Source organism: Lichenostomus cassidix, chromosome 2 (genome assembly GCF_008360975.1).
Source record: "Lichenostomus cassidix isolate B80296 chromosome 2, HeHo_3.0, whole genome shotgun sequence".
NCBI classification, from domain to species: domain Eukaryota; kingdom Metazoa; phylum Chordata; class Aves; order Passeriformes; family Meliphagidae; genus Lichenostomus; species Lichenostomus cassidix.
The window spans coordinates 120,959,107-121,031,195 of record NC_139482.1 but is presented as its reverse complement, the minus strand read 5'-3'; the positions used below and the strand labels follow the sequence as shown (position 1 = coordinate 121,031,195).

Genomic DNA, 72,089 nt, shown 5'->3' with positions numbered 1-72,089 from the left:
ACTTCCTGCTTCTAAGCACGATGAAACCCCATACATCTTTAAGTCTCACAGATTTCACCACATTATTTCCAGGTAAAATTATTGCTGTCATCACGTTTCATTCTATGCCAGCTTGATTCTAGATTCACGTTATATCACTTTACATCATATTAAATCATATTTATTTTTTAAATTTTCTTACTTCCTCCACCATATCTTCATGCACAGGATAATTATGAAATTAGACTCTAGAAAGTGGCAAAGAATTCTCCTAAGATAGCACTGAAAACTAGGTCTGCAAAGGAATCCAACACAATTATATGCCTGAGCTGCACTGCACTGCACTGCATAGGTGAAGAATACCAAGTTAGCATAGACATGCCTGAAAATGCAAACATGGTTCTAAAGGCAGTTTAGCCATATCAGTGCATTATATCTTTGAGATTATGATGTACTGACACAGGTATCATGCCTGCAGTATGACAGCTGGGATGACAGCGGAAGCCCAGAGGTGGTTCAGAGGCCACAGTATCATCCTGCAGCATGTAGAAATTGCCAAGCACTGATTATTCAGCATCATCAGGTTTTGGGGAGGGATTTCTATAGACTCTTTTTAGCCTGTTCTTCAATATCAGACTAGATAAAAGGAAAAAATTTTTATAGTGAGGATGGTGAGACACTGGAACAGGTTCCCCAGAAAGGCTGCAGATGACTCATACCTGGAAACATTCAGGGTCAAGTTGGCTGGTGTTCTGGGCAACCTGATGTAGTGGAAGTTGTCCCTGATTATTACTGGACCAGATGACCTTCAAAGGTCCCTTCCAACCCAAACCATTATATGGATCTATGACCAAAGAGGAGCTGAGGTGCTAAATGCCATCCTCAAAATTTTTCTCTGTCTAACACCATGGTGCTATGAAAAAGCTCCTAAATTTTAACTTGTATACAGAACCAGAAGCATCTTAGCCTCAATGGCTCTGAACTCAATCAAATCTCCTCAAGGAGATCCAAAAAAGGGAAAAGGGATAAAGAAGAAGGAAACCATCTGGTCTTCATTTTAGTTGCCAGCTCAGTGGTTAGCACACATGGGAATTCGTACATGAGAGATATCTGCAACAGGAATGTTTTACTTTCTAGCTCAACAGCCACTGGTCAAATTCTTATTCTTGATTTAGATTCTCTGTCCTTACCATGCTTGGGGACATACTTCAAATGATAACCATGGCAGTCTAGTAAGCTAAATTATGAGATCCCTGAGTAGTTAAGGAAGGTTTCATGCTTGCTCCTCAATTGGTGTTTGCTCAAAGAGCTTGAGTGTCTCCCTTCAGGATGCATCCTTCCATAGCACTGGGTGTTTGAGGTATGTCAGCCCTTTGTGCCAGAGAGAAATTCTGTAGATACAAAATTGGGCTAAGGCTTCCACAAGGGAAAATATATCACTGCTACTATAAAGATCTCAACTTACTCTCTTCAGTGATTTATATACTGCTAGTATATAAACCTTTTTGTCCCTATATGAACTGTAAATGGTAGCCACATTTTTTTCAGATATGACAGACTCATGTAATAGGTTATTTTTTTCCATTAGAACACATGCCATTAAATCCATTATCCTTTCTAGTTTCTCTGTCAGGGCAATCAGTCTCTTTGCTTTGCTACAGTTAATGCCACTATTAATTAATCTTATCCTTAATTCATAACTCATATATGTTTTAAAGTAATTGTACAGCGTGTAATGAGCAGGACTGACAGATTTTTAAGATCAAAGGCATAGATCCTCAGAGATACATGCACACTTAATTACTATTTAGGTAGCCAGCTTCAATTGATTTCTGTAGTAGTTTAGTGACAAAATATCTTTGAAGATCAGTGCCAAAGTTTAGATTCATGTGTTAGTTATTGCCCAAAGTTCCCATCACTAGATCCATTTTGAGGGGCACTGTATCAAAAGGTGTTAGAACATAGCATGGGCTCTCACAGTCCATTCTATCTCAGTCTTGCAAAGATGTGAGTGCAACAATTTGTGGGCACAGCTTTGTGATCAGACAAAAGTTTTCCAGCCAGTTGGTGGCCAAACATTCAGTTCCAACCACACTTTTCACATAGATCACAGAATCATAGACTCAATAAGGTAGGAAAGCACCTCCAAGATCATTAATCCAGCCTTTGACCAAACACCACCATGCCCACAAAATCATACAGCAAAGTGCCATATCTACTCGTGTTTTGAACACTTCCAGGAATGGTGATTCTACCACTTCCTTGGGGAGCCTGTTCCAGTACTTAATCACTCTTTCAGTGAAGAATTTTTCCTAATGCCCAACCTGAACCTCACCCTAAGCACCTTGAGGCCATTCACCTTGTCCCATCGCTAGCTGCCTGGTTAAGAGGCCAACCTCCACCTCACCACAACTTTCTTCTCTTGTCCAGGTTTAACAATCCCACCTCCTTCAGCCACTCCTCACAAGACTTACGTTCCAGACCCTTCACCAGCTTCATTGCCCTTCTCTGGACACACTCCAGTACGTCAATGTCTTTCTTGTAGTAAGGGGCCCAAAATTAAAGACAGGGCTCAAGGTGTGGCCTCACCAGTGCTAAGTGCATGGGGATGATCACTGTCTTGGTCCTGCTATTTCTGGTCCAGGCCAGGATGCCATTGGCCATCTTGGCCACCTGGCCACACACTGGCTCATGTTCATCCAGCTGTTGATCAGCACCCCTAGGTGTCGATTTGAAAGAGCTACATGTTTCCTTCAAAACCAATGCCCAAGGATTAAAATGACAATTTACCATCTGTGGTTAATTTTACATTCAAAATTTAGAGGATTTGAGGGAAACTTTGTGATTTATAGAGGACGCTTGGCTCAGACTAAACTTGTCTTCTTAATTACTTCCTGTGGATGGGAGAAAACATCCATTTTGATGAAAGTGGGTGATTTTCTTTTTTACAACTGTGCCTGAAGCAGCAGTAATTTGTATGATGGGCTGCAGCACTGCATTGTTTTCTCTTTCACAGGGTGGCATGTAGTGGCACACTTCCTGTCCCTACATGGTACAGCATGTCAGTGTGTGCTTGCCTTTAAGCAGCTCCAATTAAGCCAGCCATGACTCTGTAGTTAAGCATTGCTTAAGTGATCTGTTGGATCAGGTCAGAGTAATAAATGGTTTTATTCTTTGATTGTACCTCAAATGTCTTAGCCTGCAGAGCTCTATGTCATGTTCTGAAGGCAGGTACTTTCATACACCAGGTTATATTAATAAATGATACCCAAATACTCCTAATTTCTATGACCTCTATAATCTTTCCTCAAGTTGGCTTACTTGAAGTGTAACCAAACTCTAAGGCAGGCTTGCTATGGCCTTTAGTACAATTTTCCTTCCAATAATACTCTTATGATTTGTATTGTGTCATAATATTGCACTGTAATATTTTTCATATAAAAAACCAAAATGCCTAATTCATGGATAATAATCTTTCCAATGTAGCAGCAGCTTTAGTGGAGGCTGAAAGAAAGATTTCTTTATTCCTCAGAAAAAGAAGCAGAAAGTAACTCCCTTCCAGTTGCAGGGTGATGTAGCCCTGTAGACATGCTGGAGCAGGCACTCAGCTGCTCCCTAACATTAGGGGTCACCTGTGCCACTTAGCCTCATTACCAGGGAGGACATGAGTCACGTGGGACTGACTGAGCACTCTCAGTGGTATTCCTCATCATCTGAAATGAAAGAATATTAAAGGAGCTCGACATTTTGCTTCAAAGGTCAACAAATAACTCTCAGTGTCTCCATATATAAAGCAAATGACAGTAGACAATGAGCACAGCTTTGGCCCTGCACTGGTTGTAGTTTAAAACAAAGTGACAGGAAATAATGAGGTTTAAATTGGTGAATTGGTTTGTGTGTACCGGGGATTAACCTGTAATACACAGTGCACCCAAATTACAGAACTTCAGAGATGAGCCACTTTAAACCATTGTAGCACACACTCTGACTGCAATGATGCCTCATTTACAGAAATACTGGCATACCTCATTACTCTCCCACAGTCACATCATAAACTTAAATTAAAATCTTAAACTACCTTACAATAAAAGCAAGAAGATAAACCCAGCTGAAAACCGATTTCAATAAGGTGCATGATAGGGAAAGTGAGATGCATCAGCTAAGATGAGGTTTAAGTGTCATATTTTTACTAATAGTCAACATCAGTATTTGTGAATGAAATTAATTGCAAAGAGCCAAAGGACGACTCATACATTTGTGCTTTTTAAACAAAAGAATGGGATAACATAACTGTGCTGTTTGTATCCTTCCAAACACTCCCCATAACAATCCAGATGTGGCTTTCACAGAGAAAATGAGTGGCAGCACACAGACCTTTGTGTCACCATATGTCTCCCTATGACGTGAGGAACTACCATGCAGTCACTAACATGTTCAGAGGTCATACACAGTAGGTAGTGAATTCAGCAGCAGTGAGTAACAGAAATGACAGGATGCTCTGCATCCTTCTAAATCTGCTGCTGTTTTCTCTTGCCTTTTCTAGATGTTCTAGTAGGTGGGGGGTGTTGCCCCAGAAAACTCAGCCTGAGTTCACGTGAAATGTGGCTGGCAGTGTGACAACACAAGTGCTGTAAGCTTGATGGGTTCAAGGATTCTCAGGCACAGGATTCAATATAAATTAAGCTGTAAATAAATAAGGACTCTTACTCTGGGAAAGATAAGATTCAGGTGAGAGAGGGAGAGAGAGAGCGATGCATTTAACAGTTATTACACTAAAGAACCTTTATCACCAGCAAACAATATTTATTTGGGTTGAAGACAGTAATTTGAGGAAATTGTTCTATTCACATGCTTTAGTTGGAGTAGGTTCCACGAGTCTATTTATCGTACTGGAGAAGGTATATTCTGAGAATTTCCACAGCTTTAGGTTTTTATTGATCATTTTATGTCTTCATTCACAGCCCTCACCCCCCTCAGCAAGCAGAACACAAAGATGACATCTGACATAGCACAGTCAATTCCAAGTATTTAAAATCTGAAAAGAGCACTCAAAATACCAGAAAGATTGACTTGTATAAAAAAATCAATAAGCTGAATTATTTCCAAATCAAAATAATACTCCACTTTTTTTTTCTGTGTGTAAGTTTCATTGTTTGAGGAGGTTCTCTGTTAACCATGGTGCCTTCAAGCTTGCTCTGGCCTTCAAGCTTGCTCTGACTATGACAAAAGAAAGATTCCCCTTCCTATATTGATATACCTCTGGAAGCTCAGGTGTTGCAAAAGGCAATAGCATGTGTTAGTTCCTTGACTGACTGCCCTTCTGCGCTCATCAAGCCTTCTTGAATCTATCCTCTCTAACTGGGTACTCTTGAGACTAACAGCACTATATTTTTAAGGGATTTTTTTCCCACATTCACCCCTATCTTCAAAGTGCAAATTTCTCCTTAAGCAGGTGTCTCCTTCTGTAAGTCAAAAGCTGAAAGCTCCAACAGTGCCTTCCTCATGAACAGGGAGATGGGGATTCTTCTCCTGCCCTCCAGAAAGACTCCATCCCTCTTTTCATTTTCAAATGATTTGTTGGTTAATGAGCAGTACCTCAGGCTGTCAATCTCTGAAGAGGCAGAATGTCACAGAGATGGAATATCTGCCTTTATGTATTTAATCACACAATACAATTTTAATCAACCTGCAAAAAAACCCACATTAAAATAGAGAACAGATCATGCTACAGTTAAATTGTGATTTTGGTGTAGAGATAAAAAATGGATATTAATGTTCATGTTGCAAAAGAAAAGTGTACTTCACAGCACATAAATTAAATATATAACGTTTGTTATTTTATAGTACATCTGTCTGCATATTTTAGAGTATTGTTCCATTTTATTACATTTCTGATCAAGACTAATGCTCATTAAAAAATCTAATATGACAACGAAAAATTTTATATGGAAAATTCTTGTCCTCCATTACAATTGCTATCTGCTCCACTTTTTTGAAACCACGGTAAATTAGACTTGGGCCACTGTAATCTTAATTATATCTTGAAATAGATGATGTTGGAAATATATTGAATAAACTCTTTTGGTGAGATTGCCTTTGCCTCTTAATTCAAACTCTATGTTCATATGCTTACATTATTTAAATTACAAAAGGCAGGCATCTGAAAAATGGGATGCTTTGTTGGGCAGTCATATTCATGAAAACTCATTCAATTGAGGAGGTCAAAAAAACAGGGGAGAAAAAAACTGCTTGCTGATCAAAACGTAACATAAGCTGCACTATTTCATTTAAACAACAAAATGCATAGACTAAAAAAAGACAGTTCTATATGATCTCAAAACTACGTTCTATGAATTCATAATGCTTTTAGCTGGAGAGCAGGTGTAACCCAACCTATTTACTTTCTTTATTTGAACAAGACAGGAAATAGGGGCCATTCTAATGGGTGACACAAGCACTCTGCAAGAGGTGGCTGATGTGGAAGTGACAGATGAGAACAACACCATAACCAACGTTGGTTTTTTCTCCAAACTTGTATCAAAGTGACATGTTGACTCTGAATACAACTAAAAACATGACCAAATTTTATCTTGTCTGAGTTGGCCTTGTGAGAAGCATGAAATAGCAGGTGATACAACCAGGAAGTTCAGCTGTGTCACATGCAAGGTGTGATGATAAAAGGGCATTGGTGACAGTAAGCACTTCCATGAGCTAAATGAAGGGCACTGTTTCACTCCCATGGCATTACTGCACATGGATAAGGAATGTGTTTAAATAATACTTAGAGGAAGGGTCCCAGAGCAGTGCTGCAGAATGTGACCAGGCCTTCCTGTACAGCAGCTGCGTGAAGAGCCAGTGGACCCTTGGAGGGCATGTTAAACTACTGGGATATATTTCATGAACTGCTTAATAAAAATCGTAAATAAATTAGCTTCTCCAACTGAATACAAAGTTTTCAGTCTACAGGTGATATACTTAACCACAAACCAAACTATATTGAGCAAAGCTGTCCAATGTTATACCTCCAGTGAAGAGGTTTTCTTAATCTCTTCGTCAACAATCAACAGCGTTAGCCAATTTTTGCATGTCTTCTTTCCTTCCTCCTTTCACTGAATTCCTTTGAAAGACTGAAGCACACATTATTTTATACTCTATATTTTCCTAACCAATTGCTAACTTTAACTTGTTCAGGTACTTTCACTCCCAGAGACACATCTCCCTGTTCAATCTTTATAATTATGCTTCCTTGCAGACCTTCAGTATTCTAAAATTGAAACAGCAACTGTTGTCTGGCCAACCCACTGACAAACTGGTGAAGGATATTACGTGGGAGGCCAAACCCCAAAATGTCACTGAGCCTAATTAGACACGAGACACTCAACTGTTCAACTCTTGCTACATTAAGACTCAAAGAAACCAGCCAGTGCTATTCAGATCAAAGCCAAAGACATTTTAAAACTGTGAATTTCTAAGCGTTCTTCTCTAATCTCACAGCACAGTGCTAAACTTTAGATGAAACTACCCCTTGATCAGCCTGGCTAAAGGAAAATCTTCAACATTTGCTGCTGTTCACCTCATTGCGTTAGACATCGGTGACATTCACCATTGCAAAAGGAAGTAGTGTCAGGCCCAAAATCATTGGGCAATGAAGAGCTCTGTGCTGGTGCAAGGGTGTCCCACCACAATGTCACCTGGAGCAGCTGTCACATCTGGTCCTGCTTGTGAGGAGGTGGCAACCCTCTCAGCTGCACTGGTAAATCTAGTGTTGATGTGGCATTTTTGAGTGACACTTGATCTGGATGAACTACCAGACAATGTCAGTAGTAATCATAGCTCCACCACAGTATTAAGGAGTAGAGGTCATTGTCATAAGAAAATTTTTAGGCGTAACATGTGCCTTGATGAGATTTTGCCCACCCTGTTCAGAAATTATTTAGTTATGCTGGTATTCAAAAGGAAATTTTTATAATTGGTGGTAAAAAATGGAAGTTCTCTTTCACTGTCGTTATATAAAAATCTTTCTATTTTATTATGTCTTCAAGTTTCACACCCGTTAATAGAAATATTTATGATTTTGTTTAGAAATCAAGTAAGCATCTTAATTTTTATGAAATATATTTTTGAAAATATATTCCTGCAATTGAGCACCTTTAATCCTCTCTGCAATCAAATTTAGCTTTTGGCTTTTCAGAGGGCTTTTTATTTACACAATGACTATTCATATAATGAAAATATTTGGATTTGCCACAAGAAACTAAGGAACCAGAAGAAAGCAGTGTTGATGTCAGCCTTGATGACAACTATCTCTTCTATCTTCACAGCAGAAAAAGAACAGAAGAAAGTGAAGCACAATTCTATTTTTAACATCGTGACTTTAAATTTGGGGATAAGTAATTTTTTTCCATTTCTTGTTTATTGCTAGGGAGACTAAAGGGGAAGAAGAAAGCTAATGCATATGTATCAGGGTCAATATGAAAAATGAAAAAATTAATTGCAAACCAATACAGACGTTTTTTGAAAGACTTATTAAAGCATGGTTCCCACTATTTCTTTGCTATATACTTAAGCACAAGTAACACAAATGGTGGTGCACAACTAGAAACAGTCTGTTGAAAGACATTAAAAAATGTTAGTCCATCACAGACTGACAGACATCCTTGAGGTAAAACCAGGACTTCCAAGTATATGAATATAATGAAGAATTGTAACAAATTTTCTTACATTCTATGAGTGTTTAATTTTCTGTCACAGAAGATTCCTGGAGCTCAGTAAGTATCTTTGCTCACTTTCAGAATTCTTTAGTTGGGAGAAATTCTAAATAATGATTAGAGCTGAAAGCTAGCTCATCCATTTCTCCGTAAAACTCACAATCCTGATTCACCTATTGGAGCTACCTGTAAAGCTGATTTATGGAAATCCTTGAAGAAGAGTCTGTCAGCACTTCACAGCATTGAAGTTGTAAGGGGCTTTCCATATTTTCTTCACTGTAGGCTGAAAAAGAAATCTGTTCAGTCCCCTAGAACCATAAACCTCCTACCCCCCAATCAGCATTCACAAGTAGAGGTTTCCTGCATGTAGAATAATCAGGCATTGACACAAATTCTACAGAGAGACCAGAAGATCTCCAACATTCAAAATAGTCTCTCCTCTTCCTCCCATGGCAGCTTCTCCCTGTAGTTCTACACTCCAGAGCAAAGCCCATTTGAGCAAAAATAACCAGCCCAAATCACTGTATTACTACTACCACCCAATTAAAAAAAAAAAAAAAAAAGAAAAAAAGAGCAACACAAAAAACAAATCCCTAACCCCATCTCTATTCAAAATCTACTCAGACACACAACCAACGATAATTTCCAAGACTGAGGAGATACTGGTTGTCTAAAAATATATATTGTAAAGAGTCTTTCTAAAGTTTTCAATGTCTTTATCAACAAGTTCCACCTAAATTTGCCTAAATAATAATGCACTGGAGCAAAGGCAGTGATTTCTTAAGGTATCCCTGTCCAGAAAAACACAGGCTGGTGAACATATGGTTTATTTTAAACACAGATGGAATTAAGCATGTGTTTCAGTTCTTTTCTGAGTCAGAAGTAAAAATTGAAGACCATAGCTATGTAATACTTTGCCATGTTACAGCAGAATCAACTAAAACGTTGCCATCATATTCTTTCATATGATTTCAATATCCTGCTTGAGCAGAGGGGGTTGGATTAGATGACCTCCAGAGGTCCCTTCCAACCTCAACCATTCTGTGATGCTGTGAATAGTGTAGAGATGAAAGCATGTTATTTATATACTTATTCACAGTGTAAGCAATATAAACCATTCTCATTGTTTATGTAAATAGTAAAAATAAGTTACTACAAGGCAAATGTGTCATTTGGATCATTCATTTTTCTTTATTGAGCTTTGATGAAAAACAGTCTATTTGAAATATTTCCAGCAACCATTTAAATTCCAAATGCTCAATACAAAAACTTGGTATCAGAGTTCAAACATATAAAGTTACATCTCATTATAATTTAATATTTAACAGCACTAATCATTTCTGATTTTTCATAATTACGTTTACAAAAATAATGTTACATTTATAAAATAAATCAGCTTTTCCCAATAAATTACAGTGGTGTTCTTATTCAAAAATGCAATATATCATACAAAATAGACAACAGCTTTTCATCAGATAAAATACCAAAGTTATTTTTTCTCCAGTACATTTTGGCAGTGTGTGAAAACATTTTATTTTACACTTGGTATCTAAAGTTCTCTGTGAAAAATAAACTAAGCTATTATGCACATGTCTTATTTAAGGCAAGGGTGGCCAGCTTGGAAAGTAATCTTTATTTCTGGTTATATGTTTTTAGTCAGAACAATACTGCCATGTTTATGCAACTGACTTCATTTATCTGACCCAGTAAATTCATGCAGATCCACCCCGAGTCCAACACTCTTTCTATGACAATTACACAAAAGTGAGCCCAATAAGTAAACTTTTGGGCTGATCAGTATCTCTCACTCTTTCTTTAACATTATGTTTTACTGTAAAGCATTGGTGGCCAACTTGTAAAACCAGCACAGTCCGGATACCCTTAAAGTTAATGGCAAAACTTCAGTACCTTATTCTGTCATAAAAATTCATACTAAAAGGAACTTGTAAAAAGAGCAATGCATTGATAAAAAACAAATAGTAAACAGCAAAAAGAAATAATCTAAAAAGCAAAAGGCAAACATTAAGAGTTACTGTATGCAGACTTTACAAAAACAACTACTTTAAAATAACAGAAACACAGTGTCTACCTGGTGGTAGGTGCATTCTCATTAAAGCCTTTCAAATGTTCAGGTCAGCTCAACATTTACTGTGTTGCATTTCATGCCTCAAAAAATGTATTTGAAGTATCATCCAGATTGTTTGAACAACTTTTACAAGCCAAAGGAGTAACTGCATCCCTGGATGTTGTGATTAATGAAGGTGTCTGGTTCAGGATGATCACCTTGAAGAATATCTGACTCCATTATGCTTTCTCTTTGCAATAGTTCAGCAAACTGCAATATTTTATTATCTCTTTTTTTGTCTGTTTCTCTCTTACGTATCTTCCAGAAAGAAAGTGTACTTTAAAGTACTAAGGAAAAATCATTGCTGTCTGGAATAAATAAAATGTGCAAAGTGGTGATTTTCTTACGATGTTAGTATTGTATGAACAACATATCACTTCATATATAATAAAAGAATACTTTCACAAATTGTAACTGAGTAGTATAAATCCCCCAAGTGTGCATGTGTCCCAAGGTCTACTTCATGCAAATTCATAGAGGGTCCAAATGCAGATGGGCTGTTATGGACTCCACACACAAAACTTATTTGGATCCCTGCAGACTGGAAGGGGAGGAAGAGGCAGAGAAAGGGGTTCATCACAGAAAACCAATTCATCCCACACCTCTGAAATCTCTTAAAAATTGAGAGGATGAGTATTTGGTATGCTGTCTTCTGGCTGTCTTCTGGCTTGAGATGCCATGGCTGAAATCAGGAACACCTGGAGCTGAACTCAGGCACATTTGCCATACCTCTCCAAAAACAGAGCTAATACATTAACTACAACTTCTCTGTAGGTGAATTTTAGTGTTTTCTGAAACACACATTCACCAACCAGTTAGACAAATAAGCACAACGGCTACTCTTACACTAGTAAATCAGACATCACAAAATCTATACTCCAGCCCTGAGGTCAAATGGCATGGTCTTAGTTAGACCTCATTGCAGTCAACCACTTCCTTGTGAGGGCAAGAGGAGGGGCAAGCACTGATCTCTTCTCTGTGGTGACCAGTGACAGGACCTGAGGGAATGGCCTGAACTTCTGTCAGAGATTTAGGTTGGATATTAGAAAAAGGTTCTTCACCTGGAGGGTGTTTGGGCAGTGGAACAGCTCTCCAGGGAAGTGGTCACAGCACTAAGCCGGGCAGAGTTAGTTCAAGAAGCGTTTGGCTAATGCTCTCAGGCACACGGTGTGATGTGCAGGGGATGGTGCTGTGCAGGGACAGTAGTGGGACTTGACGATCCTTGGGGGTCCCTTCCAACTCACCTTATTCTGTGATTCTGTGATACTCTCTTTGCCCCTAAAGAGAAGGGCTGTATTCAAAGAATCTGGTGAAAAGTGTACCTAGACTGGCCTAATTCCTAAAGTGTGCCCAGAATTTTTTGGGAGAGTACTAGTTAGTTCTGACCAAAAAGCCTCCAAGTCCTTGTTCTAAATAACTAACTGCTTCAGCACTGGCCAGTTGACTGATATAGACATTATTGTATATATAGATTTTAAAAAGTCCTCAAGCATATTCACCCAGGCAGGCCTTCTGCTTCACACAAACAGTTAAGCAGGGAGGATTCAATGCTTTTGTTGAAATTTTGCTTGGAAGAGATGGCCCTTTCAAATCAGGGTTTTTTAAAAAATATTTGTGTTTTTCTGTCTATTAAACAGGTTTTCCTTTTTTTTCAATGCATGGTTTTTTTTGGAAGCCTACTGTTCTACTATTAGTGGAATCTTGGCTTTTGCCTGATTAACCCACTTTTTCATGCCTACAATTCACAGCTAAACAAGTACTAACCAGTTCCATTACAATGAAAAAATTATGTACATCTCTAAAACAATAATATTAAGACAACAACTAAAACAGGAAATAAAAACATGAATCTGTGCAGTTATAAGATCTGAAAATAATATCAACCTCTATACATATTTGTCAGACTGCAGCATCCACAGTTACAGTTGTAGGCAGCAGTCGGAACAGCACTACTTTCCAAATCATGAGGTGTTTTAAGGAACACCCACAGTAGTGGCTGCTGAGGAAATAATTTCCTTTATCAACCTGAGATATTAAATGTGCAAGTCTTCTACCAATCTATCTAGTGCATGAAAAGAAAGGGAAGGAAGGAAGGAAGGAAGGAAGGAAGGAAGGAAGGAAGGAAGGAAGGAAGGAAGGAAGGAAGGAAGGAAGGAAGGAAGGAAGGAAGGAAGGAAGGAAGGAAGGAAGGAAGGAATATTATCACAATGGTTTTTGTTTTAAAATAGATTGCTGTGCTATGACTGAAGCCTGATTTGCAGACATTTTGTATTCTTGCCCAGAGCCTTGTGGAGGGGAAGGTAATGGAGTTTCTGGAGTTGCTGAAAAAGAACATAGGAAGAATTACATATTTTTATAGCCTGGTCTACTCTGCATATGCATACTACTGCACTAAAAGGGAGTCCTGTAACATTTGGCACACTAGGGAAAAGGGATATTTTAATTATCAGAATTTTTAGTTTATTAAAGATTGTGCATGTAAAAAGAATGATACATCAGAATGGTGTTAATTTTTTAAAATTAAATTAAATAAAGGTCAAAGTCTCTTAACACCATTTATATATACATTTATACACCATTTTTAATACATAATTATTTTCATTTAAGAATGGTGATGAAATAGCTCTATGAACACTGACAGGCCACCATTCTAATTACTATTTTAGATTAAACAGTGAAATGTTATGACAGAAGGCTAACTTGCAATTACTTACGTATCTGTTCTGTATGTACAGGAGCAGACATTGAACTTATGAGGACAGTTTGGCCAGTTAATGGATCTTGGGCTAAGTGAGGATGCATTGGATGATGCAGATGACTGGCATCATTAGAAGTACCTGTGAAAATAACATGAGCATATATCAATTCAAACGAGCATGTTGTTGCCAGTGACTTATAATGAAGTAATTACATTTCCACAGAGCAAATATTTTGATTGGCAATTTGAATAATTGCCTCTGGGTATTCATTAAACAATTTAACCAGACTTCAACCATATTAAGCACTGTGTTTGTTTTCACTGTTTTGACTGCAATAACAGTGTGTTTCATGAAATATTTGTAAGGATTCTTTCATTTGCCTAGGGAATTGTAGGACAACCCAGTAGTTACTGAGAAGTACATAGCAAAATCGGTCGCTGTAGGACTAAGTTAACGAGATAAACTGCCATGACCAGAAGGCTTTAGCTAACAATTACACAATCCAAAGCTCAGACAATGAGTTAAGAGTGGTAGCTTAGATCAGGATTCCCTCAACATCCCAACATGCTAAATTCAACATTATAATACAGGACGGTAATTTTAAAAATTGTTAGCTTACCTCCCAGTAACATTTCCTGAAGCAAGCTGTCAATTTTAACAATTCCAAATAGTTTAACCAATTGTATCTGCTCAATCATTTGCCATGTGATGCTTTGGAGTGTAGGCAGTAGAAGAAGAAGTTCTCCAAATCTTCCTCTGGAGTCATACTGACGGTCATTAATATAATCCTCTAAACTGATTTGGACTTGGAATCGCATATTCTTAATCTTCAGTGGATTGCTCAAGCCTTTTGCATCTTAAAAAATGACAAAAACTTAAAAGTCAAGGCAGATTATGATTTGGGAGGAGAATCTTATTGTTCTTCATTTTATTCTTTTCCTTTCAGCTAGATAACATGAACAAATGCTACATTAACAAAAATTACTTTCAATACAATCACATGTAAAATAAGTGAGAGATATTTTCATAAAAATACCTGGATCAAAAAACACAATTGCTTTCAAGCAAGCATATTCATTGTCGTCTATTTGAATTTCCTGGAAGGGACGAACTAATTCATCCAGAATCCGATTTGCCACTCGGCAGATCTCTACTTCAGTGCTGTTGCGATGAATTATGTAATTGTTGCCTTAGAGAGAAAGAATATCAACATGTGAATTAATAGAAACATTTTGATGTAATGTACTAGAGGAAGCCAATTTTCAAAAGTAGATTTCATATTGCTTAATCAAGTTAATATTTTTTTAAAGTAATAACTCTCCTTTGAATCACACACTTTTCTTTGCAAACAGAGTACATGTGCAAATTATAGCTGTCACCAGTAACTAATCTGTACATATAAGTAAGCCAACATATACAGTTAGTGATTAGTCCAGAGGATGAAGGTTTTTATTTGAATGTACAAGTATGAAGCAAGTAGACCTTTATCTTTAAATAACAGATAAATATACTAGTTAATTGATCTTAAAATCTCTTCTTCCCTGATTAAAATAATATATCTCAAGCTGAATGACAAGGATTTGTCAATAGACAAGAGGAGACACTGGAAATGCTTCTTTTTATAATGGATGTTTCTGTTATTCCTAATAAAATTTAGCAGCATCATAAAATTTTCAGTTAAGGATTAATTTTACCTGGGGTATATTTGTTTTTTTTGTTGTTTATTTATTTATTTTTTAAATTTTAAATATCCATTTGGAGAAATCTCCACTATGGCATCTTAGTTCACCTTCTGGAGATCACTAGGAATATCGTGGAGCTTTCAGAAATCACCAGGCAGTTTTTGAAGGAAAAATTGATAATTATATCACAAAAGATCCATGTCAAAATGACTCATAAACTTTACAGATACCTGCCTCCAAGTACCAAAAATAAGCCTTGAAGTCTCAAATTATTTCTTATTTTGCTATATATGCCAATGCTTGTAATACTAAATATAATTTTCATACTATTATTTTATCATTATTTTCCTTATTAGCTACTAATCCAAATAAAACTGCAATTTTGTTAAAATTTCTATTAATTTTGTTAGTGAAACTGTATCTAGGGAAAAAAAACTACCTTAAGAAAGCCATCTGTATAGCTTTTATCTTGAAAGGATTGATGGTGAGAGAAATACTTTCAGACCAGGCCCTTCTTGTCCTTTTAATGTTTTAATATGTGTAAAAAAAAATTAAAGCTGATTTAGAGCTATGAAAACACAGGCTCAAAGAGGAAGGAGAACAAGCAGTAGAAAATATCCTTGTGCCACACCACCAGTGAGGAGACAAGTCTGAGTCCATCTTCCACATATAATCTTGCCTCACATCCTCTCCAAGATGACCTACAGACTTTCTCACAAGCAGCCCCAGTGCTGACCATGTCTAATGAGACCATTTTTGGCAGAGTGGCACACTTCAGAAAGGCAGAACACTTTGTTAGCCTTGTGTCAAACAAGGCTAACAAATGCCTCATCATGTCACTCTCCACACAGGCACACATCTCACCTGGCAACTGGACCTCTCTGTTGCACGAACTGGATGGAAGATATGCTTCCACCACACGACAACATCCTCTTCCCTGACAGCCTTGTTCTCTTTATATAACCCAGCATAGGAGCCATTTCAGTTGACCAAGAACAGGCTCCTGCAGATGTGCCTCAGCACTGTGCCATGGATTCATCCATCTGCCACATGGCAGGGACAGCACAAATGATGTGTGTGTGATGGCCATGTGGCAACTGTCATGGCAGCAGCGACAGGGCTCCTGGGAAAGCGAGTTGCAAGGAACAGTCTATCTAATATTTAGTCAGTAGAATCTTCTCTGAGTCTGAAGGGCTTTTGAGAAAGCTCCAGATAAATGGTTTCCACAAAGATGGAAGGATAGTACACGTGCAACAGGCTCGCTGCTCATTCCCCAAAGCAAAGGGGTTTTTATAATGTTTTTGTGGTGGTGCCATTTTGTTCTGTGTTTTTATGGGACAAAGGTGCAGAAGGGATGATAATGTAAGGAGAAAATTGCCAGGAACTCCCTTAAATTTTGGTTTCTGATATCCAATAGACCTTTAGCTATATTAATCCACATGAAACCATCCACCTGCTTTTGCAGTAACGGGCATGTGACATTATGTCATTAATAGCTATTTAGCATTCACAGAATGCATTGCTTTGATTGTGCCAGAACAGTTGTCCCACTTAAGTGATTACATCGTTGCTAATGTTCTATAACATCATCGTTAGTAAGTAAACCAAAACCAATATTTACCTAAAAGTAAAATGTCCTTATATGCCATGGATCGTTTTGCTGCTCCAAGCAACAGGTGCTCCCCAGCATGCGCTCTTAGCAGGGCAACCTCATGAAAAAGACAGCAGACTCATTAGATGATGAAACAGTAAGTTTCAGTAACAGCAAAAGCAAAGAGGATTCATATTACTGTGTATTAAGTACTTGTTTAAGACTGTTATGATTCCAGTGTAAAATGTTAAATGAATGTAAAAGTCTTAACACCATGAAAACAGCACTCTCTAATTAAATTGTCATCCTCTGTCACTTCTAGCATTCTGTCTAGATTTTAAACATCAGGCTCTGCAAAATACTTCTGAATAAACACACCACCTGCATTTATTTCCTCGGGTGCATTCCCTTTCTCTGGCATTTTTAGCTGACACAAAAGACTCCAGTGGGCTGGAATGAACAGTTAAAGTAAATTTGCTTCTATCAGTGTTTCATTTTTCTCACCTTGAACCAAAAATTTATGTGGCACTTAAAAGAGCTTTTTCCCAACAAAGCCAGATATGCTAAAGTAGCCACTATTGTCCACTAAGAGGAATCCCAGTTTGTACTGAAAAGGCACTTGAGTTTATTCGTTTTTTCTCTGTCACCTATTTTACTTTCCTCTGGTTTTAATGTGTGCTTGAAACTTCAGCAACGGCTTTTATTTCCTCAAGGAACTCATCTCTTGACAAGTAATTTTAATCCAAGCCAGTATTTTAGGAGTGATGTAAAGGTACACAGCACCTGGGTAATACTTATCTGTTAAGACTTTTCAGGTTCTCAGTAGAATTAACTTAGCTGCTCTGGCCTCCTCTATGGTTTGTAAATCAGGCTGACTCCCAGATCAGGAATCATATTTTTACAATCAGAGGGATTACTTTATAACTGAATGCACAATGCCACTTATAAACTGGCTATCACAAATGGAAAAGTGGCATTTTTTTATCTCTCAACATCTTTGTCCCTACTTTTCTAAGCTACTTAAGTTTTCAGAGTATTTCCCAACATGTGCTCTTCAAGAACTGCAGGTGTATTTTCAGACTATTATTCTAAGCTGATATTCTATTTTTTAAATGCAGACACGAACATTATAAGGACATCTGATACCTTCTCTTCTCCTTCATGCCATCTTAACAATAAAAGCAGCAATATTTTTTTGCTTGCTTTTGTTGCCCTTCTAGTCAATGCATTTGAAATTCTCTTTCACATGAACAGTTTTAACTTATTCCACTATGTTGAGCCTGTGCTCTATGCATCTGCAAAGATATCATTAAACTCCTGGACTGGAGGGGAGTCTCCTATGGCCTGAAACACATCCATACTCCTGGGGAAGAATGTAAGAGGGAATGACTCAGTTCAAAACCAAGGATGATTTAACACTTTTTTTGCAGGAATTTGTTAAAAACTGAGATACTGAAGAGGCAAAATGAAGGATTTACACAATTCCAGTTCCCAGAGTGATTTCCAAGATGAATCAGATTTTGGGGTGGAATCAAGAGATTCCAAGCAATGAATTACCCTCCTGCTGAGGCTGCTTGTCAGAGAACTGCTCACCTCAATGTGGAGATACTGGTTCTGGGTTTGTCAGCACAACCTACTCTGAAAGCCAGTGATATATTATGATATCTTACAGATGTGATGATAGATCAGACCTCTATCATAAAAACGAATTTTCAAGATTTGATGTTTTTTCCCCTTTGTTGATTACATATGATATAATTTCAGTACATTGTATTGGCTGCAAGATTATTTGCTATGGATTGATATCAGTATGTTTATAATTTGTTTGAGATTCTAATGGCATTTGGTTTTCACAAGTAGAGAAGACCTGCATCAAATTATAAACCATATTATAATGAAAGGTGAACATGAAACAAATGCTTCTTAAGGTCAGAAAAATGTTATTCTTCAAAAAGACTACAGAAAGAACAAAACACTTAAAGACATGCTGGTTTGCTTCATCTTCATGTTAATGTATTTTCTGTGGTGGTGGTGTTATTTTAAAACTTACAAAAAAAGAAATAAAAGTGTGGGTCTAGTACACAGCTCTATTTGATCAGACAAATAAGAAGGAGTGCTTTATCATGACATCTAAATATACAGGACTAACAGTGCAGTAATTAGTGTTTTCTCTTTGTTGTCCTCTTATACCTGGTCATCCAGTGGTAATTCACAGAAGCCTGGAATATATTTAGCCCATTCCACCAGGACCAAAAGTTGTTGCTTCATAGATTCACAGACATCACTAACACCAGCAATTTTCTTAACATTTATATCCGTGCTAGCACCAGGACTGGAGATTGAGATCTGGCCATAATGAGAGAAAAAATGAATAATGTTAAATTTTGTATAATTTCATTATCACTGGCTAACAGCACATTTAAGAAAAAAATCACAGCAGTAATCACAGATACTCTTGAGAAATTCCTTGACCGTATGGACCATTACCCCGCATGTAAATTACAATTTTTTATTTCTCATTATTACCAGTGTGCATTGCTGTATACTAAAACTTTAATTAATCATATCAGGATGCAATATCTTCTCATTCCAAAATACTATTTTTAAATAAAGTAGAGCTCTTATTATCTATAGAAGGGAGGTGGTTTCTTTTTTTGGTTTTTTTTTTTATTGTTTAGTTTTTTGTTTTGTTTTTTTTTTTCTTTAAAGTGGTTGACATTTACTTCATTTCAGAAAAAAAGAAGAGCTCAAAACGGCATGCCATAATATTAAGAGATAGCAATATTAAGAGAAAGAGAGTGATAAAGGGGTAACATGTTCTTTTAGTGAAAAGATAAGTATCATTAACTTTAGAAGGTAAAACAGGGTGGCTTTAGTGCCTGGAGGAGAATGGTTTGTAATGATGAATGGTTTGTAATGAGTGATATAGGCAGAGGCCTGAGACATTTCAGAGGAAATGTAAAGGATATGAGTGTGCATTAGACCACCTGCAGTGAACAGTGTTCTGTGAAATAGCAAGAGAGCAATATCTTTCTGGGCCTGAAGCTGGGGCACTTCTACTGAGCCAAATACTGAAATTCCTAATGACTTTTCAAGGAAAAGAACAAAACCAGGCTTTCTCTTAAGACAGGCCGGAAAGCCAACTTAAGATAAACCAAAACCAGAGATGTTAAGGCCATTTTAGGTTGCTATCATTGCAGGGAAGCAAAAGAAAAAGGAAGCAAAAAAGGGGGGAAAAAAGAAAAAAGGAAAGAAAATGAAAAAGAGAAAGAAAAAATATGAGAAGGAGAAGGAAAAGGAGAAGGAGAAGGAGAAGGAGAAGGAGAAGGAGAAGGAGAAGGAGAAGGAGAAGGAGAAGGAGAAGGAGAAGGAGAAAGAAGGAGAAGGAGAAGGAGAAGGAGAAGGAGAAGGAGAAGGAGAAGGAGAAGGAGAAGGAGAAGGAGAAGGAGGAGAAAAAGATCACTGTACAAGGCCTATGAAACTGACTTTCCCTTTATGTTTTATTACTGAAAGCATACTCAAGAACTTATGTAGTGTGATTATCTTCCTCAGGAAAAGAAATTAATTGTTTGGTGTTCCAGAACCATGTTCCCACACATCTCAGGATGGTGACAGTTATTTAGGTTGACTCCTACCAGCTCCTCTTCATTCATATATCCATGTTAAACCCCACAGTGGGACCTATGGTGAAATCCCTTATCCTTGGGTAGTCAAAAGGAGTTGTACTTCTGAACTAAAACTCTATGCTTCCTACATAATTCAGTAGTGTAAAACACTGAAAACAGCTTAGATATTAATGTCAGTTAACCCAGCTGAACATTAGATCTCAGGCAAATACAGAAGCTAGGTAGGTGAAAAATTCCTCAGACACATAATTCAAAGGCTATCATGCAGGAAAAAGGTTAGAGGTATTGCCTCTGTCGACAGAGGATGTGTGAAATCCATGCTGTAATAATGAGTCCATTTCTGGCATGTCCTCTACAAAAATGAGGTTGAAAATACTGAATATCATTCAGGTGAGACCTACCAGAGTGATTCAGTCTAGAAAACCTTCAGTACAGGAAGATAGTAAAGAAATTCAATAAATTCCAAAATTTTGTAGAAGAGTAAAAAGAGTTTTGATCATGACTCAAAAATACAAAGTGATTTCTGATAGCAGATTGCACTTTGATTTACCTGAAAAGGATACCACCATGTACCAACTAGAAGATAATACAAGAAGGTAAAGAAGAGGTAGGTTGTTAGATATACTGACTCATGAAGTTAATAAATTATCCTTCCCTTAATATATTTTAATCAAAGCCCTGGATTTTTATAAATTACATCTTACATTACAAACTACAGTCTCCATGCTGAAATTACTTGGTGAACTTCTGCTGGGGATTCATGCGATGACTCCCATGGAGTTCACTATGAGCACCTAGTATAGCATCTCTTGACAAGGATATGAAGCTATGAACTTTCCAATTTCTATTTCTCTACATCTTTAACCTGCCTCTCATTTATGGGGTGCAACACAGAAGTCACTGATAGAGTCATAGACTAGTACAGGTTAGGAGGGACCTTGACAGATCATCTCATCCAATCCTTTGTGGGAAAGGAATCCTAGATTAGATTATCTAGCATCCTGTCCAATCACATCTTGAAAATCTTCAGTGATGAGGACTCCACCACATCACTGGAAAGGATGCTCCATTAATTGGTTGTTCTCACTGTAAAAAAACTCTTTCTTATATTGACATGAAAACTTTTCCAGTGTAACTTGCACCCATTAATGACTTGATGAACATGCCAATATAATGCTGTATCCCAATTGTTCTGAAAACCTTCAGGGACAGATGCTTTTACTCCTAGGAGAGTCCAGCATGGCCTTTTCATATTTACATAATCCTGGAAGCCTCTCCCAGGTCTGTAGGAGAAAAATTGTACTTAGACAATTCCCCCCTGTGAGGGATCTTAAGGAACAAAATAACTAATTTTCCCTATTTAATATGAACATTTCAAAAGGGATGCATGCCACCTTTTCCTCATTTCACAGCTGAGGTACTTGTATAATGATTTGGGACACTACCACCTCCTCTAAGTCTCTTCTCAGGACTGAATTCATTCTACAGATCTACTTGATTGAGGCAGAAACAAGTACTTAAAGACTTTGCTTTAAAGAATTTGCTTTTCCATCATATTAATGGAGACTCTTGGACTTAGAAGCCAAGATTGCATCTTCATATAAGCTTGATATAGTGGAAGCAATTCTATTCTACTAAAACATACCAAATAGTAAGTACAATAAATTTGTGTACATACGAAGGTGATGTTTTAGGCCAAGAACCTACTCTTTGAAAAGAACTTTGTGCTATAAACAGCTGAGGATGTGATTCTGTTCACAACAGTTCTTATTCTTGAATTGCATATACCAGTTGGAAATGATTAAGGAGTATTATAAAAAAGCACAATAAGCAAGTTCAAAAAATTACTAAGGAGATAAAAATAGCTATATTTTTCATACTGTATAGGTATGAAAGGTAGGAAGGTACATTATGTTCATCTAGTCTGCCCAGACATACAATACGTGCCAAAGACCATCACCTGGTAATTCCTGCATCAATTCTTTACAGACAGTTCCAGGCTAAGAAAGATGCTGATAAAGGATGAGATTACAAAACATTTGGGGATGTATAAATCAGTCAGCATGAAATCATAAAGGTGGCAGTTAAATTCTAAGCAAGTTAGTAAGAGGTGCAAGAATGCAGAATCAATGACCATGATTTATCTGAGGTGCAGAAAAGGACTGGAGACTGCTCCACTCAGCAATTGATTGGATAGGAAAAAAAAAGAAAAAGAGAAAATGAAGTTCAGATGAGACAAAGAAAATTTAAAAGCAAGATGTGAATAGATTCTGCAGTTGGAACACTTCTGTTTGCCTTACTTATAATGTCTAAGGATATTAAAAATGGGATTTTCAAAAGAATGTAAGGAAATGAGTGTCCACACCCCTTTGAAAGTAATGGCTTTGGACAAATTTTGCCATGTTTCATGGGAAAGCCATCTTCAAGGATAGATAGATGCCACCAGCTGCCAAAGACAGCAACTGATTTAAAAGCAGTAAGAACCATAAACCTTTATTAAGAAAGGTGCCTAAGACATATTGTCCAGGACAAAGTAGAATTTTTTTATTGACTTTGCTTCAAGAATGTATTCTATTACCTCTTCTTTCATTGTGAAGAGGAAGCTGTGTGCATTTTGGAAGTAGAAAAAAGTAATCTCAATAATTACATTCAATACAATAAGAAACTGAAAAGTATTTAATTTTAGCAAAAGTGGTCTTAAAGTCACTAAATAATTTTGTGATAGATGTCAGTACCTGACGAGACAGTGTCTCAGCTTGTGACAATGTGCTAATGGAGGGACTGTTGCAGCCATCAAAAGTGTTTCTTCTTGTACTTATCCTGTCCCGTTCATTTTGTACAGCTGGAAAAGAATAATCATCTCATTTATTGACTTGTAAACACTGGCACACAGTATAATTTCAGAACTTTACTAGATTTCAAAAGATAACTGTAAGAACTGGAGGGCATGACATCCAAAGAATGTCATATATTTTTAAGTCTGAGTAATGAAGAAGGATGATAATACATGTTAATGATCTCTATCGGTACACTTGCTTGTAAAAAGCATGTATAACTAATTATACGCAGATACTGAATAATCAATACTTTTTTCACTGGCTTAATTACAGTAAAACCTCTTTCTTCTTTTGAACTTGAACACATGGTCACAATTTCAACCAATTTTATAAGTTAGGCTTTATGATAACAGCAGAAATTGACATCTCCAGACTGCCGAATGGGTCAAGTGGTATAGCATCACCTCTGAAAAAACATCTGTCAGAGGAAGTACTCATGCTCTGCTGTAGGAAACCCTTAAAGGAATGAATAATGAATATAATCCACTAGTAAGATAATTTTGAAACTTGAATCTCATGCTCCTTCTCAAGCCAGTTTATGGAACATGAACTAAGTTAAAGAAAAAAAAACACCCAAAAAACAACACACCAAAAAAGTTTCAGCAGAATAAATTCAGTAAGTTTTGTCTCATGGGGTCCAAAAAAGGGTATTTGAAAGGCCTTTGGATAGGGAATCTGTAATCAGCACATGCAAGGCTTATGAAGCAACAAAGCATACTTTTGAAATAAAGGAAGATGATAAAATAAAAACTACCAGTCAAATCTTTCTAAACCTATATCATGTCCAACATTAGGCCAAGGAAAATAAAAAAGGGGGAAAAAAGGAATTGTGCTGGTCAAAATGTTTTTATTGCACAAGGAATCTCATTGTCTTTTAAGAGCAGCAGCTTTATTTCCAAAGATACATTTGCTATTTTGTGGGAAACAATCTACATTACAGAATTTTGGGGGTAATACAAGAGGTGACTATAAAAAAAAAATTCTATGCATTGGGTAGGTCCAGGGTTTCTCTGAAAAATGCACACTGTTTATTCCAGAGGTGTACTAAGTTTTTGCAAGGACACTCACTGATGGGCCTTTTATTAAGGTCACAGTAAGAAATCTTGTGTGGTGATAAACACACAGTGTTATACGCTCATGCAGACAGGAAAGAGAAAACATAACCTTTTGTAAAAGAATGCTGAAACAAACATGCACTGAATCTCAGTGGTTTAAGTGCTACATAGGTAATTAAAATAATTTCAGCACTGATTAGTATTGCAAAAATACTAAAGGTATTCTGACAATACTCCACAAGTGAAAGCCTCTGGTGGAGCACACTGAAAACCATAGGTGGATGATTCAATTTTCTTCTACATACACAAAATTTTGGATTATTAGACTAGACTACAGGGCCTTTTTGTCAATTCAAGCTAAAATTGCCTTAAACAGAGATTCCATGAGGAGGGTGGTATATTTGCTCAAAGAGGACTTGTAAGGCTTTTCCCAGCTGAAGCGTTTCTTATCTTTGTCCTTAAGAAAAGAGATTTGCTAGAAACAACATGAGAAACTACCCTAGACTCTATGCTACACTTACTATGAGACATGCTCTGACCATGTAGAAAGGTATACAACAAACCAAAAGCAGTGCTGAAAGTTTTAGATGCAGTGGGATCAGAGTAGGGCAGAGTGGTGTTAAGTAGGTTAAAAGTTTTGTGCCATGCACCAGGCTACATTAGCATCTTGAAGGAAATGAACATCTCTCTGTTTTGGGCTCCCTTGCACATGAAAGATGCTGGAAAACTAGGCAGTGCTCAGGAGAAGGCTATGGAGATGTGATCCACGAGATGCTCAAGGTGAAGCAGAGGAAGGCATCTTTGTTATGTGGAAAAGAGAGGAACAACATGGATGTGAGGGTCTTCATTTCTATAGCGTACAGAAAATGCAGCCAGAGTCTTCTTAGATGCATAATGAAAGGACACAATGGAAAATGTGTCTTAGATGCATAATGAAAAGACACTACCCTAACTGCAGGAAGATATATTCCAACCATTTATAAGAAAAAAACTTCCCCAGTGAGGGTGGTCAAGTACTGGAAGAGCTTGCTGAGCAAGAGGTTGTCGAATCACCCCTCTTAGGGACTGTGTAAATCTGTCTGGACCAAGCAACCTGACTGAACCTAGATGTCAGCCTTGCTTTAAATGGGGACTGAACTAGATGAATTCCAGATGTCCCCTCTGAGATAAACTATTCTTTAATTCCAGGTTTTGAAAGTCTGTAAAGCTCTGCTATTTGCAAAACTTCTAGGGCTGCTGTGGATACACAGGCCTTCCCCTTTCTTCACATCAGATTGATAACATATATGCAATATGTTACTGATTTAATGGCTCATATTCCAAAAGGCCAAACTGTGTTAAAGGAGAATTAGCAAACCTATTTCATACCCTCTGTAATGCTGTTTAGAATATCCCCATCCAGCTTCAAGGAGAAAAATTCATTTTATCTCATACCAATAACTTGATCACTAGCAAAGCACTACTACAGTACAGATATTTAAGAGCATAAAGAAAAAGCTTCCTTTTTACAGGCTAAAACAATGACAGCTGCATTGCAAGAGAACTGAGCACTAACATTTCAGATGAGCCTGCAGGCAGATGTTCTGTGCTCCAAAAAAAAGGTAGCAAAGTTTGTGACAAACCACTCTTAAGTGTGTATTTGAAATGGATTAGGACATCTTTTGTCTCTAGATCCTTGAAACAGCCCCAACAAAAAAAAAAAACAACAAACCTCTAATATTTGCACTGCCCTTCTTTCCCTCTTGCTCTGCTCTTGTGGTCATCTGGTCCTCCCGCTTTGACAGGAGAATCACTGTGACACACATTTCTCATATCTGTCAGTGAGATGCATAAGTAACAATTTTCCTATATTAGCCCTAAGGAATATTTTGTTGTTGTTGTTAGTTTATGTGGACACTCCACTGACAGCTACCACTACGCTTCTCACTACTTTTTCACTCAACTTTACGGTCCTTCCTCTGGCTTAAATGCTTCATGCATTTAAATTTAAGGGAAGAACCAGTAAATTTGCACTGTCATTACTTAGGGAAGAAAAAAAAAGCCAGACAGAAATTTTATTACTGAGATTGGTAAGCATTTTAAGTAAAATCTCATGATTGAAATATTCCAGCATATGGCTCAACATGTAGAAATCAATGAATTTTGGTGACAGAATTCATGAATTAAACAGTTGCAAATTCACTTTAAATCCGTGGACTTCCTAATGTTCAAAGTGTTACAGCTGCTAACCCACTTGAAAGTTAGAAGATGCACATTTCACCTCAATATAAAAGCACGTCCCCATTATGAAGGCATTGTAGCAGACTTTCCAATGGTTTATTCTGCTGGAGTTTTTTAGAATTTTTGTTATATTTCAAAGCTAATCCAGATTTTTTTTCTCTTTGTATATCAAATAATAAACAAATCCATTACCTTCCTTTTTCATTCCTGCTCGAAAACATTTTTTTAAACGACAATATCTGCATTGATTCCTTTTGTCCTTGTCAACAATACATTGTCGGTTGAATCTATCAGAGACAAGAAAAGGTAAAAGTATAAAGCATTAATAAAATAGCACCCTGATGACAAAGAAGAAAATTAACTAATCTGTCAGAATAATGTCTATAACCATAAACTCTCTTCGTCAGTTGCATTGATTATTTTTCTTTATTAATCAGTTTTGAGAGGTGTTTCATATCTGCTCATTTTCCAGGAATATATGTGTGTATATAAACACATGTATGCATTGGAATACGCAAGTGTGGAAAATTTTGTAGTTTTGTACATCATTTACACCTCAACTGATTTGTGAGGTATGTCAGTAACTGGTTGCATCAAATGGCAGTGGAAGAAAAGAAAAACAAAGCTGCAAATAGAAAAAGGACAATAAAGGAAAAAAACAAACTGTTGCTGGCATGGAGGAGCTCCTCAGCTGCAAAACTGTAACCCTTGTTTACTCCTTCTGGGAGATAACAATGAACAAGCTGCACGTTTTATCACTACAGGTGGCAACCTAAACAGGAAATGAGAGGAACCAACCCAATGAAATAAAGACATGAGGAAACACACAGAGTATGATACTGCAAGAAGGCATACTCAGGCTATTATGCATATCTACAGGTGTGCCTAAAGGGCATGCCCATCAGCCATTTGCACCTCTCCTTGTCTAAGTCTGCCTTTTTTTTTGGCATGTGTTTGTTGGATAAACAGACCTACCTTTTGCAGAGCTCTTCCTGAAATCACTTATGTCAGCTCTTGACACACCACTTCAGAGGTATGTCTGTGTGCTATGACTTTAAGGGAGAGATTTCCTTATAAGAGTATTACGCAACCAAGGAAGAGTGTAGGAAACAACACTTCCAGTAACAAGCCATTCTTATAAAAGTTTTCTTGTCACCTCATGAAATGGCACAAGGGGACAGGGAATGGGGGCTACAGTCAGTTCACCACACATTATCTCTGCTGCTGCTTCCTTCCCAAGGGGAGGACTCCTCACACTCTTCACCTGCTCCAGTGGCAGATCCCTTGCAACACAGACAGTTCTCCATTAACTTCTCCAGTGTTAGTCCTTCCCATGGGCTTAGTTCTTCATTAACTGCTCAGGCATAGGTGGTTTTCACAGGGTGCAGTCCTTTAGGATCAGGCTGCTCCAGCAATGGGTCCCCTGTGGGGTCATCAGTCCTGTCAGAAACCTGCTCTAGTGTGGGCTCCTCCTTCCGTGGGGCCACAGGTCTGGCCAGAAGCCTGCTGCTGCAGACTCTTCCCACGGGGTCACAGCCTTCTTTCAGGAATTCACCTTCTCTACCAGGGAGTCCTCCACAGGCTACAGGTGAATTTCCATGTGTTCCACGGGGACAGCTGCTTCACCATGGTCTGTACCACGGCCTGCAGGACAATCTTTGCTCCAGCATTTGGAGCATCTCCCCCCCTTCCTTGTCCACTGACCTTGGTGTCTGCAGAGCTGTTCCTCTCATATGTTCTTACTCTTCTCTGCCTAAAATTTGCTTCTCCACAATAATTATTTTCTCTTCTTAAATACATTATCCTAGAGACACTACCACCATTGCTGAAAGGCTCGGCTTTGGCCATCTTCACACTGGCTGGCATTGGCTTTGCCAGACACAGGGGACACTTCTGACAGCTTCTCACAGAATCCACTTTTGTAGCCTAATCACTACCCAAATCTTGCCATGAAAACCCAATATCCCCTTCAGTGATTCGTCTAAACTCACTGAGATTTCCATATAGTCTCTGCATGGCTCAAAATGGACAGTTTATGGCCCTGAGCATGTACAGATAATTTCATCAAACATGGTGCAGTGTGATATTTTGGGCACCATTCAGAAATTAACAGATTGCCATTCAGACTGACAGCGGAGAAAGGGCCACTCAAAAGAACTGTGTGTTGCAACAAGTGGGAATATGTGCAGATATGTATGTACCGCCCTCAAAACAAAACTCATAAATCTTAGACTTTTTATTCAGAAACAACCTTCATAAGGAAAGAATTTTTAGAAAACAGTTAGGAATTACAGTTTTCATGTTGCAGTGAATATATGAGCATTTTTCAGGAGATAACCTTTGTTATCATAAATAAAAGAGTAACACAGTAAGTGATGTAATGATATCAACAATATCAACAAGCACTGGAATATAGTTTCTGGAATGTGTAATATCAAGTAGCGTTCCTTAATAAAAAGCTGAAAATACCCTGACATAGTTTGAAATGTCTGATAAGGTCTGAATAGAATTTTTGCTTAAATTCAATAATTTAGTACCTCTAAATGAACTTTTGAAATACCTGCATGAATAGACGTGGTTTTTCCTTATGCTACGTCTGAAAAATCCCTTGCATCCATCACAGCTGGAAGCACCATAATGTTTTCCAGTCGCTCGGTCTCCACATATTGCACAGAGACTACTGACCCCGTTGTCAGCAGCATTCATGTTGACAGCTTCTCCTGAACTGTCTGACAAGAGACACGAACATACATAGTTATAGACAAGGCTTCCGACAGCCACCCCATGAGCAAGTTGTACCTAAATAGAGGCTTTTTCTGGCCTTTTCTCTTTTAATTGCCACTTACGATTTATATAGCATTACTTACCTGATTACATCTGGCTCTTACTCACATGAACACTTTCAAAGTGACAGTGATGTTAAAAGAATTTATGAAGTTCATAACAACAAATAATTGTTTTCTAAACTCTTTCCAGCTGAAGGGTTAAAAATTAAAGTGCAATTCTGCATGTATAATTACACATACATTCCTGGTAACATGGAGAGGAACTTCGGCACAAAGCAGTATTAACTGGCAAAGATCTCATGTATTAGTTCTCATACAAGCTGGCAATTGCTGGCAACTCTAATACAAAGGTTTCTGACATTAAACAATGAAACAAAAAAGAGGGATTTTGCAAAAATTAATTAATAAAAACCAAAAACAACCCCGCATGCTAGGAGCATTGTCTGTTATTTCCTTGAAGATATTTTTGACAGGAACACTAGGCAGACTTTCCTTGCACAGAGTATTAGCTAAGTGATTAACAATTAGTCACTGGATATGGTAAACACTACTGAATAAATTCACCTGAAATCAAACCAGACATATTTATTCTTTGAGTCACAATGTAACATTGTATGCTAAGCATACATGTTCAAAGAAACAATTGCAAAATAGTTTTTCTGTTTTACTTCTGGTTTAAATGAATGGAAAATACACCCTAAGCATTTGTAGCTGTTTTGTCCAGGAGTGGAAAGAGTGCCACATGAATTAGATATGCAAACACAGATCCAAAAGTCCAGTACATGAGTTCATAAAGAGTGTACAGGATGAACAGTAAAACTTACTATTGATATATACTATTACTTATATTGTATAGTATAGATCCAACTGAAATGTATAACACAAATACATTATAAAATTTCTATTGTGTCCCACAGAGCTTAAAAGTTAAACAGAATTCTTTAGATATCGAGAGAAGAAACCTTTCTGTTTTGTTTTACAGAGCTGCAATTGCAAGGAATTACATTAAAAATGATTAAATAAAATGAAGCCTTACAAGTAAGAATTCAGTTCTGTAAAGATTTTATTTTAAAATTAGGATTGTTATGACTGGAAAATTATTTTTAAACTAGGTTACAGACTTGCTTTAGAAAAACAGATGACCTTTCTTTTTGAGTTTTGTAACTTTGCATCATACAGCAGAATAATTAAAAATACAATATTTAAATGTTATGATGAAATATTTCACAGCAATATAAGTTGTGCATATACATAAGGACATACTTATTTTCCTTGATATTATTCTGAAACAATTGGAAATTGACCTGATATTGAAAAATTCTTCAATTTCAACAGAACTGTGTAATCTGCCTGAATGTGGGTTGTTAAACTTCTCTAAATGTTCCTAATTAATTTAGACAGCTCCAAAAGGTACCTAGGAAGGTTCATAAGGGGCAGCTTTCAGTTCCAGACTAGCACTGTAACAAGACAATGGTTTTACAAAAGTTGTAAGAAAATACTTAAGCTAAACTCAAAACAAACTCTAAACAGAAAAAGGCTGCACCTGATAACTAATGATTATCAAGCTAATCACTTACAGTGAATAATTTAACCAGCTCTATCACCAACACATAAGGCAACCAAGCACAACCTCCCCATCTGCTTTCCCATTTTATTTAACATTAACAGATCCAGAAGGGTGCTATTCAGCAAAAAACAAGTGACCAGTGAAATACCCATATTAGAACAAAAAGCAGAGAAATCATCTAAAAGTTATATAATCATTATTGACGGCTTCAAATTCATTTACGGCATAAAGTTCTGGTTTTTCTTCCTAAATCAATAACCACATCTACCCTTCTGTTTACTAAGCTTGCTGTAATGTAACATCAGAAATTCCGATAAAACTTAAAGCCCAACAATAAAAACTTAATTAGGTTCCATACGGCAGGAATATGTGAAAACACAGCAGCTAAATATTTTTATTGAAAATCACTACATATTGGTTCTGCCGTTTAAAAATACATACTACTACAGATCTATAAATCATACTTTAAGATACAATAAACCAATATTTTTAGTGTATCAGAAGATTTGGAAGGCCATTTGTGAGTAGTTTAATTTGATACTTTTATTCACTTTTTTTTTTTTTTTGGGTCAGTGCTCAATGATGGCAGAATGAAATGGTATGCTTTCTATCTCAAGCATAAATTATTGATACAACTTCTCAAAAACTGCATATAAAAAAGTCTACCTGAAGTGCTACATTAGCCAAACACAAATACTTTTTCTCAGCTAAACATTATCCTCTAGAAGGGCAGTATGATTATTTTTAAATCACTTTTGCTTATATGTACACTTTGGTAGAAAGGCTAGATTAACACCTAAATAAAACAAATACTAGTCCAACAATTAGAAAATAGGCATCAAGAAACAGTAGCTAAATTCTTTCACAAACCTCTGGATAATTTTGTCCTTTCCTTCTGAAAGTTATATACGTAATATACTTCCATGTCCAAACTGTCAATACTAGTTATTCATTTGTCTTACAGTAAATAAAACAACTGCTGAATAGACCATTTTCTTCCTTTGATTAACTGACTGGTGACAGTACAGCTACTTTATTATATATAACCTCTCCTTTATTTTCCTTAAAGAATTATAGTGTTACTAACTTAGACCTAGCGATGAAGTGTAAGAGAGCAGATTTGTAGTTTGAAAACAACCCCCAACGCAGCATTAATAGAAAATTTAACCGACACTTTACAGCATTACTAAACTTCAGTTTTTCTGTTAACTGGCTTGATTTTGACTCACAGGGCAGAACTTACCATTGCCATTATACAGAATCTGCATAGTTTCGAATTCCAGTGCCGTATACGCCGGATCTAAAACTTCACTGTAGTTTGCCATTTCCATGTCCAGTATCGGTTCTGAGAGCCTCATCATTGAATGCAAAAGCAGTGGAAAAGCTGTTCAAATGTACAACCTTCCCATTCTGTTTCACAGTGATTGATAATCCAAAGTTAACTATAACTGTGTCACTTACGTGCAGCAATGGGAGGAGCTGGAAAACTGCTTCTGCATGCTGTATTTTACCTGGGTATTTTTTTTTCTTTTATGATATAGTGCAACCCTTCTGATAATCTTGGAATGCTTTTTGAAATAATCTTATCAGGAATTGTACTGGTTCCAGTTCTTGCATGAACCCAAGGACGTGCAGGAAGCTTCCTATCCCTTATGCCTTGCTGCACATTTTGTTGTCAATGTATGGTACAAACAGTTCTAAACAAACTACTCTGGATGTTCTATGTAGAGACTGTAAGTTCATATGCCATTTTGCTCTCTCTCTTCAGAACAATAAGGAAATGGGATATAATTATGGACTATCTCAAACTATACCCAAATCACCCACCTTCATATTTTAAAAGACAGCTGTAAACCCTCCCATTTTATAGCTAGTAGTTTTCTTTCCCAGTGGCAGTGACCTAGCTGTGCAGGCATCCTTAAGGAAGGCTTCAAGTCACACAAGTCTGCAGCTAGGCCAGTTCATAAACCCCTTGTATCACACACTGTGCTGCTGCAATGGCTCCAGGCACTGGACCCTGCACACTCTCTGACAGTGGCTTCCTGCTCCAACGCTTCCCCATACAAGATGTGATGGCAGCATGCCATTTCCAAGCAGATACACAGGGGGAAAAAATATTAATCACCTTCTCTGTAATGAAGAGTCTCTGGGTTGGCCCACAGCTCATCAGTTGGTAGACATGGCATGTGCAAACCCAGTTAAAAACCCTCCTGTAAAGCTAGTTGAATCTGTGCCAAATATATAGCTCAACAGCAGAATTCCACTTACTAATCTGGTGCTTTCAAATGTTGGATAGCAGAATTTCTGATGTTATTACTTCTTAATACATTCTTTAAAGAAAACTACCCCTTACCCTGCTGAAAAAACATTTACATAAAAGTTACATATATAGGAAAACTGTCCAGTTTATGTCTTATTAGCAAGAGCTAGTAACTTTACATACAGTATTGAAATGCATATTTGAATGGAAAAGTCTGCAGTTGCTCTTCAGTAAAAGTAGCTGTAAAAGGGCACCATAAACCAACTTCTTGATTAAATAAATAAATAAATATTTTAAAAAGCAATTTATGACAGACAAGTTACCCATGAGGAAGGAAAATTTACAGGACAAGACCTAGAAAAAAAACCTTTCAAAATTCATCCTTCTAATATCCATGTCCCCAGGGTTACCTGAGAGTCACAAATCATCCTGTCTCCTTGTGGACATGTAGATGCAGTCTCAGGCCAGTTCTCCTCCTGACTCCAGCAGAGCCCAGTAATATAACTATGACACAGAATTCTTGTATAATTCACAGACCTATCCCTAAACCAAAGCATATTTACAGTTGTGTCACAGCTTGCAAAAGTACTCCTCAGATTTTGGAGGGTCTCCACAGGTTGTGCTTTTCAACCTACTGCTATTCCTTTTCCTTTAAAACATTCATCAATTATTATATTTAATGAAATATTTAACAAAAAAAGCAAAAGGGCAATCTTATAATTTCATACCTTCACATGAATAGCACATTTATTAATAAATAATATGACTAAAAATACTTCCTATACATGACAGAAGATAAATAATACAAAAAATGGCAATTTTTAAAGATATTTAACAATATGACTGAAATTTTATATTATTTCTTGCCTACAATCATGGAAAAAAATTTACTCAGAAGGTATCATTTCACAGCAGTGGAAGTGTACAAGGTTTCACAACTTTTAAACACCGTTAATACTTCTTTTCTTAAAGAAGTATATTAAATTAAGATTGATGAAAAACTATTTGTTGGCAGCCAATGCTGTTTAGGAAATCACCGTAGTTTCACCATGAAATGGAATAATTTTATATTACCTGATGGTTCAGTTTGAAAAGTTCCTTCTGTAGGAGAATTTGTTGTATTTGCTACAACCATTTGTTGTATTTGTATAGATTTGCTATAAAACTAATTACTAGTTACATAACAAATGATTCATTGCCTTAACATGCTACTTAGCGTAATATAAAAAGGTTTACATGTTAACTAGAATTATCTTTTTTTCTTCAGTGCACATATTTTGATAAGATTTTCTATAAATATTATCTGGATTTTTAAAACCAAAATTGTATGCTTACAAACCTATCATTGCATATTTTTTATTTAAAAATGCCAGTCCTGAAAACATTCTGGCATATAAGTAAATTTAAAACAAGGGAATGAATGGAAGATGGAAGATATCATGTATGACATGATCAAATCCTGCTATTCCCTCTGCTATTAGCAGAACTTCTTCAGTGCTGCCAAGACAGGTCCCTTAGTGACTGCTAAAGAGAGGGAATGAATTGACCCTTCATACTTCTGTCATATAAAAACTCATTTCAATTGATTTTTTAATATGGAAAAATGTACGCTATAGGAAAGACATTCTTTATACTATTTTTTCATGTTTTGCTAGGAAACTTCTTACAGTCAAATCTTGCACTCGTAAAAATGTGCTTTCTGGGGGATTTTTGGCATCATGAAGTACATCATGAACAATTAATGTATACTAAATCACTATGGTAAAATATTAATATGTTTTCTTTCAGCCTTAGGTGGATTAGAATGCAGCCCTGGAATTAGAGCAGTTGACGAAAGAAGCTAATGATGAACAGCTTTTGGTCTTATGTCAGTCCAAGCTTTATATTGTTCACTAGTATTCAGACTCCCACACAGCAGATTTCTTTTCATATTGGACACCTGCGCTGCTTTTCAAATTCTGAATGACATTGGAGCTTGTAGTATAAAATATTCTAAGTCAAGTAATCTACTACTGACAGCCAAGAAATAAGAGCCCAAGGTAAGTAAAAGTTTTCAAACTTTTGTTTTAAAAGTGTAATTAGTCAAAGTGCTAAGCACTTCTTTGAGATAAGTGGTAATGTAAATTTGAGTAAGAAATAATTTCTCAAAGTAAATTTTGCAGTAATTGTGAAGAGAAAGCTGCAAAATAATGGTTTAGTCAATGTGGTTTTCTTGCTTTTTTTCTTTAAATCAGATGACCTCAGGATCACATACAGAAAGCATTCCTATCTTATCTTTAAGACTATTAACTCGGTTAATTGTTCAGCTCTCCCTACTAAATGCAATCTTTCTTTCTGACTGTGGTATAAAATACAGCACAAGCTAATAAAATCAAGGTTATTTCCATAAAAGTCTTCCTGAAAATAAAAAGAAATCTCAAACTGCTATCACCACTGAAACAGTTTTGGTTTTCTCTCTCTTTTTTTTTTTTTTTTAATAAGAAATATGTCCTTTTATCTTTCCAGTTTAGTAAGAAATGTAGGTTGCCAGAATAAAGTATGAATTTAAAGGGTTTTTTTTTTCTTGTTTCTTATGTATTATGAGTAAGAACACACCTTCACTGTATTTCCTGCATTCCAAGTACAGTGAGTTGTGGTGGACATACTTGGAAGACATCCTGTTTTTGTTAATAACTTGGCATACTTATCCATCATGCTGGCAGAACACACATTTCAACCTGTTTCCCCTTCTCAATGGCTGGCACATGTAGGACAGGAGATGCATGGATTCTGTACTAACAAACCCTAAAGAAAACATATGAGCTGAGCCAGAATGTCTCCTTACTACAGTAAACTCAAGACCTCCAAGTCAGAGAGTTTATTTGCCAAAACCTTGCTACCCAGGAAGCAGTGTGAATATTTCCACACACCCACAGGCAATCTCATCTTTGGCTTACAAAGATACATGCCCATGTAATGCCACAGACTGAGCTTCCTCTCCTGGAACACACCCTCAGTGCCAGGGAGAACACTGCAAGTCACCATCACATCAGCTCTGCTGACACCCACCCCCAAGTATTTAATAATGGTTTGTGAGCAATGACTGGGAAATGTTTGCTTGTACTGTAAAACATAAAATTATGACATGTTTGTCATGGAAAGGTCTGTAGCACTGTAGCATTGCTTTATTTGATAGAAATTGCTGGCTTTTTTATTTTTTTAAATAATAATGTTAGAGTTGGGTCAGATCTAAAAACCAGTGATAAAGTATAAATGTGTATTAAAGTATAAATATGTATTACCAAGCTTCTTCAAAAAGAAATAGCCCTTTGTGCTTCAGACTTAAGAACAACAATGGAAATCTAATATTGTCATGCCCCTCCTTCCCCCCCACCCACCCCCCAAAAAAAAAAAAGCTCAGAGCCATACAATGACAAAATTGCCTTTAAGCTGGTTAATGTGAAAGGATTTTTCAGAACAATTTGTGAATCATGAGAATAAATATATAGCACAAATGCCTCCACCAAGGTGACCAAAGGCATCATCTCAAACTCCTCAAACCCAGCACCATCAACTTCAACTAGTAAATTCATGGCACTTGGACTTTTGACTTTGTCCTAAAAAATATAGTGTTTAAATAAAACACCAGAAAAACAAAGTCAGTACCAGACTGAACAAAAGGTTTTCATGGCACACTTATTAGGCAAGGTGGTAAGATTAGCTGCAACAAATCATGCCAGGTGAAACCTAAGTACAGATCTTTGTGGGAAATCTAGGCTAAGCCTGTTTTCATTACTCACATTTTTAGACACTTAGACCACCTCAGGCATTCTATAAAAAGCAGATTCTTGCACATATTGAATTTGCCTATTTTCAGTTAAATTGGTCATTCATTATGTTGGGCTCCACTCTAACACACAGCATATATAGCTTTCTTTCATAAGTTATGTTGAAGGTGATTGTGGGTTTTTTGGGTTGGTTTTTTTTTTTTTTTTTCATTTTGGCATAACAGGGAACAGACAATTATTGTGAGGTCTGATTGTCTTTATGTGCTTTGCTTCAAAACCTTATTCGTCTTTCAGAACAACCAGCTACAACTTCAACAGTCATGAATGTGAATAAATATAGAAAACAAAGAACATGCCTGGCTTCTGACTTGTTAAATACTATGGACCCGCCCTACAGAACTCTTTAAAGCTTGAAATAATCCCAAAGAAGTTATGAAGATGTCAATGAGTAGTCTACATCAGAGTTTCAAAGCTGAGTAAGAGATCTAATACTCCAAACCCTACGAAGTGCAATTTACAATTTTTAATCTTGCATCCACTTCAGTATTTGCCCTGTTAGTAGCTGAGGGGAAATATCAAAGGAATATGAAAGCTCTAAAGTATTTTGAACCTGAAGAATAGCTGCTGCAGGATAATTTTAAGGATAATTTACACTTGATGAGGACATAGCCTGCATTCAGATTCTCCCTTTCTATTCTAAATATAATTCTCTCCATCTTGTTCTAAAAGGATAAGTGATTTATTTATTCACTTTATATACCACTGTGTCATTAAGGGGATATGCTACCAGGATAGCAATATAACAGTGTCATATGCAAAGAGATGTTACATCCACTCTTAAGGTGAAGGTAGACAAAGCTATCTGGTTTATCTGATTTTATTTATCACTTACACATGCACACATACATCAGTGAGTGACCTGGCTAGCATCTCACAAAGTTTAAGACACATTGCATATCACAAACCCTAAGTTGCATTCTGTCTTTAACTGAAAGGTGTTTTGAGGATGATTCTCACATTGTATTCACCCACAATCTTCACAGAGCAAAATTATTACAGCAATATCTTCTTCATTTTGCAGATGTCCCATGCTACGGTTTGTCAATGGTTTAGTGAAAACTCATGGTGTATCTGTGACAGCCTTTCAGCACATAATACCACCAGTAGGAACGAGTCAAGGAAAAGCCATCTCATCTCATAGCAAAGAGGTCAAACATGGACCATTGCATATGGGCCATCACTAAATGTCAACAGCTAGCTGCGCAACTGCGTTAATGAAGAGCATTGTGTCTGGGTGATGGAAGAGTCAAGACCATGATGGTGCCCGATGAAGTAGCACATTTCTGTGGGATTTAGAAGGATTACTAATGGTGATGTGGAAGCTCGATGACAGCTATTCAAAAAGGAGGCTAAGGGGTGTCCTTATGGCTCTCTACAGCTTTCTGAAGGAGGGAAGTGGAGAGGAAGGGAAATACTGATCAGAGATAGGCTGAATGGGAATGGTTCAAAGCTGTGTAGGTGAGGTTTAGATTGGACATTAGGAAATATTTTTTTTTTTTTACCAGAGGGTGGTCAAACATGGAAGATTTCCTAGAGAGATGATCAATGCCTCAAGCCTGCCAGCATCTAAAAGGAATTGGGACAATGCTTATCAAGGTTTTAACTTGATCAGCGATTTGATCAGGCAATTGGAGTAGATGGTCATTGTAAGTCCACTTGAACTGAAACTGTCTATTCTATTCCAATCTAGTTTAGTCTAGTGTATCCTAATATTTTCTATTCAGTCAGAGCACAGTATGCCAGTTACAAGGGTTAGGTGGTAAAGACTGAGGAAACAATTTATTCCTTTATCTAGCAACTGCAGGAGGATGACTACAGTAAACTGCAAGGCATGTATATACCAAACGAATGCAGATTTAAAATATTGTTTCAGGTACACAGATGTTTATATATAAGTACATACAGCCAGGAATTTACTTGTCAGTGTTTTTGTGTCAGCTGAATTTGCCTCTTATCGAGTATACGTACAGAAATAAATCTGAGGGGGAAGCTCTCCCTTCTACATACTGAACCTTAGTAATTCTTCACATTGTATTGTCCATGTCCAGATTCTCTCCATGAATTAATAGTAAATTTGTATTTTGCCAGTTCAATCCATTTCCGTGCTTGTTTTGGGTCCAGATTAACACTAGATTTGCTAACCTTATCTGAGGTTAGCAGGCACTATTAGAAAATTGTGCATATTTATGGGGAGGAAGGATAAAAACCAGGATACTTTTGCGGTTTACATTGCAACAAATTAGGTTTACTGTTAGGTATGTGAATTACTATTAGGTAGACTTTAGTGCTTAACATTTCTATTTTAACTTAATATTCTTTAGTTCATTTTATTCTTGAAAACACTATAGCCATGAAGTGTTGACCATTTAGAGGGCTTAAAGGATTTTTTTAGCATAAAATTTTGTGGTGAGATTTGCTGAGGTACAGTTAAATGACTAGATACACTTGTTAATTATTTGCTTACATCAAGTAACTTATTATTTTCTGCTACACCCGGGAAAATTAATCAGAGTGTTGTCCTGGAGAGCAGAATAAAATGAGAAGAAAAGAGGAAAAAGTTCAGGCATAAGATAAAACCAAACCATCACGCTATTGATAAGTAAGACTAAGCACTCCTGTTCAGTCATCCCCATGTGATTAGTACTTTCTTAATAAGCCTTCTTGGCAGGTTTTATGCAAACTTGCTAGTAAACAATGTTCTATATAGCCAGTTAGATAAATTCTACTTACAATTTACCCACAGCTATCTTAGAAATACCATATAATGAGATTTTTTTTCCACAGATAAACAATCTTGCCTTTGCCATACACAATAAAAGAGTTCAAAAAAAGGTTAACCAGTATCGAGGCAAGGTTTGTTTGGTATTCTTTTTTTTTAGCTTGCCTGGAACCTTTCTTTTCTGTGTGATCAATTAATCATAGCAAGTCTTCTAATTTCTATATTCTATCCCCTGCTGAATTAGTTATGTCTTCTACATAACATTTCAAAACAAACTCAGTACACTTCTGCCCATGCTAGTGACTATGTAACTCTTGGTCCTACGTAAAAAGCTAATTAAATAACTGAATAGTCAGACAGGTGCCATTATTTTCAGTTACTCTGTCTAAAATTAAAATTTTTAACTAGAGCCTAAGTTGACTCATCACATTCCTGCAGAAAGAACGTTGTGTCAACACTCAGTTTAACTCTTCCAAGACACTAGCATGGTTATGCTTAGCTTAACAATTTCTCTAATTGCTATTGTTACAAAAACGAGTTAATGAGAAGTTCAGAGCATATTGAAGACCATCAGTTTAGAGTGAAAGTAACAGGAAAGGAACGAAAACTTCAAAATGTTCCCTGAACAAAGGAACAATGTGAAAGCATAAAGGCATATAATCTGTTTCGACCATATTTCGGATCAGCTTTTTAAAGTATCAAATAACTCCACTTTATGCATCAAACAAACAAGTTTTTAGAATAACTCACAGCCTAGGAAGGCATCTCTGTAAAATACCCTGATTTTCATAAAACCATAGATGGTTTGGATTGGAAAAGACCTTAAAGATCATCAAGTTCCAACTCCTCTGCCATGGGCAGGGACACCTTCCACTAGACCAGGTTGCTCAAAGCCCCATTCAGCCTGACCTTGAACACTTTCAGGGACAGGGCATCCATAGCTTCTCTGGACATCCTCTTCCAGTGTCTCACCACCCTCACAATAAAGAATTTCTGCCTTTCTAATATCCAATCTAAATTCACTGTCTTTCGGCTTCAAGGCTTTTCTCCTGGGCCTATCCCTGCATGCCCTTATGAAAAATCCCTCTCCACCCCTTGTTGTAGGCCATCTTCAGGTACGGAATGCCTGCTATAAGGTCTTCCTGAAGTCTCCTATTCCTCTTCTTAAAATTATTACATTGTATCTTCTAAGAGAACAAAGTTATTCCTGCTTTCACCAGACATGAACTGACAGCAGTATCTCCTTGAAAATTCAAACGGGGCTGTCTTTAGGAATCAGAGAGGTCAAGGACACTCAATATTGTTATTGGCAGAAGCATCTATATTCTAAACACAGCAAATTCAGCTCCCAGTGAGCACAAAGCAGAATCCTCTGGAGAAGGAGCTCAAGTCTTAACTTTGCTGTAGATATAAAGATGCTCCTCAATTGGCTGGTGGTTATCTCCTTAATTTTAACATATTCTAGGTGTGTTCCCAAGTAGGAACAAAATATTAAATACTATGACTTCTCAGAAGTACAGATATATATGCTCCTGACAGATTTAAAACAGTGATTTTAGTAAGCTCAAAATCAGTAGAAGTCCCTTTTAAAAGCTGATGATAAATACTAGAAAATAAGTTGGGCTGCATCTCTTTTAACTAATGAAACCAGAACACTAATGGAGCTGAGCAGGGAAAAATTCACTGGCATGGAAGATAGGAGTGAAGTGGTCCTGCCAGGTTGTAATTAGTCTCTATCTTGAGAGCAGGGAAGAGGAAACTTTGCGAAATGGTCATAAGTGCAGTTATGAGTAAAACCACAATGCAAGTCATCAAGATACAATATGGAAAATTATGTGTAGATGCAATAATGTAGGTTACATGATCAAGTTTACCTTCAATATTAGTGATAACTGCCAGGTCTGGGTGGATTTTCTGGACATGAACAATATTCATGTGTATTCCTTGTTTTAAATGTATTCATGTAGGTAGGGTCCACCATTTTATCTGAGAACCTTGCAGTCAGTAACATTATTTCACTGTCTGTGAGAGAGGGACAAACTATAGTCCCCTTTCAATAAACAGAGAAATGAGGCAAAGGACAACTAAAGATAGTGTTTATGACACTTGAGTCCACGTGTCTACAATACAGTCACCTGCATACAACCTAAACATTCAATTCCCTTTGTATACAGGAATCAGAAACAGGTACATCTAAACAGATTACTCAAACTTATCTCTAACAGTAGGTTGAACTGAATCACCTCTCCAAACACCCATTTCTTCCCACTGGTTGTCTAACTAAAGTGCTTAAACAACTGCAACAGACAGCTAGTTAGGTGAGGTGAATGTATACAAATGACTCCCCAAAATCTGAGAAAAGAGCTGAAGGTGGAGAACCTGGATGGAGACCCACCTCCTGCACTTTCCATTGAAGCATTTTCTCAAAACTGAAGATATATCATATTGCACAACTGCTACAGTTTATGAATACCAGAAAAAAAAATCTTTAATCTCATTTTTTAAAAAAGCAAAATATTTTTAATGTCCTAGTTCAATAATTAATGTTTATGCCAACGTAAAATACATTTCAGAAGGTGTGAGCTTCAAGAAGAAAATCAGCTAACTTCACAAAAATGGCCATGTGTGAAATCATAAAATGATACATTATACCAATTGAAGATTAACTGAATCAGACTTAAAAATCAAACTAAAATAAGGTAGATTAAGAACATTTTTCAGAAAGACAGGGACAGTTGTCCTGCATGGTTTTGCCTGCAGCCTTGTTTTGTGAATGTGCAACCAAAATCCCTGTGACCAAAGGACAGGACTCTATAATTTTCTTTAGGACGTGCACCAAGCACACAGGCTCTTTTCCTGGCTGATACCTCCTCTGGCCTGACAAGCAGCAACACAAAGTATGCAGAAGACAAAAGTCACTTCCCCACCTTGCTGGGACACTGTTCAGGTGCATCTCCTGGGGTCAGGACTGTGATGCACATACACACGGTGGAGACAGTAGCAGAACAGCTTGAAGTTAAGCTGCCTTCTCAAAGCTACACTCTATGTTGCTAAAAAGGAGAAATAACAACAGATTTGTGAAATTTCCCTCAGACGACACATAGAAGTTGCTGCAGTCCAAAATTTTGGTGGTTTTTTTTTTTTTAAACAATGTAGCAAAGATATACAGCTTTTTGTCTGATTAAGGAGAAAAAGCAGCTGTGAATTACTTGCTACTGATTAAATGCCCTGACAACACCTAAAATTGATTAATCTTCTAGATAACACTGCTTTAATGAGACACGTGAGAAAATATCTAAGGTGACAGTCCACTTTTGATAAGTGAGTTCTATTAACAAATTGACATTTAAAACACATTAGTATTTAAATACTCTTATCTGATTTGAGAGAATGGCAGAAGTAACTTCCTGTAAAAATTTAGTCCGTCAGCTTCAAAAAAGAAGCAGTAGAAAAGACTGTCCTAATCAAAAAGAACAATTTGTTCAGGAATCCGGAAAGCTGAATCAGTAGCGGTGGTGTGCAAAGAAACAGATGACTTCACTTAGGTGACGAAAAGGTCACTACTGGGTGTATCCAAACTATTTATGTTAAAAGTAGTATTACACATACAACAAATAAGCCATTTGAAAACTTTCAGAATCTGCAGGTAAGTAGAAAAATAGGGGTTACATGATTTTCTTTTTAAGGTGATGTAAGATCTAGAGTCAGAGTCTAGCAGTTGTAGTGTCTGACTGCTATTCCTATCAACAACATAACAGCCAAACCAAAGAAGAGTATCAGTGTTGGCTGTTTGAAGTGAAAGTCCTGCTTGGTATAATAAAGATGGGACTTCTTGCTAAAACTTAGGCTTGGCTGGGCTTTTCAGTAAGTACAACTCTGAACAACACTGAAACTTCTTTGTTACACGCACTTTATTGTTTTTTTTACATGTAATAAATGTTAGGGTTAGGAAACACAATAAATATTTTCCAGTTGAAGACTGATGTGACTTGTCTCATTTGATCTACATAGTGTTCTTGGGGAAAAATAAATGAAACAAAGCTACAGTACCGTTGACTACTGTTATCTGGAAAGGAACAGTTAAAAAAGATCTGAAGACTAACCATTCCTAGGAAGTGTGGCAGAAGTAATTACTTTTGGAACCCAAAGTGTTCACAATCATTGAATACTAGAAATAATAAATACTAAAAAGACATGAAGACACAATCTTTGCTGTAACCAGTCTGATTTTGCATAAGTGAAGTCATACTTTTCATAATTTAGGAGAGAAGAACAAAGAGAAGACTCAAAGGTGAAACAGGATACTGGGCTCTTTGCTAATTTCCAAGACTGAAAAGAATTAAAATGACTAAAGTGATATTGTAGCAGATTGCTCTATTATATTGTTTTGAAGTGAAGAAAGAAAAAAAAAAAAGGAAAATGAGAAAGAAAAAAGAAAAGGAGAAATAAAAATAATTTTCAAAATATAACTCCTAATGTTATTTTCTGAAAGGGATCTGAATATAAAACTCAGTCAAGAAAGAAGAAATACAGGAGAGAACTAAAAGACTGGCTATTTGTATAACATACATTAGTAGGTTTTATTAGTCCAAAAGGAGGAACTGTATCAAATACTACTATGGACATGAAGAATCCTGAATACGATCTTAATCCTTTACTTGAAGGCTCTCAGGAGATCATCATGTTCTACTTTCTCCTCAATGCAGGTCACACCAGGTTGCAAAGGGCTTTATACAGTCATATCTAAAAATTCTTTGAAAATGGAGACTGTCTAACCCCTCTAGGCACTCTGTTTTCCTACTCAACCTGGTGTCCCCTGGCTCTCACAGTGGGAACTTTTCTCTTTACATCCAGTCTGAAATACTTTTATTTCAACTTATGTCCACAGTCTCCTGTTCTCCTCCCTGCACCACAGTTATAGTCCATCTTTTCACTAGCAACCTTGGGGTACCAGAGGCTGCTGTTGAGTGTCTCTCACACAAAACCATGTCCAGGCTGAAACAACTCTGGTCCATTACCCTCTCCTCAACTGGGCAGGCGTGTCAGTCCCTTACCATCTTGGTGGCCCTCCACTCAACTTTCTTCACTTAATCCATTTTTTTCCACATAGAAAGAAGGGGGCACGTGGACAAGGATGCACCATTTTAGATGCCATCTAACAAGTGCTGAGTAAAAGGAAATAACAATTTCCCTCTGCCCTGCTAATACAGCCCAGGATGCTGTTGGCCGCTGCTCCTGGGATACACTGCTGGCTCATGTTCTGCTTGCTGTCTAACAAGACTCTTTGGTTCTTCACAGCAGAGTTTTTTCATAGGTAGTCCTCTAGTTCCTTCCTCAGTATAGGATTGTTCTCCACTTGTTTCCCAGTGTCACAATTCTCCATGAAATTTTTATTCCCTCAGAAGCACAACAGCTTTAGCCTGCCCAGGCTAAACTATTAGCATTAATAGCATTGCCTGTATTTCAGTTGTATACATAAATAAAATTACCATGATGGACTTGGTTTGAAAAGATTGACTTAGCTGTCTCAAACAGCTGTAATTAAAACACTGCCATATCTGTTAATTTAGCCAGAATAGGAAGTCAGCCAATTAGTTCCACCAGTACTTCTGGACTCATTTCCTAGAGCCAGCAGAACTCATCTACACCTCCTGCTATCAGTCATTCTTCTGACAGTGAATGGCATTTCTGCTTCCATCTACACGATGAGGGGAGTTAAGAGCTGCCATTACAGCTGGAATTAAGGAGCACTAATGGCTTGCCAGCCATGTTCAGGGCATGAGAATGTAGATCTTTCTGAAGGAGACTAAAAGGAGTTGGTTTGCCCATCTCAGGGAAGTGAAAAGTGAGAGGGCGTTTATTCTACAAATAAATCATGAGCTGTAAGCTACATAGGGGAAAAAATTACTTAGACAATAAAACAATTCTGCCACAAGAACAAAAGCATAAATTTGAGGCTGGGAAGTGGAAAGCTTCAAAACATGTCAGGGTTATGGCACTGCAACAAACCTCTTCCATTTGGGCAGCAGAGGCGAGGAACGTAACTGGTTTTAAGACATGGAGAGAAATTTATGAAAGGTATTATATGGGTTGGTGATGTCAGCCAAGTTGGTGACTCAGGAGATCTCTTCTAGTCTTATCATGCTGAACATCTGCATCATGACTATTTTTTTATGAAGTGGCCAGTGAACAATGTCAAGTGTATTATTCTAATTAAAAATTAAAGAAATATAAATGACAGAAAGTTAACCTCATTGTGATAAGCAATTAACAGAATTATGCTTTGATTGAAGGTGATGCATAATTAACAACTGCTGCAAATGATGTTATCCATCTAATTTGCCCAGATTGGAATGGCATTATTCTTAGGCATGTTTAGCAAGTTCTGTGGTAATATGCTCTTGAATGAAGTGCTCTTTACTAATGTGTTCAAATTCACAAAGCTGTTATTAGAATTGCAAATAAGATATAAACCAGCATCATTTCCTCTGCAAAAAATCATCATGATGAACTAAGTGGGACTGAATTCAAAACACAAGATGCTGCTGAGTAGAAAGGAACAAGAGTCATGGAGCTAACTGGGGGACAGAGGAAAACACTCAAGGCAGAATTCATTTAACAAGTGGAAAGGGAAAACATCTTTTTCCAAATTATGTATATTTAAGGCCTAGAACTGAAGAATCTCTGATCATTCAAAGTCTAATGAAATCAGTAGAAAAAATCATCAACTTTCAAGTATAAGGTCTTCATGGTCAATATATGTTGGAGTTTTGAGCCCTTAATTAGCTGACTAAAGCATGCCAAATAAAAAAAAAAAGGTGTAACTAGTGGCTCACAGGTCTTCTGTTCAAATTTTCCCAAAAGGTTATTGGAAAGTCTGAACTGGAGAAAGCATCAAGATATGATGAGGGAATGATTGCCTGATGAGGAGCATACACAGCCCTGGATGGACAAAATAATGATGTAATTTAGCAAAACTTTTTGGGGTGTGCATGCCTTCCACCAACCTACCACCAGCTCCTCCAATTTCATAGGTATTTAATACAGCTTTCAGAAGCACACGATCTTTGCAACTCATTCATGTCTAAATGGCCATCAGTTTCTGAGTCAGTGGCATGTTGAAATAGGACAGGCAGTGATACAGTCTCTAGCAAGCAAGCAGGTTAGTGAAGCATGCAGCAAAACTTTACTTACATTCAAAAAAGAAAACAACAAAGCACAGACACTTCAGCTCTTCATACACAGATGAGGAAAGGCTGATTTCCTAGGCTGTGCTTCCATTCTCATCTCTAGGTAATACCTGCAGCCAATAAGAGTAAAATAAATGCTAAGCTACCTGCAATGCAAACCAACTATGCTCCTAAATAAAATTCTTATTTGGATTATAAAGGTTGAGAATACAGAGCTTTCATTCAAGGTATAAAGGCATTTCTGTAGATTAAAGAAAATGCTTAAGTCATCCAACAACATTGATGCCAGATTTTCTTCCACTTATAGAATAAAAAGGCATAGAATTTATAAAATGTCTTGAAATACTATCTGGAAGGATTACATATAGGGAATAGAAGACAAAATGGTTTTTAAGACTGCAGTTCTGTTGACATAGAAGCATATGAATAAAAGATCCCCTGCTCTTTGGATGACTAATGTTTAGGTAAACTGGGCAAACTACATAGTAAAACAGGATTTGTAGTAGAAAAGCCTGAAAGAAAAACAATTTTAATTTGACTATGCGGAGAGCATTTCAAAAAGGATGAAGGCGTGAAAGAAACAAAAGGACATTTTGTAGTAACCTTGAGAACTACTTTGTAACTCTTGCAGCCTTGCTGACTTTTCTTAGGTGGGGTGAACTGAACTTTTAAATGCTAAGCTTTAGCTAGGCAGGCACTACCTATTTATTGCTTTATATATATATTTATTTCAATGTTGCCTATTAATTCCATACACTCCTATGTATGTGTAGTCTATACATTTATGAGTAACTCTTAAATCCAAACAAAATATACACTGGTCACTCATAAAGTTCTGAAAGACAATTTGCTTTATGGACCCCAAATACAACTTCATGCTATTAAGATCCAATTAAAAGCATGACATTTTTAAGTTTTTGTATTTCAAAAATATCCACCTGCAGCATTGTTTGCTTTGCCTTTTACATTACTTGAAACCTTGTGGGTAATACACTCTACTTTCCCTTGGAAGAAACTGTCAACACAGAAAATCACTTTTGAACACCACGGATGAAACTAACTCCCCTTATTTAGATACAACAGGACTTTAGCCAAGAACAGAGATTCTTACAGTCTAAATTGTAAGTCTGCTGAGGTACTACATTCCTTATTGATCTTGTAAACTGCAGTGAATGCAAAATAGGAAGCAGTAAAATTATTAGTCCATCAGTACTTTCTGTCCTCAGAAATGATACTGTTACACCAGCAAGCCAGATTGATTCTGGCATTATCATAAATTAGACTATTTTATTCAATAGTTAAACATACATAAAATTAATTCTTATCTGTACATTTTCATGCATATGCCCTGGATCAGGAATATACCATTTAGCTAATAGTGGAGGAAAAAAGCACTAGTTGAAATGACATAGTCTCTTCCACTGGGATCACTATAAAGGCACATAGAAATCATCTGCGGTACTAAAGTGAGGATGAAACCCAGAAATGGATCTGTTCTTGAGGTCCCTCTGTGTCTCTCTCCCTATCCTCACTCATCTATGCAAGGTAAATTAGTCTCTCCATCATCCATGATGAGAAGCTGGAATCTGTACAGGAAGCACACACTTTTCTATGTACCTCTTTTAATTCTACATTTTCAGACCTCCCTTACACACCTAATTCTATAGTCATTAGTAGGGCAATAAAATGACATAAAATGAGCAAAGAGCAATAAAGCAATCATATTCCAGCATGTTTATTTAGTGTGGTCCTTAATGACAGAGACCTTCGTACCCACTGATACCTGGAGCTGGTACTAATTCTCCTCTGCCTCAAATCCGTGGTTATTATTACTCTCAGACTTATGCCCAATGTTTTAAAGCCTGCTTCACATGAACTGTGGAAAAAAACCCAACAAACAAACTAACAAAAAAAACCCAACAAAAAACAAACAAACAAAAAAAATCCCAAACCCCTTACAGAAAGAAAAATCAGTTTTATGGGGGGAAAAAAAAGAAGAAAGCTTTGCAAATTCAACCCATTCTACTTGTATGTGAGTTAGATACAATGAAAAATTTGCATGGCTGCACTGAGGTTGTGTTAAAACATGTTCATGTGTGTCTTAGCCTTTAAGTGTACTGTCCAAATTAGCTGGAAACATCAAATGGTATTTGGTGGCATATATTAGACTGTAGACATATGCTTAGTGGTAAGAAAGGTATTTAAAATCTAACTACATACTTGTGAATCTGATGGCAAATCAGACTATTCTCTCCCCAAAATACTTAATAATCAGTCAAATCAAAATTGTACTAACTATAGCATATTATGATTAGTGATTAGTTCTACAACCCTTTCTATGTCAATCTACAATCTGTTGCATTTCTTGTTCTTCTCTTGCTCTCTCCATCTTCTCTAGACTTTTCTAGAGATACTTTTTGGTTAGCCTTTTATCAGACAGATTCGTTTTACTGCAGATTTCAGCGGTGGCTTGTTTCTCTGTTTTGAGCTCTGGGCATCTTTCAAACTGCAATGAGATGCACAAATCTGGGAGCCTGGCCACAAAGTAGCAACTGCTCAGAACACATAAGTCATAAAGCCCAGAAAACGCAGTATGTTGCAATAATATTGTAAGCAAAACATACAACAGGGTGTGTTTGCACAAGCAAGTGCATACAATATATAGAAAATGTATACAGATTGCCAAAATTCTACAAATAGTATGTTCTGCTTAGAAAAGTTGGTCAAAAACGACTCAGGTAAAAATTCCCCTTTTCATTTGAATTTTCAAGTGTCCAAACAGTATCCTATTGTGAAAAAAAAAATTACTTGCTGAAATAAAAGCACAATAAAAAAGAGCTATGTGTTGAATTATTTCACTGAGCTAGGATCCAAAGTAAAGCACCATGATAAATCACATAATTTTTCTTAAAAGCAGGGGGAAACAAAACATGGACACATAGAGGGAAAAAAAAGAAAAAAAGTAATGGGAGTAAACCAAAACAAAACAGTGCCTCTTTCAGGATGATTGAATCTTGCTTAATCCATATTTTATTCTCTGCTACATAATTTTACACTCTTGACAAAGTGTCAGGCAATTGGAAGAGGGTTGGAAAAACACATGTAGCTTTTTGTCAACTTTATGCCTCCCTAAATTTAGAAGACATTTCTGAATAAGGAAGCTAAAAATAAATCACAAAACAGTGTCAATAATGGGATCTGAATTATCCAGCAATAAAAAATATGAAAACACTTTTAATATACTTTAATAAAACTTTCATAACATAAATAGTAGCAACAAGACGACCAGCAACAAAAAAAATGATTTGTAGCTGACTTACACATATGACCTTTTAAAAAAACCTACACTGCCTATACATACTGAGGCTTGTTTACCTACATGTTTAAACTATTCTAAAAACTCATAGTCAAAATGTAGCCAACATGTACTTTACCTAATCTTAATAGCAAAACCTGGCAATGAGGTCTTGGATAAGCAAATATAGTCACATTAATAGTTACAATTTTAGTTTCCAGAATGAAAATCAATACCAATTTATCTGGATACTGTAAACTAACAAAATATATAGAAAAATTAATATCTACAAATATACATTACAATTTTATTTTCAACAAGTATATATATATAGCATGCTTTGGTGTATATAGAGAGTTAGAAAGAGAAGGTTATGCAATTTGACATATTTAGATAGGATCCTGTTTCAAGGCAATCCCATTATCTTTAAGGAAATGTGCTGATAAGTTAGAAGTTGCAACATATTCATTTTTATAAATATAGCAGGTTTAGATGTGGAATTTCTAAGAAGAAAACTTCCAGAGCTTTGTAAATGTTCACCATGTTAATTCTTTAGTCATTACAGTAACATCATCAAAGAGACCTGATAAGAATGGTAACTACTAGGCTAAGTCAAAAATTTGGTCAATATTTACTTTCTGAAAAAGCATCTACAAAACAATGACAGTGAAAAATGAAAAACAAGGGATCAAGCTAGTTCTCAAAATGAAGAAAATGCTGGTTAATTGAATTATGAAAAATTGTTAATTAAAGTTTAAAAAAGCTCTTTAAAACTTTAGCAAATCAGAAATTTTCTGTCTCTAACAACAGTTAGATGCAACACTGAAACCAGGTTCATATTTACATCAATTTCTTCCAATTCTTTGCCCCTTCTCTACCCAGTAACATTTTAGGTCCAGAGCTGCAGTACAGTGCCTTCCACTGCCCAACCAGGCAACAAGATCAACTTTTTCTCTTCAGGAACTTGGGATGAGTGAGGAGCAGAATGATCAAGCAGCTTTTTCACAATCTCTGGATGAAATTAATCATGTCTCACCTTACAAGTCACTCAAGTCCCTGAAATTTTTCATTCTGCTACCCTTTCATGTCAATCCTCTTGTTCCTTACTCTTTACAGTCTTATTAAGCTTTTATTTTCCTGAGCTAATGAACACAGACTTCTACCTCTCACTCTGACGAGTTCATTGCTGAAAACATTGTTCATCAGAAACATGCAAAAGCAAATGGTATTAATTCTACGAAAAATGTTAGTAGGTCGGTGCTTTATCAAGCCACTGTTCTTGATTTTCCAACGTATCTATATCAAGCTAAACAAATACGATCACACAATAAACTTGCAATATTTAACTAAATGTAGTCATAAAGGATACCATTCAGTAACCAAATCCACACACAAATGTGCAAATTATTACAAAGCAGCACTATATCTCAAACAATAGCAACATGCACTATCTCCCAGCTTGTACTAAGGGACAAAGGACACAAACCCTTTTAGTCTTAAAAAAACATTTATCATTCAGGATAATTCTTTCAAATAATCTGATGAAGAAAACTATCTAGAACTCATAGTAAAAAGTAGAATTAGAAAAGACAAATTTGAACCTACAAATAAGCATAAGTCTAGAAATAGAAGCTCACATGAATCTGAGGATGATCTTCAGATGATGGCCAGATTGCAAGTCTGATAAAAGACAACAAAATTTTAGTTAGGCCAAGAAAATAATATTTTCAGTTGTTTTATGCCATAAAAATTAAACCCTGCAATTTTTTTTGCCACAAAAATATATATTAATGTGTTTATAGGCTCCCAATAATTTTAGTGGAAACAATCTGTTAATTATTGGAAGACATGGTACAGAAAATATTTAGCAAAGCAGTATCTAGTCTTCAGAAAATGATTGAGATGAGATGAGATGAGATGAGATGATGATGAGAAACAAACAGAAACAAGAAGAAACACTAAGATATACCCCTCTGCCAATGTTCTTTTCACAGAGAACATTCTGCCCCCACCAGTTATAAACACTGAAGGTAGTAAACAAAGAGATCATAGGTCCAATTACAACTCATCTTCCCTACAAAATATGAGTGAACAAACTGAAATGAGAAATATCAACAAAACACAAATCAGAAGAGCAAATATCCTCACAAAGAGGAGCTGCAGAGATTTTTCAAAAGCCTTCAGGCACCTTAAGATGCGGATATGCAGTTAGAGAACCCATGGTTCTTGATAATGGCTGGCCTCTCCCTGCTGGGTACCAGGGAAAATATCCTCAGCTGAAAGAATGAAAAATGGAAGGAAGAGCAGGATCACTGGCATTCAGAAGAAGCTTAATAAAAGCAGGTATCTAGTGCAGTAACCTCCAAACCAAAATCTCCTCTCTCACACACACACATACAGCAACAATATTCATTGTACTACCATTCTCAAAAGGCAAGAGAAGTAGCAACCACAAATATTTATGATGATTTTGACCACTCTTCCTTTTTGCCATCAGACAAGATGATCAGTTTACAGACATCATATAGGATAGGTAAAATGTATTTCAACAGACATCTAATTGCAACTTTTGATGCATGAAAATCTGACCCTTTGTCCTAAGTGTTCTCTAGTATGATATGAAGAGCTTGTATTTACTATAAATAAATGCATTATAAATTCTAATTTAAATACCCCTAAAATAAATGAAAAAACTTAAATAATTTTAAATATTACCAGCTATTAATTAAAACATCTCCTCCAAAAAATCTGGTCTCCAAGTATCTAAACTTCATGTGACTACTTATCAGTCACATTCTGGTATACTAAAACAACACAGCCAGTAACTATTGAGAAAATGCATTATACACAGCACTTATATTGCCATGAAATTCTAGATGAGTTAATGATAGATAATGGCCTACAATTCATGTGATTCATGACTTATTTCAGCATATCTCACTGATACAGCAATTCAAGCATACTGCATCAAGGCTGCACTAAGTATAATCAAAGGGGTTTGCAGAAAAATCAGCAGAAATTACAAAACACTTACTGGAGAAGAATGTGACATGCTTAGAAGTCCCACAAACAGTGTTGTTTGACTGTTTTCATATATCTGTCTTATCAGGATTTCCAGTGCAGAATTTGAGGAGAAAAGAACTGAAGTGTCAGTGATCCCTAGTACCCTGCTCCTCAACCAAAGGAATTGAAATAGTTACAAAATGCTATCCAGTATCACTGTAATGGCTGCCATCTTGACTGACACTAAGGTGAGGTGCAATGGGTATCTTTGCAAGCTCTCTTTCAACTTTTTAAGTGGGTTGCCAAGTCCACCTAAGATGTGGGTACGCATTAGATGTACCCTGCAGAAGTAGGTCTGTACTAATGACAAACTTTGCAGCCTCATGAATCAATTCCTTTCAGTAAGTCCTGATACATATATTAAACAACAGAAGTGGCAGGAATATCTGTCTATCTGGACAAGTCTATGTGTGACTTTGTTAGCAATTTCCTTTCAGTACAAAAGCTAACTTTAAGCCTAATCCTAGCCCTGCCCTTTGTTTTCTATTAAACAATCATTAATCCAGGAAAAACCTTCCATCTTAACCCATGGTAGCTTTGTTTCTTTATGTACTTTTTTGAGGAAATTTGCCAAAGGCTTCTTGGAACATTAACTATACTGTGATAATCTCTAAAACCACAACCAGAAAGCACTGAAAGGTCCTGAGCATGACATACCCCAGCTTTGCTACATGCTGCATTGGGATGAGGTCTGGAAGGGCACTGACAGCCTGGCTTCCCTCTCATTAATCCTGTTGGCAGGAGAAGAGCTATGGTATCTGCTTGCTCTCCCAAGGCAAGACTGTCAGAGACCAGGACACAGGGAGCACACACCATGAGGATGTTCACTGAGGCGCACCTATGTCAATAACGCATCTCTACCTTTGCACCCAGTGTTTCTAATGCAGTGTGCACTCTTGCTGCAAAAACTCTTTTTATTAGACTTTCTTTTTCACTGAGGTCAGACTGTAGTTCCACAGATTTCATCTGCAACCCGTTTTAGAAAATAAACAAAAAATAATTTCAAAAATGGCACAGTATTTACCATTTTCCACGCTCCCTTGATACAGGGTGACAGACACAGACTAGTGACACAGATTAGTAAATACAAACTGTAAGAAGATAGTTGAAATAATAATACCTTCAAATACCTTCCCACTTGTGAACAGCATAAAAATAATGCTAGCTTTACCAGTAATATGTGCAAGAATTTAATGGGGGAAAGTTGAACAGCTGAAACACAAAACATTTAAAATAGAGCAAGAAGATTCTCGATTCTTGGCTGCACTTCAGATGGCTGCTGTGCCACCAATGAAGCTCACAAACAACAGATGCTGGAGCACATTCAGTAGAAATGTAGCTGATCATTAAGAAATGTCAGCATTCATTTGCTGTGGAAGATTGCTTTTTACGTGGTGTATATTATTTAATTTTGGTGTTTTGATGTGGTTCGGAAAATACTAAAATGAAGTGAAGTAAAAATACTCATGCAAAAGCCTAAACAGATCCTAGAGAACTTGAAACATCTTTTCCTATTAAAAATATAAATGAAAATTCAGGTGACATATAATCAGGAAGAAAAGACATCAGAGTAATATTTGTCTTAAGAGATCTGGCAAAACCAAACTATTTCCACAACAAAATATGGACTGAAGCATAAACTTTACCATAATTTAGTTTCCTCAACTATCTTCATTCACCTAGCAGAAATACAAATTTGTGTAACTGCACTGATGCAGAGATCCCTTGTGTAAGGATTGCTTGAGTGTACGCTTGATATTAATAAACAGCAGATATAGCAATTATCTAAAGCTAAACTACCGGTTTTACTTGATATTACTTCTCTATCCTCTTCAACAAAAATCCATAGGAACAAGATAAATATCTTTGCCCTTCTGCTACTGTTTCAGTGTAAATGTTAAGATTTGAGGTTGTGTAGAATCATTTTTTATAAACTGCATGGAGTTTGAAATAATGTAAGTTAATTCACACACATGAAGAATGAACCTTTTCAGAAATGTTATCTTTGGAAGCAATGGCCACTTCTCAATAGGAAAAATGTAGTTTAACCAGATATAGAGACTAAAGCAGCTTAAACTACCTTATTAGCAAGAACTCCCCTATGAAAAGTGTGCATCAAAATCTAACATCAACACACCATTTTTTGCAGGACCAGACATTATTTTCACCGGAAGAAAATTATGTGTAAGACGGTGTGTAACAGTGCCCTCTGGTGAAAATGTGCTTGAGAATATGCTTGCCTTGTAAGGGTAAAAAGATTTTAGTGGCAGGGCTAATAAGTGATCAGATGATTTTGCAAACTGAATTATGGTATCACCTTTCACAACCAGCAATGAAGAAGTTAGGTGTTTTGAGATTATAATTACTTTATATTAATTTTAAATGAAAAACAATAATGCTCATTTTTTAAAAATCAACCTTGTATGATGAAAGAGACAGTAGCCTTGAATAGGTGAAAATTTATGAGTGCTATAGACAGCATAGCTACTTTTATGGCTGAGAATGCCATAGTTTCTAAGTAAACATTGATAAGTCCTCTGTTCTTCTGAGAAGTATCCACCCACTAAGTGTCCTGACATTGGAAAGTCCCACAGTTTTGATCAGAATAAAGACCAGCTAACTGTAGAAAACAATTTAATTTCTTAACTTGGTTGAAGATTTTCATCAAAAGGTTTGTGGGCAAGGGCTGCATCTTCCTTCATTTTTGAACAATGACCACCCCATTTTCAACACTACTGAAATGTGACAATCTGAATGAAATATGTAATATATAATATATATGTTCACCCCATGAAATACCCGTATATACACATATGCACACATATACATAGAAAATTAAGTTAAAATATTGGAGAGACTTGTCATTGAACCAAGGAGGAACATGCTACTTTCAAAAGGTTTAACTGTCACACACAGCAGAAGATACTTCATAAAAAGTAGTTGATACAGAGTTGTAGTGGTGGTCAATGCTTGAAAATATCATTCTGGTCTAGTTTATTGCCTGCTATTTGTGATGAAACCAAGAGCAGCTTTGCTGGGACTGTCACAGTCCTTCACCACTACCTCCCAATGATCCCATCTGCTGTCTTTGAAACTACCATGGCAGTTGCTTTCAGCCTCCTTGGTGCAAACTGAACTGCAGCAGTTTCCTAAGGGCAGGAAGACTTAGGGAAGGCACTAGAGCTGTTTGTAACTATGCTGTTTACACTGTATAAGAATGAGAACATAAACTTAATGAAAGTATTACCGTAGTCAATTTCTCCATCTCTTAGGACAATCATTCTTCTCACTCATATCAAGTATGTCTCATCACCCTCTTGCTCTAACTGTGGTGACTAATTAACTTCATGGCTTTTAAGGAAGGAACTTGGCAGTCCCAGTTAGTTGTTTAACAAATAACCAGATGTCCCCAGAGGACTCAAAGGAGTCACTTACAGCCAAGTTCCAGTGGGTTGGATATAAACATCAAACAAAAACCCACCTCAGCAGGTGGCAGCAAGAAGTGGGGGGGAACAACATTGGTAAAATGTCATCAGCAATTAAAAAATCTGATTTTACATTATTTTTCAATGTTTGGGCTATTTATTACAGAGACATCATATACCGTAGGTCTCAGTTATAATGTATTGTTTCTCAAGTGTACTACCCTCCTCTCATACATTTACTTAACACTTCTAAACATTCAGCTGTTAACTTTCCCAAAATAGAGGTCCCAGCATTTTCAAAGGTCTCAAAGCTAATTAGGCTTACATACACACACAAATAAAAAGTGTGGAATGTTGCAAAGAATAACAAATACAAATTAAAATAATTGCAAAAAGTTACAAATTCTTCCTTCTTTGCAAATTGTCACCCACCCTAGCAAAAAAGTGCACAGAGTAAACTGTTTTTCAAAATCTAACACGGGTTTGACAGAAATTCCACTTGTGAAAAATGAGGCCAAATTATTTTGGGAAATAAGGGAGAGGGCTTTGTAAGTCAGGTCTGCAGTAGAAACATTAACTTTCCTGATCATACTTTAGCAAGTGTTAAATATCCTAGAGCAAAGGCTACATTTTTACTACAGTAGCAAACAACATTCAGCCTTGTGAGGCCAACAAGCATCACAGTAATATATGAAAAACCCAGCAATGGTGCAGATCAGTTTGGGGTCTGCTGTGAACATCAGATATAGGGTAAGTAAGAAGTGAGCAAATTAAATTACTGGCTGTTAAACTATCACATCATGTATTTTTGTATAGCTTCATAGATACTTCTCAAGTAGGGCAACTAACAGAATAAGAGTATGCAGCAGCAAAACAGAAGAGTGAAACTACAGTGTAAATTGTCACCATTTGCTTATGCAAAAGCTCAGTGCAGCCACATTACACAAGCATTCTTCACTGGTGAAGCAATTGGTCACTGAAAGTGCTTGGATGAGAATGTGGCTATTTTGTGCCAGACTGATAATTTTGGTAGAGTGAAAAATAATTATCTAGAGTAGCTGCAAGCCATGCTGCATGAGAATCTAGCAGAAGTAACAGAAATTGAAAAGCAAACAAACTAATATGAAAATCCACATTTCTGTAGAAAACCTCAGCAAAGTGGAAAGCCTGACAAGTATGCTGACATTGTCGCAGGTTCAAAGTCAATGAGATTTGGCTGCAATGGATTTTCTTTTGACTGTAATAGATGTTTTTTAATTTTTTTTTTGGTTGCTAAAATCAAGAACAAAAAAATATTGGAAACACAGTCCTGCTTGGGTTTAGCCCTGGCTTGTTCCTCTCATTACAAAACTCCACATTCTCTAGGGTGCAGCAGTGAACTCCCGTGTGTGCCACCAAGGCTAGCGATGGCTGCTTTCTCCTAGAACCTTGGTAAAACAGTTAAAGGAAGCTTTATGGAAATTAACTCCTTATTAATCAAAAGCAAAATAATTCTCTCCCTTCCAGCTACATGAGAGAAGACGGGATAGTTATTAGGAAATTGGAGAGCACTGTTAGCACTCCAGGCTTTTTTAACTCAAATCAGCATGTCTCTGTCAGTACTGCACCATGACGGCATCAAGCTGACCTTATTACTCTGTTCACAAAGGTGTATTTCACATGTCTTAGATCAGTCACAACTTGCCCCAGTGATTCTAAAGGAAGTAAAATAAGTATACTATTATTCTAGCTTTAAAATAAAATAAAAATAAATAAAAAAAACAAAACTGGCAGAACACACAGATTTTCTTGTGTATTTCAAAATCTCAAGGTGGTCTGACAGCAATGTTGCATAGTAAATAAAGTAAAAAGAAATCCTCTCCAATCAAATCTATTTACTAGTCCTTTAGATGAATTACAATGACAAAAGACGAATTTGGCTTTGCTTTTTTTGGGATCACACAGATAGTAAAACATGAAGCTACAGGAGAAAGCAGTATGAATTTTTTTTTTGTTGTTTCTACCTAGTTTTTATAGTGCCTATGTTTTCCATCTCAACTGCTCTTGTTCAAAGTAAATCTAGTTCAGAAAAAAAAATCCCCACCTCATTTCCCTGAGAACCTAGTTATTTTTATCTACCTCAACAACCAAGCTACTCTACCTTGTCATTTCAATTTTCACATATTTTCTCTTTGTGTATTCGTTCTATGATTCAGTGAAATCTCATCTCTTCAGCCACTGCCATAAACTACTGTCTGGAACAAAGCTCTCTCTCAAATTCAATCTCAAACAAAATGAAAAATAAAAAAATCACAAATGAGAAAGTGGACCACAACCAATCCTGTGGGTCCCATTCTCACAAGGTCTGCAAGTTATTTTACTTCATCAAGTAAACCTGAACCATGGGAAGATGCTATCACTTCTTTTGTTGCCATATGAGAAAGTGTTAATAAAAACAAAACCTTCTTCCAGGCACACTGGAGTGTCAATGTTAATTGCTGATTTGGCTAAAATGCTCTTCTTGATCTTAAGTGATTTCCAGATGAAATACAAACAGCTGAAATTTTATAGTTCAAATAAATGGGGACACAGACTGTCACACATTTAGTGGAATTACTGTTGCTAAACTACGATTATTGTAAATAGTAATTATTTGCAGTAATAACAACACCTAGAAATCCTTTGTGCTCATCTGAGTTTTCTCTCAGCCATTTAACAGTCTGAATGACAAGGAATGCAAGAAAAACCTTAACATTTACGTCATCTATACCTGAGCACAAAGGACTGCACTGCAGAGGATCTCACAGTTGAAAGAACTCTTACAGAGGAACAAATTTACTTTTGTTTCAAAATTTATTGCATTTTTTATATGGCCTATTAAAAGCTTTGTAATTTCTGTCTCCAACTCTATGCATTGTTTTTCTTCTGTTGATATGACTTTGATAGCTTTGTATAGAATACGGTATAGTAGCTTCCCCAAGTAAATTGTAATACCTGTAATTCGTAGCACATGATTATGAAGCTTTTATGTTGAACATATATCTGGAAAACACCAAAAATAAAGCACTTTTGTAGCAGGCATTTACACAAGCTGGAATTAAGCCACCGTATGTGAACCTGTGAGCTAAAACAAGTGAGCAAAGAATTAATAAAGGTTCTCTGCTGTAGAAAATACTTTGTCATATAATGGTGGCCCTAAGTAATTTCTGCAGTCAAGAATAAGCAATTGTCTGTATCCATACTGTTCCATTGTTGAAGTACAAGCTAGGCAAGCCCATAAAATTGCTTCAATCAAGTAATACGCAAAGGGAGTTGCACTGAATTTAAAAATTCATTTCACACAATGAAAACATGTTTAAGGAAAATTATGGAATTAATTTTACCTTCTATCATAGTGATTTTTAAACTCTGGTAACTTCATTAGCTTTAGTTTGGTCAGCAGAACAATCTGCAACAGAGTGGAAGAACTGATGCACAGATTCACACATGCCACACGACAGCAGTGACATACTAATATGGCACATTGATGATGATGTTCTGGCATCTCTATGACTATTAAAATAGTTTCATTTTGTTAAAAAGTTGTACTTAGAATTCCTTATTCAGCTGCAAATAGGAAATGTTAATAATCAAGCTATTTTTCACTTCTTCAGCTTCAGCTTTTCAAAAGTTAGGCTGCAGTGAAAAATTGCTAGCATTTCTTGGTGACTTTTCAGGGTAGTACTTCTTATCAGGTTTATGCCAATGTGATACACAAGCGTGCATTTGGTATAGAATCAGACATTCAAGAACTTGACAAACTCCAATATATTAAAAATGAGCCTCAAACATGCATACATATACATGCTTTGTAATACATATACATTTATCTAATTCCTCAACTTTCCCACTGTCTTTGTAACATTATTCTATTGCTACTACATTTGCTCATTTTTCTTGTCTCAATATTTTGTTTTTGTCTAAGCAGAGAATCTTTCCCCTGCAGACTCCTGCAAGGCTCCGTTCTGAGCCCTCTATCTTCTCTCCCAGAGAGAAGATTACTCCTGCCTAAGAACTGAGCTTCAGGTCATCAGTCACCTATAATCTTAACCACTACACCAGCTCCATTGATGTTTATATTTAGACACTTTAACACCTACTAATATACCTCCTTCTCCTTTGCCCCTTCTTTTCAAGTTAGGTCCTATGCTTCTTCTTGGCTTTCAACTCCAAAGCCTGAGATGTGCCTAAAGAAAGCACCTCTTTCATCATTTACCACTTTTCTGTTCTCTTTCTCGACTGTTTACATGTTTCATAGTTTCAGCATCAATCTGTTTTTTCTCCTCTTCTTGCAAACTGCCTGCTGATTCCCAAAACATTCTCTATATATAAAAATTTATTTGCCATACAGCCAGAGTGCTCTCTTTTTTCTTCAGAAACTTTGCGGACAAGAAGTTACTCAGAATCCCAGACCCAGCAATGGAAATTTTTGCAGAACTTGTCCCTTTTCAAAGGTAGTTCCACCTAGAAGTCCAACCGTTTTCAGTAGCAGCTCCAACTGATGTATGAACTGTGATCTTCCTGGCCATAACAACTACAGCTGCTGGAGGCCAGACACTTCATTTCATCCCTTACAAACCTGAGGTGAGAGAGCAGAGCCTTACAAACACCCTCTACACATCTTCACCAAATTCCTCATCTTGACTCTCATCTGTCTTCAGTTCAGCTATGTCTCTTTCTGCCCCAAAGTCAAGCTCTCCAGTTCTAGAGATGCACAGACAGTAACACATGCCCTAACACCCAGAATTATGTTCCTGAACCTCACTCAGGAGTAAGTTACGAGAATAAATTTCCTCCAAGATTAACCCCCTCTCTTGTCCAAAGAATTTGCTTGTAAGAAATCTACAGTAATGCAATAAGAATGTGGTATGCCACATTTTTTCTGCGGTGGCTGCTCACCAACAAGCTGCATTTAATACCCTGGCAGCTGTTCTCCTTGCATCTTAAGCAAAAGCTGATGAGCTACTTGAGAGAAAAATTAAAAAAAAAGAAAAAAAGCCAAACAAACTCCCAAATACATGCACAAGACATCTATAATCAGCCCTTGTACAGAAGAAAATACTTCCACATACTATTCTTACCTATTAATACTCATCTATAAATAACTTGCATACACTTGTTTTCATTTAGGTATGGCAAGACAATTCTGATGGAACTGCACAGCTACACTAAAAATGGGAGAAAATACATATAGTGGGAAAAGTCAAGGTTTGACTTCATAGAGGTTAAAAAATCAACATTTTTACTTAAATAACAATGTACATATTTGTTCTTTAGTGATACATGTCGAAAGTCTGAAATATATTAATTTGACCCAGTAACAATATAGACAGAATAGGCCTCAAGGCCTAATCAACAGGCATCAACAGGCATGGAGAAATTGCACAGGGAATTCAAAATGAGTGTGACTCCTTCCTTCATTACAAAGAACAATATTTCCTAATGTAGCTACCAAACCTTAATGTTTTATTTAAGTAACAGTCTACAATAAGGTTCTTACATGTGTAACATCATTCCAAAGTGTTACAAGTAAAGTTCCTACAAACTGAAAAATATGCCGGTCAAGACCTAGAAGACTCAAAAATTTTAAATTACTAAAACTTTATTTTAATTTTAAATAGCAATTTAAGGATCTGTTTAAAAAGCCAAAACACACATGTAAGAAACCCCTACAAACTATGGAAATATTTAATGCTTTTGCCTTTACTTTGTTGCAGACTATTCTTAAAAGATAAATTTAAATATGCAAAGAGTTTGCTCAATTCAAAAGTCCACAATACTGACTGTGTGTGGGAAATAAATATAATATAAATATAAATTTAAATATAAATATAAATACAAATATAATTTATAAAGTATATCTCCTTTATAAATGGTAATAATTGTTTAATAAAACAGCTGTTAAATGCTTTTAATTTTTTCTAACAACTATGTCTACTACAGCTTCATCTTTGGTGTTGCGGTACATTTTACCACTCAATAAAGTAGGTGTCACTGTACTAATAAACAAAGAAATTCTTAGTTTTAACACATTGATTACACACGGGATTTAAATAATGTCTATCTTTCTTGGGTTTTTTTCTGTAGGGCATCATCAATCCCACCCCATTTCTTTAATTTAGTGTAATTCCCATGGGATTACAACAAGGAATTTCAAAGATTCAGTATCATTAAAGGTTGCCATCTATGCATAAAAGCTAGTGACTCTTTCTCACACCATAATCTTCTCAAGGAACTTCAAACACACTCATTCTAACTTTTACATAGAAATAAACAATATCCTTCTGTATTGTACGGTGTCTCTCCTTTCAGGAACTTACTACCTTTTGCTTTAAATGTCAACTGTGCTTAAGTGTAGGATCTGTTTTTAAAACAATTTCTGCATTTATTCACATTGTCCATCCACTTTCTGATGGGTGATTGCACAGAATATTTAGGAATACATTTAATCTGGTACGTTTAGTTTCTGTGAAAGCAACGTAGCACATGAAAGAAAGAAGATAGCAGTGGCACAATACTACCTACAGAACATTGTGTATTATCATTAAGTGTCTGATAGAGCACAGTTTGAGAACCATTGCTCTGTTCAACTATAAACACAGGTATTTATAGACTAGCAGATATATTTAGTGTCATAAACATCCCCCCTGGTTGGAAAAATTAAATTACATACACTGTTTAATATTAGGTGGCTGGTTTGTTTTCTTTTTCTTTTATTCTTTCTTAAATTACAAGGCTAATGAGGCATACAAAATGATTCTAAACGAATTTAAGAAAGGATGTAAGACTTGCTTTATGGGAAGGTTATTGATTTTCAACAGGAATCTAACTATGTCACATACTAATAAGAGCATTACATGTTTTGTATCAGGGCAAGAAGGCAAGCAACTTGCAGACTTGTATGATTCACAGATATAGAAAATATATATATCTCCAAATGCTGTATTTTAAAATGTAAAGAGATACACTATAAGTAGCTCCCAGCATTTCCAGCACAAAGATATCCTTGTACATACACAAGCTCCTCTTACAGTTCTATTATAACTACACCAACTCTAGGGCCAGGGCCACTACAAAAATCCAACACTGCATCAGAAAAAAATGATATAGAAATCTGAATTCAGTGATATTATTATCAGGACACAGAGAAAAAAGGAAAGACGAGCATGTTTGTGTTCTTCGGCACACCCATTCCAAACTGTAAATGGGAAAGCACAGCACCTGAATTAAAAGGATTCCTGCAAACAGGAGCCATTGGCAAGCCACAGATTTTTCTTCATATCTGAAAATGTATCTCTTGACTTATCATGGATTACAAGACCCGTTGAATTTTCTACCTGGTTAAGAGCAATGGAGTATCTTTGATTTTCCAGGATTAAAAGCTGCACTTGAGGTGGGCACCTGTATCTTTGTGGAGAATGCACCACACAATCCATTTTACAGATTTCTAAACCATGTTCCCCAAAGTTTCTGCTTCCAGTTGTACTGATCTGAGGTAGAGCAGAGCTCTTAAAGTAGAAAATACAAATCTGTTCCTTTGACCTCCTTAAATTACCAGAAAATGCAGACAAAGAAGCTGTTTTCTTAGGAACTTCCAAGACCATGCTGTCATTCTACGTTTTATAAGCCGTTAAGTTCTAAACAGCAGCTTTCGTACAACTATTTAACTATGTTACTTTGTCCATAATAAAATACTTACGTACCAAGAGAGCTTTTCCTTCATGACCTTCACTATACAGCTGAGGTTTAACAAGCACTTTGTTTGCTTGGACTGCTCACAATGCTGCTTTTCATCCTCTTAGAGAAAGCAAAAGATCTGACCTACAAATTCAAAGCTACAAGATGTGTAAGACCCCTGACCATAAAGGGTTAAAAAGTTTGCTGCAGTCTTACAGATATTTTCTTCTGGCTATTCACAGCTGTACTCATTTTCCACCTGCCAAGGTTTTTGCTATTCATACATGTATCTTAATTTCAGGATAGTCCTTTATGCTCTCTGCTACCACAGAATCCTGGGAATTATCATTGAGAATGTCTTTCATTTTCTGCCCTCTTTCAGCTTCAAATTCATCTTGGGAAATAAATTACTTGACCTACTAGATTAAAATAAGATAAAAACTCCACTATTAAATTCTGCACTAACAAAACTCAAGGTAAAATTTCTGTTAACATTTGAATCCCTTTCTCATCCAGAGCATGCAAACGGCTTAACATTTCCTTGTCCTTGAAATATAAGCCTAGGAACTGAAAGTTTCCAGGTTTTGATCCATTATTTAAGACTTGATACCGGAAAGATTACATTAGTAAAGTTGCTTGTTCTTCTATTTACTTCTACTCAACAAGATGTTAAACATGTGAAATTAGTTGCCCTCCTACATTTTTGAGCAGTCAAATGGCCCTTTCTTTATATATCTACCAGTCAGCCTACCCATGTTAGCAAGAAAAGAAATTACAAATTTTGTTGACTGACTCTTCAGCAGGGTAGGCACAGGCGGGCAAACTTCAGCTGCGCGAGTTAAACAGCGACTTGATGAACCCGCGTCTGCCTGTATTTGACCACTGAAGCAACCATCTCCACTAGGGCCAAGTATTTGCATTAATGCTGGCACCATTGTTTTGGGGACGATCACCTTCAGGATAGGTAAGAGCTTAAGTGGAGAAGCAAGCGCTGCTAATGCCTTCCGCTGCCTTGTTTGTTTCGGCAGAGTGGGAAAATGGAAGCAAAATGGATCAGCCTGCGCCAGGGAACTTGTACGCTCTCTTCTCAGCTCTTACTTACGTGCAAACAAAGGCATCTGAATGAAAACTGAAAAATCTGACTAAGATGGAAATCAAATTAACCCAAAAGTTCAAAACATGCTTCTGTTTCATGAAGTACAGAGTGCACCTACATTTTTAAATGTAGCACAGATTGTAAAGTCCTGGGCACACGGGCTTTGGTCCCTACTACTTAGGTTTTACTCTGAATGCTAAATAACAATAGTTAAGGAGATACAGACCCTGTAAAGTAGTTTTTATTTGAGGTAAGTTCTTTTCATCTTTACTCACTTTAAACTAAAAAAGCCATAATGAACAAAGAAACAAAACCCATTCAACAGCACTAGCCTAATACACCAGCAACTAGCTTAACGAATTTTGCATTTTTTCTACTAAAACTTCTTCCTGCTGGTCCTGAGGCTACTTTTTGTTCTTTTAGGGAACTCCCAGAGGAAATTTCCTTTTTAAAAATTTTTATTTTTATTTTTATTTTTGAAGATAGTGTTTCATCTTTGATATAATGATCTACTTTTCCATGCAAGCTTGGGTGTCAGAACCAAGCTCTAAAAGGGACTACTTTGTATCCCTGTAACTTACCTAGAAGAGTCTAAAACTAGGTATAAAAAGATAAATCTCACATTAAAACTGAGTGCCTTTCTTTGCATTTTCCCCTCTTACTATTACAGCCAAAGTTATTCATATTCTTATGATCAAATCTAAAGTTCTACCTTAAACTTATGCCTGGCTAAGTTCTGGCACTTCAAAACTGAAGTAAATTAAAAAGCATTGTCCCTAAATCTCCCTAAACCCCTAGTTAAAATTGCATGTTCAATATTAATATAGGTACTGAAGCTCAGATAGTCAGATAAAAAGAGGAAAAAAAAGGAAGTTAAAAGCAATAATATAGGGTAAGACACTTTAAAGCATGAACAGAGACAAAAGGCTTGGAAGACATTACAGCCTCTTTAAAAATGTAAATCTTTTGGAAATGCTTTGGATTTGGACATGAAAGTCAGAAATATCACTGTCCTCCCAGAAGGCAAGAAATATTACATAAGGATAATACATACCTATTATGTAGATAGTGTTTAGCACCAAAAGCAGAACTAGCAGTAGAAGTTCTGCATTGCTTTCTCCTTTTTAAGTCAAAAATCTACTTCAATTTTTGTGAGGACAAAACAAGAAATATGAATCAAAGGGTAACAGACCAGAAACCATATAAAACTCCCCAGGCAGCCAACATAAGGCATCTCTATCCCACCTAAAAGGGCCACTGCATGCCTACCAAACAGGCCAGCAGAAAAGATTGTTTTCAACTTGTTTAGCAGTTGGGAGTAAGCAGTAGCAAGCAGTTGAAGTATTTAGCAATTTGGTGTACAAAATCCTACTAATTTCCGAAATCATAATTTTATCCTTGTAACTACAACAGCAGGTACAAGCTAACACCTGTTAGGGACTGAGAGACGACAGGCGTTGTGTATTAATGTGCAATCACAGCATGGTCACCATCTCACTTTTCTGAGTAGGGTCTAGACCTTTACTGGGGCAATTTTGTCAGTTAATATAATGTCAGTCTGGCATTTCCTTGCAAAAGGATTAAATATTATTATCCTGAAGGGCATAAGACACTTTTGGGGTATGATTCTGAAACAGGTGGTATCAATAATAATCATCCTTCTCATCACACTCATCAATTTACAAAGAAAGAAAGAAACAAGCAAACAAACTGTAGTTACAGGAAGTGTAAAAAGTGTTTAGGATACACGATGCAACTGGGTTGAGAAATCTTCAAGCACCTGGACCAACTCTGGGACTATGAACTGGTCCCACGCAGTGCCCAGTGTTTACACATGTCAGCAGTCAGTGAAAATATGTTTTATTTAACAAAGAAAAAGCTACTTCAATCACCATAACTTTCTGCCAGTGAGGCTTATTTTGGTTAGCAAGTAACTGGTGACATTGCTACTCTCTCTAACAAGTCCAACCCAGGGTGGTGTAGCATAGCAACTTCAGACAAAAATTACTCTCAAAAAGAGGATTCTCATTGCAACATTCCCACAGATACACCCTCAGTTGCAAGCAGAGTAAAATTTGTCATTTCATGAAGTCTCTGGCCCCCTCTCCCATCCGAGCCGAATTCCTTTAATTTGGGAAAGAATAGATGCACATCAAGAAATTCTTTTTCATCAGAAAGCTGAATATAAATAAAAACCCCAGAAGTCTGCAGACAAACTATGTGCTACAAACAGACAGTGGAGACAGTACTGTTTGTATAGGTCTGTTGCAGTTGAATTCCCAGATAAACAGGAGGCAAGGAAAATTCTCCCAGCACCTTGTATATTGCTGACTGCAATGTATGTCCTTGTTGCCTGGATACCTCTAGTGAATTACCAGGCAAGGGTGCGAGTTTTCTTTCCTTGATCAGTATTAAATAAAAAAAATCCCAACCTTCTACTCTATAAGAGGCAGAAGATGCACATGGAAGCTTCCCTCGCCTGTGCCAGCCGAGTGCCAGAAAGAGACAAATAGAGCCTTGAGAATTTTAAATCTTGTGGGTTGCCGTGCCACGTTATGAACTAGATCTCATACAATTCATCACCCAAGTTGCAGAAAAATAGTTCAAGAACTCAAAATAATGAATTCTGTCATTTCCAATAGAAGTGTGAAGGGAGAATTATGAATGAACCTTTTAAAAACACGTATGTGGAGGGAGATTGCCCTTCTACAAAATGAAAGCAGCAGGCTTCTATTTAAATGGCCCAATCCTGAAAGCGAGACCTTTCATTTTCAATTAACTTAAATTGACAATTGAGAAAGGTTTGAAAATGTTGTTGGAGCCTTTCAGTTTGATAGATCTCAGTTCTGACATTACACACACCATTCTGACCTGATTTTTAGGGTGTGCTGTTTTAAAATTGAGAATTTGAAATGAAAAATATTTGATTCAATCAAAGCTGTTGCAAGACACTCAAACATCTTAATCTGTTTGAAATGAAGTTTCCATATTTTCTCATCATTATATGTATATAATGCATCATTTATTAAGATACATTAAAACCTAAGAGCCATGCCTTCTTCTCAACCTTACATTCTTTTATGTTACAGCAATACTTTCACTGAGAAGTTAAATTTTATTAGAGAATATACTACCATGTTCAACAGATAACTATTTACAAGACAAATAAAACTTTTCTTTATATTCTAAAGCAGTCTACATTACCAATCTACCTTACCAGAATAATGCAGTTACCCAATATGACATACATCCTGTCCACCTGACACAACATAGGCAAACCAAACTGATTTTCAGGCTTAATATTAATTCTGAAACACAGAAATTGAAGACTTCTGAAAAGCTAAACAACTTCATTAAATTTAAAAAAATAGAAAAAACAAAACAAATAAATCAGAGAATATTTCAAAGCTCACAAGCAGATGGGTCTTTGAAACCACTGAGAAGTGAGGCAGAGAGACCCCTGAATTGAAATAGTCTACTTATCAATTAATACATAGAGCACATTGCTCCTGTTATTTGACAGATGTAAAAGCACAATCTGCTCAGCTCCTTACACCCCTATAACAATGATGCAGTCTTAAATCAGTCATGAATTATTGTTTATTATAACAGACTCAATTCCCAAACAAACAAAACCAAACAAAAAGTTTATGTTTTTTCCATTATATGGGTGGCCATATTAAAAGTTTTGAAGTTTTTTCAGGAAGCCTCTTTTATTGAATGACCTGAGAAGAATTAAATTGCTTAAAATAATGTTTTTGTTCTCATAGCCAATGGAAATTTATGTACATGATGCAGATCTGCAGATGACACTGATGACATACTAGATTCCCATTTTTCCACCACAGGCTTAACAGACAGGCAACCTCTTGTAGTATTGAGTCCATACGCCCATGACATAAAGTCTGCCACAAAGCTTGAAACCAAAACCATGTCAAGCATAAGGACTGAGTTCTGTTCTTGCACTGCTGTAGGCTTTGGGAAACTCCACAGAATCAAACAGGATTTGATTCAGAGATTCAAACTTGGCCAAGCAATTCTGGGCCATATCTTGAGGAAAGAGAGCGGCAAAGACATGTTTATACAAGGACACTTCTGCGAGGGAATTGGCTTGGAGGTACTTTAATTATGTGCACAAAACAGAAGTAACCACCACTTGGCCATCCAAGGAACTGGCCGTTATAGCCAGGCCACAGGAAACCCATTTTCCTCATTGTACCTCCATGGTAGGAAGCAGGATAGAGGGCAGTGGTATCTCCATGCCACCTGAAGCTTTTCCCAATATGCTGTCTAAGAGTACCTACAATAGCCATCTTGGAAATGCAGACTGGACCTCAGCATTGTTCTAGTTTTAAAATACTGCTACTAAGTACAAAATTTTTGGAAGAGATATTCCCCTTGTTATATAAGTTGCAGAGAAGTTTTGCTTTGTGTTAAGGAAACATGAAGTCTGTATTCCAGGAAATAAGTCCAAATGTGTGAGTTGCAAAAATCAAAGGGAACACCACTAGCAAGATAACAGCATCCTGATCCTGTCCTACACCTCTTTGTTTGGGAGTTTTAGGCAGCCTGGTGTCCTTCAGTAGGAGAGAGTGGGACAGGACACAGAGTATTGGACAATAAAAATAGTATTTCCAAAATTCTTTTTTCCTCCGAATACTTCAAAGGCTGAAGGATAATAAGTGTGAACTGAACTACCACTAAGAATTTTGTCCCTTTTCCCTTTACCATATGACAAAAAAATGAAGGAGGAAAACAATGAAATTGCAAAAATAGTGTTCCTCATATTTGAAAACCACCTGCATATATATAAATGTTTACTATGCCTCCTATATAAGATGTAAGAACTTCTTAAGGAATATGGGAAATGACATAGTACTTTATAGTTTTCTTGAGCACATGAGAATCTCAGGGTCTGAAAGCTGTGTAGCATAGTAAGTCTTATTCACTAGCTGAGTTTTGATGAACTCAGCATCAATTAACAGAGATGCTATCTTAAATTACTCCACTGTCTTTGTAATATGGATGAGAAATCACAGTAAATGAAAGCGTGTGCAGAACTTTACAAGGCCTACACAAAGGAAGGTCCAATTTAACACAGCTATAGTTTACTATGGAATAGGATTCGCTGTTAAAAATGTGGGAAGCCGCTTTATAATACTGATACCTTTGTAATGTACTGTATACTTTCCACAATGCTTGACTACATCTCCCGTTTCAGAGTACAGGAACAGATGTTCAACTCACAGGTGTGACATCTGAAAGTTGGCTTTCATCAAAAGTACCCTGTAAACAGTGCACCTGCAGCACTGTAAAAGCTGGATCCGTCTGCAAAACTCACCCTTGGATTGCTTCATTTCTTTCATGTTTGAATTTTTCTCTTTGAATTTTTTTCGCTTTAGGTATTTTGGGGGTTCTCTAACAAGGCATCCAGCACTGGCCAAGTGCTACTACTAGCACAGCTCCACAACAACAATTCATCTGCTGCACAGGTGACCATGAGGGCGGGGGCGGAGAAATCAATATGGGAGGCAAAACCAAAAAAGGCCTTTAGAAAATGTTTCTAAAGCCGGTGCAAAGCCGTGACTTCGGCCGCTGAGCAGCCACAAATGCCAGCACAGCGCCAGGCAGCCGTGCGGCCGGACGGCGCACAGGGCCCGCGACAAGGACACGGACACGGACACGGGCACAGAGACACGCACACACGGACACGCACTCATGGACACACGGACACGCACACACGGACACGCACTCCCGGGGACACGCACACACACGCACACACACGCACACACACGCACTCACGGACACACGGACACACGCACACACGGACACGCACTCCCAGGGACACGCACACACACCGCGGCCCGGGGCTGCGCCCAGCGCGGCGTCTTCCCCCGCAAAGCCTTGGGCGCCGATAACAGGGACACGTGACCAGGCGAATTTAAAATAAATAAATAAATAAATAAAAAGGAGTGACATGAAATCCCCCCAAACCGGCTGCTGTCCGTGTGCCCACCAGCTGTGCCCTCCGGCGGCGGGCGGCACGGGGCTGTGTCACTGGCGGCCGCCGGCCCCCGGGAACTTACCGGCGGGGCCGCCCCGTCCCTCGGCCTCCGACGGCGCGGTCGCAGCTCAGGCCGGCGGCATCCCCCGCGCCTCCTGCCTCCCCCGCACCCCCCGGCTCCCCGCGGACGTCCCGGCGCTGGGCTGAGCGACTTGTTTGGTGCGGTGACACCGTCCTCACCATATGCTGAAGCGGGAAAGGAGGAGAAGGAGGAGGAGAGAGAGTATGTGTAAGGGTGAATTAACTTTGCTCAATGGCGACAGGGCAGCAGCTTCAAACCAGCATCAGATCGATTTACTAAACAAACTGAAACGTGGGTGGGGACGTTAAACAGTAACCAGCGGCCTCAATGAAAACTGAAAGCTGCTGCTGCCGCCGCCGCCAGCCACTGGCCTGCGCAGCCCGCGCCCCGCCGGCGGGCGGGCCCGCCGCTCCCTCAGAGCCGAGGAGCGGCCGGCGGCAGCCGCGGCTCTGCGACGGGGCTTGGGCCCCAGCCCTGGTGCCCTCGGCCGGCTCCGCGGCAGCGCCCCCGGCCGCCAGGACGGGAAGAGGCCGGTGCTCCGCTCCCCCGGCTGTATGC

General features: G+C 37.1%; 1 protein-coding gene across 4 annotated transcripts; it reads right to left on the bottom strand.

Annotated features, from left to right (window-relative positions):
- Positions 1-12,893: 12,893 nt before the first annotated feature.
- On the bottom strand, positions 12,894-71,804 carry HNF4G (hepatocyte nuclear factor 4 gamma). 4 transcript variants are annotated; one of them, XM_085053070.1, is made up of 12 exons: positions 71,532-71,804; positions 51,804-51,846; positions 46,876-46,981; positions 29,083-29,251; positions 26,715-26,809; positions 23,146-23,252; positions 18,975-19,130; positions 16,815-16,902; positions 14,548-14,700; positions 14,131-14,367; positions 13,527-13,649; positions 12,894-13,133 (listed from the first exon to the last, which is right to left on the bottom strand). In XM_085053070.1, exons 4-12 carry the CDS (start codon positions 29,226-29,228, stop codon positions 13,015-13,017), a joined length of 1,224 nt encoding a protein of 407 aa, XP_084909196.1. In that variant the 5' UTR covers positions 29,229-29,251; positions 46,876-46,981; positions 51,804-51,846; positions 71,532-71,804; the 3' UTR covers positions 12,894-13,014. The 4 variants fall into 4 exon arrangements, with proteins under 4 accessions (XP_084909196.1, XP_084909197.1, XP_084909198.1 ...); XM_085053071.1 differs by lacking the exon at positions 51,804-51,846; XM_085053072.1 differs by lacking the exons at positions 46,876-46,981; positions 51,804-51,846.
- Positions 71,805-72,089: the final 285 nt, after the last annotated feature.

What these genes read in the sequence shown, in the direction of transcription:
- HNF4G (XM_085053069.1), bottom strand. Translation starts at nt 32,236, where the DNA reads ATGATGAGGCTCTCAGAACCGATACTGGACATGGAAATGGCAAACTAC. An exon ending in AACCACGTCTATTCATGCAG is followed by an intron (nt 26,810 to 29,082) that starts GTATTTCAAAAG and finishes TGTCTCTGATAG; the next exon opens with ATTCAACCGACAATGTATTG. An exon ending in TCAGGAAATGTTACTGGGAG is followed by an intron (nt 13,650 to 14,130) that starts GTAAGCTAACAA and finishes TTATTTTCACAG; the next exon opens with GTACTTCTAATGATGCCAGT.